This window comes from Carassius gibelio, chromosome A12 (genome assembly GCF_023724105.1).
Source record: "Carassius gibelio isolate Cgi1373 ecotype wild population from Czech Republic chromosome A12, carGib1.2-hapl.c, whole genome shotgun sequence".
Classification (NCBI taxonomy): Eukaryota; Metazoa; Chordata; class Actinopteri; order Cypriniformes; family Cyprinidae; genus Carassius; species Carassius gibelio.
Genome location: NC_068382.1, coordinates 8,404,508 through 8,476,596, shown reverse-complemented (window position 1 = coordinate 8,476,596; position 72,089 = coordinate 8,404,508). Strand labels below are relative to the sequence as shown.

Below are 72,089 nucleotides of genomic sequence, written 5' to 3'. Positions count from 1 at the left end.
AGCACTGAAGTCCAGCCCATCAATGAGGAGCCTTTGTCCCTGCAATCTCATGACCAATTAAAGAAAAAAATGGGCAGGGCTGTAACGGTGACCTATACCTGAAATTTGTGCTCTACATTTAACCCATTCAAGTGTACACACACACACACACACACACACACACACACAAACACAAACCATGAACATACACCCAGAACAGTGAGTAGTCATATTGCTGTGGTGCCTGTGGAGCATTTTGGGGTTCGGTGACTTGCACCTCTGTCATGGTATTGAGAATGGAAGAGAGCACTGGTTAATCAATCCCCTCACCGCCATTCCCTGCCGTACCTGAGACTTGATCACACAACCTTTGGGTTACATACGCAGCCAATAATGCCACAGGCTTCTCTCTCTCTCTCTCTCTCTCTCTCGCAGTGGATGCTGGGAAAAGTTTGAGAGTGGTGGTGGGTGAGACCTGAACTGTGTGAATAGACTTATTTCTTAAAATTTGAGTTTTTCTTTCTTTCTATTTTCCTGCATGGTCTGGAGTTAGTTATTTTGAGCACCTTGAAGAAACTCACAAGGAGACGCCGTCGTTGTCACTGCGAAATGGTTTCAGGTGTGTACCCGAGGACGGCGTCTCGGTGGAAGACGTTCTCGTTTCCACTGGGGAAGAAGTCGGACATGAAAATATTGTGTCCGCCTCTCGTATGAACAAGGCTGTAGTGTTTTTTTTGAAGGATCATAGCCTTGTTAATTGTGTGATCGAAACTGGTCTTGTTATAAATGAAAACCTTGTTCAGGTTACCCCTTTGTATGCCCCGTCTGCTAAAATTACTGTATCTAACGTTCCGCCTTTTATTCCCGATGATGCACTGGAGCGAGAATTGGCACGTTTCGGCAAATTTGCGAGTGGTTTTAAGACAATCCCTTTGGGTTGTAAACACCCGTCCTTGAAACACGTTAAGTCTTTTAGAAGACAAGTGTTTATGTTTTTGGATTCTCCAGAAAATTCAATGGATGTGTCTTTTCGCGTGTGACATGACGGGAGAACCTATATGGTATATGCATCAACTGGGCATTTACGATGCTATGAATGCGGTGACATTGGCCATAAAAAATTTACATGCCCACACCGAGAGCAAGCAGTGGAGAGTGGGCCTGGTGTCTCAGGTGAGGGAAGTGTGTCGGAGATTTCAGTTCAGGCGGAGGGATCCACACCGTGTATGCCGGTGAGTAATGATGATGCGGCGCCGTCCGCCACAAAAACTGTAGAGAAAGTTGCTATTATTTCCGATGGCAGAGATATTGATGTAAATGTAAGCCAAAAGGTTAAATGTATCAGGAATGATGTGCAGAACATTAGAGGTGATGAACAACCAGAAAATAATGTGATGCAGGCAGGACCCAGTTCCAGTAGTTGTGTGGAGGATGGTTGTATGCAGGCGAGTCAGAAAGTTTTGTGTTCCAGTAATGATGCAAGTGTAATCGATGACGTATCAGATGACAATGGTTCTATTGATTTTGATTGTGATTCACAAGCAGGCTCTGTGTGTGGACCTGAAGGCACTTCTCAAGATATGAATAAAGACTCCTCTTTTTATACATTAGAGGAAATCAATATCTTTCTTGATGACAGTTTTGGAAGACAAGTTAATATCAAAGATTTTTTTCCTGATGTGGAAAAATTTGAGAGATCTGTGGCCTTTCTTTATAAAAATGTAAGTCATGATCTGTTGAGTGAAAAGAAACGGTTTCGGTTAAAAAAACACATTACTTCTATTAGAAAATGCAGAAATGTGGATAAAAAGAGAAAATTAGGAGCTTTTTTGTAAACAACTAACCTTGCATCACGCGGTGTTCCTTTTTTGCTGCTCTTTTCTGTTCTGTCTCTATCCCTTCCTTACTTTATATATGGATTCATTGAGGGTGGGATCACTAAATATTAATGGAGGGAGGGATAGGCATAAAAGAGCCTTTGTGTCTGAAATAATGCATCAAAAAAAGTTAAATATTGTTCTGTTACAAGAAACCCATAGCGATGTTGATAATGAAGTCGAGTGGGGAATGTGGTGGAAGGGTCATTATATCCTTAGTCATGGCACAAATCTGAGTGTGGGTATTGCTTTTCTTTTTATGCCAGACAAAAGGATTAGCATTGTGAAAACAGAAGAATTTGTAAAAGGCCGTCTTGCTCTTGTCAAAGTTGTTATTGAAGGGGTCATTTTTTACTTCATAAATGTTTATGCACCAAACCTGGGACATGAAAGAATTATTTTCTTTAATATATTGAGTAATGTTTTAAAACAAGATTTTAGTGATGGAAATATTATTATTGGTGGAGACTGGAATTGCACGGAAAAGTTTACTGTTGACCGTGTAAATGAGGAGCCTCATATGCCTTCTTCTATTTCTTTGTCAAAATTAATGAAGGAAGCTGAATTGTTGGATATGTGGAGAATTAAACACCCAGCAGAGAGACAATATACCTGGGTTAAAATGTCTGACAATCGAGTCAGTGCTGCCCGATTAGACAGAATCTATGTTTCAGAGTCTTTTAATAATAGAATCATTGATTGTTGTATTTGTCCTGTGGGATTTTCTGATCACCACTTGGTGTTTATTTCAGTTAATATGGTACACTCTCCAAGAAAATCCTCATATTGGCATTTCAATGCTAAATTATTGCAAGATGTATCTTTTTGTGAATACTTTGTTACTTTTTGGAATCAATGGAGAACTAAAAAGGCAGATTTTGAAAATTTAAAGCAGTGGTGGGAAATTGGCAAAATTCATATTAGAACATATTGTCAACAATATACTGCATATTCTACTGTCATAGAAAGAGAAACAGTTAAAAGACTTGAAAAAGACATAGATTCTATAGAAACTGTTGCATTACAAAGAAATGATCAAACTATGATAAATAATTTGCAGCAGAAGAAGTCACAGTTAAGCTCTTTATTGAATGAAAGGGTGAAGGCAGCATTGGTAAGGGCACGGTTTACATCAGTTGCTGAAATGGATGCCTCAAGTACTTTCTTTTTTAATCTGGAAAGATCAGTGGCACAGCACAAACAAATGACATGCTTGCGCCTTCCTGATGGGAAAATAACCAACAATATTACAGAAATGCGTCGTCATGCTGTTGATTTTTATTCTTGTCTATATAAGGCTGATGAATGTGATTCTGATTGTGCTGCACAGCTGTGTCAAGATCTGCCAAAAATAGACTGTAAATCCAAGACTGCTTTGGAAGCTAGAATTTCTTTTCACGAACTCAGTGATGCTGTTGGACAGTTAAAACCTTGCCGTTGTCCTGGCATTGATGGACTGACTTCTGAATTTTATAAACATTTTTGGGAATGTATTGGTATGGACCTCTTTGGAGTATTTTGTGAGAGTTATAGAGATGGGTTTTTACCAACTTCATGTCAACGTGCTGTATTGTCTCTTTTACCAAAAAAGGGAGATTTAACTCTCCTAAAAAACTGGAGACCTGTCGCCTTGATAACAACAGAATACAAGCTTCTATCTAAATGTATTGCTAACAGACTCAAGAAGTATCTACATTTTATAATCCACCAAGACCAAACCTACTGTGTCCCAAAACGATCAATAATGGATAATCTTTTCCTGGTGAGAGATGTCTTGGATATTTGTAAAACATATAATGAAGAGATTGGAGTATTAACATTAGATCAAGAAAAAGCATTTGATCGTGTAGACCATAACTACTTCTTTAATTTACTTGAAAGTTTTGGTTTTGGTAAAAATTTTATAAAATGGAGACAACTTTTATATACTGGAGCTTCTTGTATGGTTAAGCTGGGTGGTGGCTTAAGCAGGCCCATTTCAGTTTCAAGAGGTATCAGACAAGGCTGTCCCTTATCAGGGCAATTGTACAGTATTGCAATTGAACCTTTTCTCCTTCACATACGAAAAGCTTTAACTGGCTTTTCAATACCTACTATGCCTCAGGTTTCAAGAATTATGGTTACTGCTTATGCTGATGATGTCACAATTTTTGTCAATGATCAAAATGATATTGATGTTTTAATTAAGACAATTGACATGTATGAAAAGGCATCATCGGCCAAAGTAAACTGGGAAAAGACTGAAGCCTTTTGGGCAGGTTATAGAGGTTTAAAAAGGTTTCCAAAACTACCCAGTAATTTAAACTGGAACACAAGGGGACTAAAAATTTTGGGTGTGTTTTTGGGATCTGAAGAGTATCAAAAACAGAATTGGGAAGGAGTATTGGAGAGAGTGTGCAATCGACTGTCGAAATGGAGATGGCTGTTGCCACAGATGTCTTATAGGGGGAGAGTATTAGTGGCTAATAATTTAGTTGCTTCTGGTTTGTGGCACAGATTTATTGTGCTACAGCCACCTGCTTGATTAATTCAAGAAATCCAAAGGAAACTAGTGACATTCTTCTGGTCTGGACAGCATTGGGTTCGTTCAGCTATTCTTTTTTTGCCAGTTCAAGTAGGGGGGCAAAGTCTTGTGGACATCAAATCTAGACTTCTGGCATTTCGCCTGCAAGCTGCTCAAAGACTACTTTACACCAATGATATTGCTTGGCTAAATACAGCAGTTGCATTGTTAAAAAAGGCAGGAAATATGGCAATTCATAGACACTTGTTCCTAATGGACTTAAATGAGACAATTTTAATAGATCTGACCCCCTTCTACAGGTCTATGATGGAAGCTTGGAAAGTATTTTCTGTGTCAAGATCAGTTGAAATGAGTGCAGGTCATTGGCTTTTTGAAGAACCGTTGTTTTTTAATCCATTTTTGCCCTCTAGACAATTATGCTCCGCCAATGTGACATCACGACTGATAACAGCTGGATGTGTGAAATTGGGCCATCTTCTAAGTATCAGTGTAGACAATCTGAGTGAGAGAACTGGGATAAAATCTACTCGATTTTTGAAACAGCTCACTGACGGAATGCTTGGAGAACTGAATTTTGATCAACGATCATTCATTAAGAATTCTAATCATATTAATGAATGGAAAACTGGATCTATTATATTTTTCCAACCTTAATGGTAACTGCTAATTCAGGACAATGGCAGGAGGAGGAAAACCTTATATTGTCCTTCAATACTCCTAAACTGGGCAGTTTTGAGTCTGCTGAGAAGACGGCATTATATGTGACTTGTGTCAAAGTAACCAATGCACAATTTTTGTCTGGAGTGATTTCATCTAGATGGACTGAATTTTTTAGAGATAATGCCTCCCCCAAAGGCTGTTGGCGGCAGACATGGGGACTTGTGACTTGGTGACTTGGACTCGAGTCGACTCGAGTCGCTATTTTTAGGACTTGAGACTTGACTCGGACTTGGAAGTTAAAGACTCGGGACTTGACTTGACTTGAGACACGATGACTTGAATGACTTGAGTGTTAATCACATCATGTTTTCAGTTTGAATATAAAATATATAAATTGTTTTTTAAAATAAAGTTGATTACTCAGCTGGAGCGCAGGCTGAGAATAGCGTCGTGACTGGATCAGGACACTATCATCAGTCATGCCCTCTCTACCTTACACACACCACGCCCACTTAAATCAGATATCACATCACATCAACATGTCAGCCTGAGAGGTACCGAGGGTCATCGCTTTTGTCTTCAATAGTTCGCGCCTAAAAACGCGTGGAAAACGCTAGTCGCGCCGCTTTCTCCTTCTTTCCAAAGCGCTCGGGCAGAAGTGCTCCTGGGGCGTCTGTCGTTGCTAAGCATCCATGACACGCTCTCTCTCATTGAAGACGCGGAAATTTCAGCAAAGGATAAATGGATTTGCAGCACTAAAAATCGCTCGCAGTAGCTCTGCTACTAAATTCATTTCAAAATGGCAATCCATATACAGCTATGATCAGCTGTTCCTTCATTTTAGCTGAGCTTTCAACGTTGATACGGAAAAGGTTGAAGCTGATTGGTTAGTTATTGTCACATGACCTGCGGTGCGCTTGCGGCATTTTGAAAAGTTTCGATGTTTTTAACTCGATGCGGTGCGCGTCGTGAGCGCGTTGCTTCCATTATGAGCGTGCATACCGCGCACCTACATTGGAAATAACGAACTTGCGCGCGCAAAAGACGTGATGTGAACGGCCCCTAATGATCCGCTAGCAGGCCGTCAAAAAAATGCATTCCAGGGGCGGCGCTAGGGCTGGGCTAAGGGGGCATAAGCCCCGAATATTTTGTTACCTTGTCTTTCTCATAGAGCAAAACAATTAATCAGAAAAACAAAAATAGCTGCCGCGATAACCCAATTATATATATATATATATATATATATATATATATATATATATATATATATATATATATATATATACACACAGTACAGAATATAAATATGACGTATTTTAAGTTGTTTCATACTTTTTGTTATGTACAGTACAGACCAAAAGTTTGGACACACCTTCTCGTTCAAAGAGTTTTCTTCATTTTCATGACTATGAAAATTGTAGAGTCACACTGAAGGCATCAAGGGCTATTTGAGCAAGAAGGAGAGTGATGGGGTGCTGCGCCAGATGACCTGGCCTCCACAGTCACCAGACCTGAACCCAATCGAGATGGTTTAGGGGTGAGCTGGACTGTAGACAGAAGGCAAAAGGGCCAACAAGTGCTAAGCATCTCTCGGGGAACTCCTTCAAGACTGTTGGAAGACCATTTCAGGAGACTACCTCTTGAAGCTCATCAAGAGAATGCCAAGAGTTTGCAAAGCAGTAATCAAAACAAAAAGTGGCTACTTTGAAGAACCAAGAATATTACATATTTTCGGTTGTTTCACACTTTTTTGTTATGTATATAATTCCATATATAATTCCACATGTGTTAATTCATAGTTATGATGCCTTCAGTGTGAATCTACAATTTTCATAGTCATGAAAATAAAGAAAACTCTTTGAATGAGAAGGTGTGTCCAAACTTTTGGTCTGTACTATACATAACAAAAAAGTATGAAACAACTTAAAATACGTCATATTTATATTCTATACTCTGAGAGAGAGAGTGTGTGAGGGAGAGAGAGAGAGTGTGTGTGTGTGTGTGAGAGAGAGAGAGAGAGAGAGAGGGGAGAAATGTAACAAAGTTTAATGTTGTATGTAAACTGTGTTTGAGAGAGAGAGAGAGAGAGAGGTGTTCAGAGAGGAGTCTGTTGGATGTTTAGTTTTATGGACTCAATGTTGAAAATGTAAAACATTTCAAACACTGTTGGCAGAAGTGAAAAATAAATAATTTTAGGAAGTTACAATTTTGTTTGATTCCATGATGTATTTTACTGAACATGAGTATTTACTATGCAAATCCAAATTATTTAAATTTACTGACAGTTACTTATATCTTGTCTTTTAACTTTATTAAGATCAGATTCTGCAGGTAAAATAACAATATTAAGTTGACTTGACTTGGACTTGACTTGACATAGCTTGTGACTTGACTTGACTTGACTTGCCCAAGAAAAAAAATACTTGGGACTTACTTGAGACTTGAAGGTTAAGACTTGAGACTTACTTGAGACTTGCACATGTGTGACTTGGTCCCATCTCTGGTTGGCGGTCATTGTATAAACGCCCAATTGACAAACGAACAGGCGATTTGCAATGGAGAATAGTTCATGGCGCAATAGCAACGAATAGACATGTGGTGCACCTCAATCCAAATACAACAAAGGGATGTCCTTTTTGTTCTGAAAGTGAAACTGTTTTTCATTTGTTTGTGCAATGTGCACGGCTGGGAAATTTGTTCACTATCTTAACCCAATGGGCATCAGCCATAGGTGAAGATTTTTCTTATCACCTGTTTATATGTGGACCAAAATATTCAGTTAGTCATAAAAACGCTTTGGTTTTATTAAATTATGTGTTTGGTATTGCCAAGTTGGCTATTTGGAAAACAAGGAAAAATAAGATGTTGGGCAAAGACAGTTTAGATCCCTTTCATGTTTATGGGGTTGGTGAAATCAAGACTTAAGATTGAATATGCATACTATAAACTTGTAGGGTGCTTGCCAATGTTTGTAAATATATGGGCTGTAAATGAGGTACTATGCACAGTTAATGAAAATGATGATTTAGTGGTCAGTTTTTAACTATTTTGTTGTGATCGGCTAAATGTTTTAATTGTGATTTATGAATTGTATGAATGTAAAATTGTTACACAGTTTGGTTTTACCTATATGGTATAAATAAAGGAATTTAATCCTCTCTCTCTCCCTCTCTTTTTTATATATTTTCTCATATTCTTTCTGTCTTCTTCCATAGTCTGCTAGTGAGCGATCCTTTAATACAACGGAGTCAAACTCAAAGAGGACAAATTTATGACTGTTCTGTCACCAGTGGAAACTGCGTGCCACTGGCCATTACTGGTACTTAGTTTTATGTATGATGCTTTCAAGAAAGTAAAATAGGATACTAGTTTTATTATTTATGATAATAAATATTTCCTTTTTTTATTCAACAAAGTCCCAGTTGAAGCTGTCAACATGTCCCTTGGACTTTCAATGTCTCTAGATCCTCAGTCTTCAAGAGCAGTGGTAAGTTTCATGCAACCCTAATTCCAGAAAGGTTGGAGCATTTAGTAAAATGCAATAACATCAAACATGTGTGATTTGTCATTTTTTTATTTAACTGAGAGAAGTACAAAAAAAAGTTTCCCAATGTTTTACTGAACAACTTAACCCTCTGGTATTGTTTGGTCACTTTAGACCGGATTTTTTTTTTCCTTTCATATTTTAACAAAATCACTACTTCATCAAAATGGTATGGAACTCAATGGCTTTTTATGTCAGTTACTATCTAACAAAAAAAATAAAAAAAAATAGTCACACTTGCGTTGTTCGTGGTCAAAAATGACCGCCATTGGAAATGAATGGGAATTTTTTGTTTGTTTGTTTGTTTTTGCATACAATCTACAAATCATTCGCTATGCAGGAAGTGCCTAGCAATGAAGGAGTGTCACTATAATACTAAGGGTGCAAACTTGTTCACGTGTTCACTTTTGGGTACAAATTTGTCCCCAAAATATGGTTAAGTAGGTAAAGTACACACATCACATCACATCACACACCACAAACACTCACACAGATCACTTGTGGAAAACATATTAGATCCAAGAGCATTTGACAAAAAAATAAAGGTAAACAAGGATTCCAAAAAAAAAGAGCAACAAGCTGGGGAGAAGAGAGAGGGGAAATAACAAATAAATAAATAAATAGGCAAAAGATAATCCACAAACAGCGTAACCAAAAACAATACTAAAGCAAACAAGGGCTAGCAAAACATCGTATATAAAGGTGTACTAGCATTTCTGCAGACTCTGATTATATTCTCCTTGATTCCTTTAATTCAAAAGTTAAGAATGTTATTGATGATATTTCTTCTGTAATAGTCAATAAAAAAAATTAGCAGACAAAAATCAGTTTGGAGAAGATTAACAGCAAATGCAATGAGTTTGCTTCCTTCTTTTCTGAGAAGATCATCAGTATCAGGAAGGAAATTAGCACATCCTCAAGTAATGCAGAGGTCAGATAGATTTGGCCGCAATATCAAAAAGATACTATGTCTATTTTTTAAGCAATTGATAGAGTAAAATTTTGAAAGAAATAGTGCAGCTCCTAAAATCATCAACCTGCTATCTTGACACACTTCCCACATCTTTTTTTTCAAAAGTTTGTTTAACTGTTTAGAAGCAGATCTCATAGAACTTTCTTCAACTAACCAAGGAAAAAAAAACTGAAGTCATTGCATTTGGAAACAAACATGACATTTTCAAGGTGAATGAATATCTTGCCTCTAGGAGTCAAACTACTAAAAATCAAGTAAGGAATCTTGGTGTGATTCTGGAGACAGACCTTAGTTTCAGTAGTCATGTCAAAGCAGTAACTAAATCAGCATACTATAATCTAAAAAACATTGCAAGAATTTGCAATGTTTTGCAATTCACCATCAGTGTGGACTACTATAATGGTCTCCTCATCAGCCTTCCCAAGAAGTCCATCAGACAACTGCAGCTCATCCAGAACTCTGCTGCCAGAATTCTGACTAGAACCAGAAAATCTGAGCATATAACACTAGTCCTCAGGTCCTTACACTGGCTTCCAGTTACATGTAGGATTGATTTTAAAGTACTTTTACTTGTTTATAAATCATTCAATGACCTAGGACTAGGGCTGGGAAAAATGATTATTTTTTAAACGATTAATCTAGCGATTATTTTTTCGATGCATCGATTAATCTAACGATTATTTTTTTCAGACTGATTTGATTTCGATTATCTCCCCATTAATTGACTACTAACAATTTATACATGTTGATTTACATATCTGAATGAAAAAAAACATGAATTCCTTAACATTGCAATATATGTTTATTGCTCTTAAAATTACAAAATAAAAGACTGACTAAGAATGCATTACTTTGCACTTGTATAGAGATAGCATTCAGTAAAACCTTGAAGCCTTGAAAACACATAGCTTACTGAAACAAGCTTGCTGAACACATAGGGCCTAGTTTACTGAAAAAAAGTTATTCTTTCAGATAAAAATAACAGCAACTTGATGTCTAGTATTCAATAAAAAAGGTCACCCAAAATACTTGTTTAGAGCAATTGAAAGAATACAGTAACCAATGTAAACTTGAGGGCTTTAAGCTAATACAGAGAGTGCTTTTCCAAAAAAAAAAAAAAAAAAACATTAACAGTGGGAGCCAGCAGCCTGTCATGGAGAAAAAAAAAATCTCCGAATGCTCCACGCGAAACTCTGGCGTTCCGCCCTTTTTCTATCGTGTCTAATAATTTTGGTTAATATGCACAAGAGAGAGAGAAAGAGAGAGAGAGAGAGAGAGAGAGAGAGAGAGAGAGAGAGAGAGAGAGCGAGCGAGCAAGACAGCGCTCGTGTAGTTTGAAGACTGTGAGTGCGCGAGCGCGCATGAAACTTTGGTGTTTCGCCCTTTTTCTATTGTGTTTAATGATTTTGATTAATATGAACAAGGGAGAGAGAGAGCAAGAAGCGCTCGTGTTGTTTGAAGACTGTTAGTGCGCGCGCAGCCGGGTCTCTCTCTCGTACACGACCCATCAGGCGCAGCAGTCATTCACTCACCGATCAAATAAGGCTTTGATAGCCGCCAAAAAAAAAGATAAATGTAGAAAAACCCCTGGATTGGTTATATAACGTTGGACAGAATGTTGATCCAGCCATCGCTTATATTCAGCGCACATAAGGTAAACGTTTTGCAAACGTTTTTTAGAGAAATAAAAACAGGTCGACGAATCGATGCGCATATTTTGCGTCGAAGTATTTTTTTGTGTCGACGTCATCGATGACCTCGACGCGTTATCCCAGCCCTACCTAGGACCGAAATATATTTCAGATATGCTCACTGAATATACACCTAACAGACCACTTAGATAAAAAAAAAACAAAAAAACAAGGGGAGTCCGCTTTTAGCTATTATACCGCCTGCAGTTGGAATCAGCTTCCAGAAGAGATCAGATGTGCTAAAACATTAGCCTCTTATAAATTTAGACTCAAAACTACGGTGACGCATTGCTGCCACACACATATTTTTTTCCACTCACTTATGTCGTAATAACGTTATGTCGTAATAACGTTATTTTGTGGGGAAGTCATGGCCTAATGGTTAGGCATGGCCTAATGGTTAGAGAGTCGGACTCGCAATCGAAGGGTAGTGAGTTCGAGTCTCGGGCCAGCAGGAATTGTGGGTGGGGGGAGTGCATGTACAGTGCTCTCTCCACCCTGAATACCATGACTTAGGTGCCCTTGAGCAAGGCACCGAACCCCCAACTGCTCCCTGGGCGCTGCAGCATAAAAGTCTGCCCACTGCTCCGGGTGTGTGTTCACAGTGTGTGTGTGTGTGTTCACTGCTCTGTGTGTGTGCACTTCGGATGGATTAAATGGATTCAAATTCTGAGTATGGGTCACCATACTTGGTTGAATGTCACGTCACTCACACTCGTTTTAATATGAGTCCGCGCTGCTGCTGTTTTATTTGTGGGTAAACAAATGGGTTTACGCTTTTATATTTGTTTCACATGTGTGAGGAGCTTTGATACCTTAGTCTGATTATATATTATGTTAATTATGTAGCAAAGGGCCACCTGCAATTTTAAAATCGATTATGTGTAGATTGTCAGTGAACTACGGCTCTGTGTAAATGCCATTCCACCTGAACCAGTGTTACCAAGTCTGCAGTTGTTTTTCATGTTCACGGGTGGAAGTGACCCCAATCCCAATAAAGTGATATTTAGCCCCTAAAATGCGAATTTTACAAAGGGAACCCCACCAATCATTTTTTTTTTTTTTCATTTTATTGCCCGGAACGAAACGCAATTGGGCTAGTTTTGAGAAGCAATTGGGAAGGTTTTGTTTCGAAAACCTGGCAATCCTGACCTAAATGCACGTGCTGGAGATATACTACTAATTACAGGAGCACCTTTACTGATGAGATACGCATGAAAATTGTCTTCGATTTTTTTTGCACAGCCCTAGTGGCTTGCGTTTTTCCAGCCGGTTCTGCTGGCTCATTCGGACGGATCGACTCAGCTACGTGATTTACCAGGCGAATTATCAGGAGACCACACAAGTTCTATGGTATTGTCAAGACTTTGGTGGCAGCATGGTATTAGTTAGAATTTGTATTATTGGAATCATTGTTAGATATAAACCTGCAACTTCCGGACAAAATAATGAAATTTTTAAATCCAATTTTTAAGTGTTCAGATTATAGTTTGTCATGTTGAAAATAATATGTTAATTTCTTTCAGGTTTGTGGTCCAACCATACCTAAGAACTGTGACGTAACAACATACAACGGCATGTGCTTTAAAATCAGTTCAGAAAATGTTGTGAGCAGATCTGTGCCAAGGACTCTGAGAGGTATTTGAATGGGGTTGTTACAAATCAGTCTTCATACTGTATATGACACGATGATTGCTGCTGAGCAGTTTGATGAAAACATGATGGAATTCTTTATTCTTTATTAATAACCTCAGAATGCCCAAAGTCACAAATTGACATTGCTTTTTTAATGGATGGATCTGGAAGTGTAAATTATGCAGATTTTATGAAGATGAAGGCTTTTGTTATAGAAATGATCAAAAGTTTTATAGACCATGATACAAAGGTAGGATAATCAATCCATTTATTATGTTCTTGATTGTATGTATTATTCTTTTTTATTACCCACGATTTTCATAGCACCAGTAACTAAATCTATATCTTTCTTACAGTTTGCCATTGCACAGTTTTCTACAAATTGTTACATTCATTACAAGTTTAAACAAAGTTTCAAAAACGCCAAGCAGTGGGAAGATGAAGTGAGAACGATATCTCAAAATAAGGGATGGACTCACACAGCAAAAGCTATAGAACAACTTGTGTAAGACATGCTTGATGAAATTTCATTAAATTTCAATTTAATTATTTCTAAAGGAAGTTGTGGCCTAGTGGTTAGAGAGTTTGACTCTAACCCTAGGGTTGTGGGTTCGAATCTCGGGCCAGCAAGCACTTTCACTTTAAAACACTAAAAAATAAATGAAAAAGAGAAACTAAGACAACCAAGACAACTGTGATATGTGAACTCAATAAGAAATGTATTTTAAAGAGTTGCATCATTAAACTATTTATTGATTAAATATTCTATGCTATTTTCTATAAACAGGAGGGAGCTATTTGTAAGTGAAGAAGGTGCAAGACCATCAGCCAGTAAAATTCTGGTTGTTATCACAGATGGTGAATCAACTGATAAATTCTTGACTGAAGCCGTCAAAAAAGCACAAGCAAAAAATATAACACGATATGCTATTGGGGTAAGATCAATATGTAGCCCTTTCCTAATATGTTTGTCTGGCAAAAGATTTGAAGTTTTCAAAGTGATTGTGTTCACTGTCATAATTGTCCTAGCTCCAATGTCATTCCAAACCTGATTTTAAAAAAAAACATACATTTCCATACAATATAAGTCACTGGGGACCAGTGTTGTTCTGGACACACCTGACTTTAATTTTACGCCAAAAACAGTTGAAACATTCTTCAAAATATCTTATTTTGTGTTTGAAAAAAAAAAATACACATATGTTTGGAATGACATTAGTTTGAAAATATTATGGCAGAAGCTATAAACATTATATTTGCAGTATGTTATTCCTAAATTTTTCCTAGGTTGGCAATGCTTTTGATATTGACACAGCCACAAGGGAGCTGGCAATTATCGCATCTTTACCCACCAGTAAGCATGTTTTTAAAGTAACTGACTTCGACGCACTGGAAAGTATTCGTGGACAACTCAAAGAGAACATTATTGCAATTGAAGGTATGTTTGCAGAGGAAATCAAAGCATGAATGACTGACAGAATGTTTAAATTTTACAGTAATTAGCTGTTATGTGAGTACAGGTATCTTGTGCATATGGTTTTTTAAATAATAATAATAATAATAATCAACAATGAGTTAACGGTGTTGTTGCTTCTTTTATTTGCTAGGAACCCAGACCTCCGGTGATTCATCCCGGATGGAGTTTTCACAGGATGGTTTTAGTGCAGCATTTACATCAAATGTAATTATATCAACTTATGTGACACCTGTTATGCGATGCTGGAGTAATATAAAGAGCACAATGAAGGAACACATTCCAAAGAGTACTTTAGTAAATCCAGGGAGAAAACACAAGGGAAAAGTCAGCATCAATACAAACATAATACCAACCAGAGAACTAGGTCGGAAACTAAGGGCTTAAATACTGTTTCTGTTTTTAAGTACTGAGTAATCAGTAAAAACAGAAACAGGTGAGGAGCTAATTAGTCAAAACCCATGGAAACAAACAAGGAAACTAAGGCAAGCGGAAAACACAGAGAAACAACAAAACAACATTTACATTTTTTTTTTTTTTTTTTTTTTTACAGTGTATTACATAATTTGGGAGCAGTTGAACTAATGTCTTTACTCTTCTGCTCAATTCATGCATTTGCGTGTTATTCATATGCCCCCCCACCACTATAACATTTCTCATTAATGCAATTATCTAATAAACCAATCACATGGCAGTTGCTTCAATGCATTCAGGAGTGTGGTCCTGGTTAAGACAATCTCCTGAACTCCAAACTGAATGTCAGAATGGAAATGAAAGGTGATTTAGCAATTTTGAGCCTGGCATGGTTGTTGGTGCCATGGTTGTTGGTGCCTCATCACTGGTCTGATGAGTCTCGATTCCTGTTGAGACATTCAGATGGTAGAGTCAGAGAATGAGAGCATGGATCCATCATGCCTTGTTACCACTGTGCAGACTGGTGGTGGTGGTGTAATCGTGCGGGAGATGTTTTCTTGGCACACTTTAGGCCCCTTAGTGCCAATTGGGCATCGTTTAAATTCCACGGCCTACCTGAGCATTGTTTCTGATCATGTCCATCCCTTTATGACCACCATGCACCCATCCTCCAATGGCTACTTCCAGCAGGATAATGCACCATGTCACAAAGCTTGAATCATTTCAAATTGGTTTCTTGAACATGGCAATCAGTTCACTGTACTAAAATGGCCCCAACAGTCACCAGATCTCAACCCAATAGAGCATCTTTGGGATGTGGTGGAATGGGAGCTTCGTGCCATGGATGTGCATCCCACAAATCTCCATCAACTGCAAGATCCTATCCTATCAATATGGGCCAACATAGAATATGGGCCACGTAGAATTAAGGCAGTTCTGAAGGCGAAAGGGAAAGAAATATATATATATATATATATATATATATATATATATATATATATATATATATATATATATATATATATAAATATATAAATACATTTTGTATTAATATTATTTTTTTACTTTTAATTTTACATTTATTGTCAGTATTTTACTTAATTGAACAACAATTTACATTGACCTCTTAATGTGATATAATTTTGGAGCAAAAAGATATTTTCGTATAATAAAATGTATTTTCATGTTTTTTTACAGTCTATTACGGAAGTTCTAAGCGGCCATGCATTATAATATTTTTTCTTCTCGTTTTCTCGTTATAACGACTTCATTTTCTCGTTTTCTCGACATAACGAATTTCGTTTTCTCGTTATAACGAACTAGTTTTCTCTAAGAAGTTACAAAACTGCGCCAGCAGGTGGCACTATAGACCTGAATATAACTGATGGGGTTGTTGTACACTATCCACTTTACTGTACGCGGACCGTCCTCGTGATCGCTATAATTTGTGCAGTCTTCATTACTGACATTTAATTAATTCATAAATGTTAAATATGCTTGAATCAATATGAATATTTTGTGTATTAAGTTCCTGCTAGATGCATGAGTTTCACCAACGCGTTCTGTGTCATAAAATAACTGCTTTATCAAAACCAAGGTTGACGTCACTGTATTCTGTTTATCTACAGTAGGACGGGATTTAACGATGCAGGCTGATGTGCTTCTTTTCCTTATTACTAATCTTTATTGTTAACCATATTGATGAGAAATGTGATATATATGTAAAATCCATAGGCTTATTTAATTCAGTTTTGTCCTATAATGTTGTAATCTTTTTTTTCCACACACACACACACACACACACACTACATGTACACATGGACGCTCTTTTCAAACAGAAGCTTGTAACACACATGATATCTGCCACATCAAATAATGACTACTACAAATTACAAATTATATATCATTTTATTTCAAATAAAGGGAAAATGAAAAGTGAGTTTAATCCAAGCTCTAATTTCGCGGTGTTGCCATTTAAACATGTTAATTACAAAAACAAAACGTTTGTTGTACTGTCTCTGGAAAAATCAACAGTGATTGATCAGCCTTTATTTATATACAGTATTGTAGACGTTATTACCTAGGCGAAATATAGGCTACATGGTTGTTCATCAGATGCCTGTCAAAGTTGAGTTCGTTACTATAGCAACAGTAAAACTGTCATGTCATTATAATGAGAAAACAAACTTTTGTTATGTAGAGATAACGAGAAAAATAAGTCGTTATAACGAGAAAACGAACTTCATTATGTCGAGATAACGAGAAAATTAAGTCGTTATAACGAGAAAACAAAAAGGAAAAAAAAATATAATGCATGGCCGCTTAGAACTTCCATAGTCTATGGCTAAAACATGGGAATACTTTCTAGTTTTATCCTCTTGAGTATTGTATTTATTTTCTTGGTTAGTTTTTTGGGGTTTTGGTAAATTTTGTTCTTGTAGGTGACCACTATGCCTTTAAAGGGGGGGTGAAATGCTCGTTTTCACTCAATATCCTGTTAATCTTGAGTACCTATAGAGTAGTACTGCATCCTTCATAACTCCAAAAAGTCTTTATTTTTATTATATTTATAAGAGAAAGATAGTCTGTACCGATTTTTCCCGGAAAAACACGAGCGCCTAGAGGCGTGACGTGTGGGCGGAGCTAAAGAATCACGAGCGCGAGTAGGCTTTTGTGTTGAGAGCATGTGGAAGCTGTGACACAGTTTCAGAGGCTGAAATTTAACAAGAGCAGCATCAGCAAAAGCGGTATGCTATGTGGTATGTACTGAAACTGTATATATTTTCTTAGCGGTTTTGGAAAATGACTAAGTTCCACTTTATGTCGTCTTTTTTTTTTTTTTTTATAAGCTGTACATGTGGAAAGTGCAGTTTGATGACAACATCGCATGTTGTTTACTTGATGTGCTTATGCGCTGATAGCTAAGTTAACAACACAGAGATATTTGAAGCAGTTTTACTCACCACATGTGGTTCCAACACACAATCGTGACCCTTTTCCGTTGGGACTGTATTATCCTTAAGAAATAAACGATGTGCAATCCGAAATGCAGGGAACAAACAAAAACACTTGCACAACTCCGTTGATGCTCTGTAAAAATAAACTCCATCCACTGGTCCCTTAATGCTGTTTCTCTTTTGGTAATCTGTGCAGGGTTGTCTTGCCCTGGCAACCAAAAACACACTCCTTTTGTGACTTTTCGCGACGCTCTCGCTCTGATCAGGCTGTGCACAGCCTCTCTCTGCTCTGCTATACGGGAGCGCGCGCTCACTTAGGACCCATATAAGGAAATTCCGCTCCATCTAACGTCACACAGAGCCATACTCGAAAAAAACTTTCCGAAACTTGTGACAAACCGGAAGAGTTTTTTTTTGGAACAAAAATACTCATTCAAACGTACAACTTAATTTTTGAAACTTTGTCCATGTTTAGCATGGGAATCCAACTCTTTAACAGTGTAAAAAACTCAGCATGCATGAAATAGCATTTCACCCCCACTTTAAGCATTGTTAGCACCACTTTTAACCCCACACTGGTGCCAGAATTGTACTGAGTGTATTAATGCGATGTTTTGGCTAGAAACTTAGCAACAACCACCCACTCTTGTGCTTCATATTCACATGTGTTTGACAGTAACTGAAAGAGCATGCGGTGTATAATAAATTACAGTTTCAGTGGTTGAATTGAAAAATGTCAAATGGTACAGAGAAATAATTTGAGATAAAAAGAGACTGTTTCATTCCTACTTTTATAATATGTAAACTCCATTCGGAAAAACTTGATAGTATAGTCGGTAATTTGAGGATGTCCCAGTGCCGATATGTAAACAGATTCAATCAATGATGCTGACACTGCAAATGTACAAATAATGACATTAACCCGGGGGTTAGGAATGTAGGCTACAGTGTGACAAGTCAGTTTATGAACACAAAGGATAAATTGTAAAGGGTGTGAAGCAAGATAACCAAGATTCTGTTTGAATGACCATAGGCTGATAATTAATACAGACAGTTTATCTTGAAATTCATTTGTAATATTCCTATAATATTATGCACTCAGACAGATCTAATAATGACTGCAGTGGGAGCTTTCCAGTGGAAAGGTGGATATCAGCTGCACAAACAGAATGATCGGTTAAATGTCTTTCAAGCTGGAAGTGAGCATGACAGTTATTTAGGTAAGATATTTTCTTTGACTGTGTACATCAAAATAAATCATATACCTCAGAATATTTTAAAGTATGTTTTATTTACAGGTTATTCCTTGGCAATAGCGACAACATTTGGAGCAAAGTATGCAGTCATGGGAGCACCAAGATACAAGCATAGGGGACAAATAACTGTTTCAAGAATTGACAATATTCAAAGCAATTTAAAGGAACTGGATCCCCCTAAGGTTATAAAAATATTTATGGAAAATATTAGCACATAGTATACTACCAGGAAGTGAAAGTAAGTAAGCTCAAAATAGATTGACTGTATGTTAATTATATTGTTTCCCTTTTCTCAGCCTCAGATTGGCTCATATTTTGGAGCTGAGGTTTGTGTGGTGGATTTGAACAGTGACTCCAGAACAGACCTCCTGTTGGTATCGGCACCAACATACATGGAGCCTGACCGGGAGGGCAAAGTGTTTGTTTACACCTTCACTCGCCGGGTAAGTGATGGGTATAAAAGATTTTACAGAATTTTGAAAATCAATTCTGATTTAAATTTAGATATTTTATTTGCTTGTTAGTTTACATCTCTCTCTGGTCTGTCTCCATAGTCTTACTTTGATTTTTCGGGGATGGTGCTGGTGGGAATGGCAGGTCAGAGGGGTCGTTTTGGTTCTTCTCTGGCCAGTCCAGCAGATCTAAATAATGATGGTTATATGGATGTGCTGATTGGAGCTCCTTTAGAGGAGGATGGACAGGGCAGCATCTACATCTTCAATGGAGGAGTAGATCAGATTAATTCTGCCTATTCACAGGTACAATGAGACGAATTAACAGTTAAACCTGCTTTTTTGGACTTTGCACAGATAGGACAAATAGTTATTTACTTTTAAAGCATTAACAAGCAAAACAACTTTTACTGTTTTTGTATTTTACCTGAAGACCCTCCACCCTGAAATCTTCTGTGTCTCATTCTCCCTCTTTCCTTCACTCTATGTGATGACAGAGGATTACTGGATCCTCTTTGCAACAAGGTTTGCGGTTCTTTGGGATTTCACTAAGTCAGTCCTCTCCAGACCAGACTCAAGACAGCCTTCCTGATATTGCTGTAGGGTCCATGGGAGCAGTTATGCTTCTCAGGTGGGTTTTGTTTGATAAAGAATTCAAAATATATAAATATACAGATTCAGTCATGATCATTCATATATGTGTGTGCGTATGTGAATCATTCAGGTCCAGACCCATCATGAATTTGGAAATCAGCGTACATTACAACCCATCCAAAATACCAACCGGTGAAACAGACCTGTCGATTAAAAATACTATCAAAATGTGCTTCACCATGAGTCCATATAAGCACAGCATAAGAGGTTTATCCAAATTTCGAAATATTCTTTGATGTTTTAAAGTGGGTAAATTTGTTTTCTAATGTACACATAGTTTCTCCTGTGCCAGGTTAAACTGCAGGCACAACTATTAGTAGTAGCCTGTGGTGTACCAAAATATTAACATGAGAATCCCAAATCAGCAACATTGGCCCAAATGGTGGCATTAATTTGGGGGGCGGGGCAGTCTGTTAGAACAATCAATGGCAGTAAGGGCGAGTGTTTAGGAAACCTGTCTGAAAACAGACTTATGCTGACTTAAGCTTTAAACACTATTTATTCACTCTGAGAGAGAATGCATGTAAGTAGCCACATGAAATTATCAGAGTCAGAGACAGCTTGGTACTGTATTTATAATTTATATTAAATAAAAATAAAAATAACATGTCATCTGTAATACTTTGGTTGATATATATGTAAGACTGTTTTATGTTTATTATCTAGGCCTAACAGCAAATATTAATTACACCATAATGCTGGATGCCAAGCGACAGAAATATCGAGCATATTTCTCACCCAAAAACCGCATCCTCAATAATGATATGAATATTAGTACTTATGACGAAACTTGTAAAAGTCATCCTTTCCTTATAGACGTAAGTTGGAAACATTTTTTTTTGTACTTTTAGATATCTGAGTCTGTTATTCTTGATGTATGAAATAACATTTATGAATTGGAATAATTAAGTAATATACCTTATAGTAAGATGCAACAGTGTGCTAACACAAACTGAAAATCATGATTTTATGGAACATGAATATATTATTTGTATCTCATCAGGCTTTCTCAGAAGATGCTCTGATCCCATTGTCTAATCAGTTAACATTCACATTTGAGGGCCTACCATCTGCCAAACTGCAAGACATAAGGCCAGTACTGCTGCCGGGGATAAAGACCACCACAGACCACAATGTAAGAGAAGGCAAACCAATTTCAAAGCAACACCACTTGTATAAATCAGATGTAATGTTAAAGGGATAGGTCACCAAAAAGAAAATGGAACTTCTGTCATTATTTACTGTTACATGTATTTTTGTATTTGTTTATTTTACACAAGAGTAGATTTTTTGAAAGATGACTATGCTTGTATGCTTGTCCTAACAATGAAAGTCAATAGGGTTGAGATTTGTTTTGGACCTCGTTGACTTTTATTGGACAAGCAAAACAAAAATAGTTTCTTTAGGTTCTACCAATAAATAAATACATAAATAATGGAATGAAACAATAGTAATGATGACCTAATTCTTGTATTACACATGGTATTGATTTCATTAGCTACACTCTTTTTGACATATGTCTGAACTATCTAGTGTAATAGGAGATGCAGTTTTATATGATTTAAGAATGATTTTTTTGTTTTCATCATGTCTAAATATCTTAAAATCTTTATTCCCCAGGTGGATTTTGAGATAAATTGTGGACATGATGACATTTGTGTTGATGACCTCAGGATGGATTTTAGTTTCTCTGGGTGAGCAAATATTCACATTTAATTATTACATTAAAGAACATACACATTTCCAAACAATAGCCTTATTTATGCTTTACTTGTACAAAACCAAATGAAGTATTGCAGGTTATTTGTAATCTATACACAAATGATACCAGACAATGATCTATGATCAAATAAACATTAGTGATTATGTACTGACTTTCTTATTAAATCTCTTTCATCAAAATTAACAAATCTTTATTTACATCATTATGTTCTTGTAAGTGGCTTTAAATGTTATACTTCTATAAGCCGAATCCCGCGAAAACATCCACCTACACAATCTTGATCATATTCCAAACTAAGAAATCATTATAATGGAGCCAAATATAATTTACAGGGAACATAAATAATTGTTTTACCTTCTGAGTCTTTCATTCATTTTTTATGTGAATGAATCACCACAACTGAACATAGGAGCAAGAAAACAGGAAACAAGAAGAAACAAGCTAAAAGTTAAAAAAAACAGAGCATGACAGCGTACTCTCACAAAACATTTGTGTTCTGTTTCAAAAGTATTGTATTCCACCGAAAAATTTAAAATATCCCCTCCAACCTCATGTTATTTCCTTTTCAAAGATTTTGCAAACAAGCACATACTTTCTCACAAAAGAGAAAAGTTTTGCAAGAGAATGCTAATTTTATCAGCTACTTCTTCTTTTTTTTTTTTTTTTTTTTACAATCTCAATGTCCCATGGAATCAACCTTATTTTATTACAGTTATTTTTCTCTCTCTCTCTCTCTTTTGTTTTCTGTGATCCAGTTCTACAAATATAGAGGTTGGGATCATGCAGGAAATCGATGTGGTAGTGTTTGTAGAGAACAGAGGAGAAAACTCATACAACACACTCTTCACCCTCAACTACCCCTTTGGACTTTCCTACAGGAGAATCACATCTAAACAGGTAAAGCCAGAATGATTTTGAAAAAGACACCAAAAACGATATCTATATATCATGATATCATGATAGTTATCATCCTTGGTTTAAATAGCATTGTTTTAAATAGCATACCGTTTTCTGTTTGATCAGGGCAGAGTGGAGTGTGTATCTCTTGACAGTGAGCAAAAAGGTACATTTGGAGAGACCACTTGCCACATAAGCAAACCCATCCTCAAGGGCAACGCTCAGGTGAGGTCACTTTTAAAACTGTCATGTGCATTTGGATTTTCAAGCACTTCTCATTCTCTCTGTGTCCAATTCTAGGCTGTGTTTCATATTACATACAGCATCGATAAAGAAAGCACCTTCGATCAAAAGGTCAGATTTACTGCTAGAATCAACAGGTATGACACAATTGATAGATATCAAGTTTATCTGCATCGCTCAGCTGTGATGTTTTGAGTAGCTGCTCACATATGAGAAACTGATAACTGGAAACACTACTACTAACCAAAACCCTCCATCACTCACAGTGGGAATGACAAACACTCTCAAACCAGTGAATTATCCAAAGAGAAAAGCATTGGTGTCAAATATGCCATCTATATTGCCTTAGTAAGGTTAGTGCTTTGGTTCTCTTTAATCAGACATTATCAACTGGATTTGTTTCAGCAGCCAGATTTAACAATGGATGTTACATTGCCACTTGATATTCAAAGTAAAATTTGGGATTCTTAAGCAAAACAAATTGAAATTGAATATATATATATATATATATATATATATATATATATATATATATATATATATATATATATATATATATATATATATATATATATATAAAAATATGGAATATTTTATGTTTGACACATTTGTATTTTAATTTTAAATAAGACATGAAGATTCAACCCTCCACATTAATTTTACTGCACAGAAAAATGGTACTGATAAACCAGTCAAACAGATACTAAAGGTACTGTGATAAAATTTACACACTTCCACGAACACAAAATTGAATTAGCTAAAGACTAAAGTTCAATGTCTCATTTCTGTATCAATGTCTTTTCAAAAATCAATTTAAACCCTTTCAGATTGAAAATGACTTTAGAGAACTAAGATTTAAAGTTCTCATCAGAGTTCCAGTGATGTTGGGAGATAAATCTATCTGGACTGATAAAAACATACAGGTAAGCATTAATGTGTTAGAAAAAGCTCATATTGATTCACATTCATCAAAATAAAAACAACCAAACACTAGAGTATGTGCATTTAGATTCCAGGCTGTGTGAAACAGAGGGATAAGCAACCAGTAGTAACTGATTTTGTTGAAGAAATTAAAAAGGGTCGTGTGGTGGTGAGTGATTTAGTTTCATTACTTGTTCTAACATAAATAAAGTCTATAAAGTATAAGGTTTTATCTTCTCTGCACACTGACCCCATTATTCCATCTCTCTGGATGTGTGTGTGTCAGAACTGCTCTGTGGCAGTGTGTGCCGAGTTCAGCTGTGACGTCACTCTCATAAAGCATGAAAGGATGCTCTATAATATAACTGGCAATGTGAGCTCTGGATGGATTGAGCAGGTCTATGACAATTCATTTCACAAAATAGACCATATTTTCATATTTTTGTGTCATAATTTGTAAATGTCATGATCTGTCTCTCTTAGACTGGACTCGGAGCTGGTGTTTTTCAGCTGGTCAGTTCAGCATCTATGGATTATGACAAGAGCAAATATGTTTTATTTTCCTCTGATTCTCAACAAACTGTACCATCTGTTCAGGTACTGTTTTTTTCCTTACATATAACCCAGGTATGTTAGAAAATGTAAATGAATTTGAAAATAATACAATTTAAACCAAAAAAATTGTATTTAACCTAATAAATATATGGTTATAAAATACAATGTAAATGTTCATATGCTAGATCTTAGATTTTTTTAAATCCATGTATACATGTACCAATACAACCATAACCCATGGTTATATTATACAGTATTTATATGGGAAAATGTATTGTCAGAGGTATTATTATATTATGTATGTGTGTATGTAGATTAATACTCAAGTGGAGGTGTATGAGGAGGTGAATCTGACTAAAGAGATCACGGGAGGAATAATAGCAGGATTGCTGCTACTGGCTCTCATCACAACGGCTCTCTATAAGGTGTTTATACTGGATGTTTAGTTCCAAACTTTTCATTTTCAGCAGTCAAAAAACCTTGGGTTACATTTTTTTTGTGTGTGTTGTAATCCATATGCTTTATTTCCTTTCAGGCTGGTTTTTTCAAAAGCCATTACAAGGAGCTGCTAGAAAATGCAGAAGAAAGCCCTGATTAGGGGCCAACCACAACTTATGTTAACTAATTTAACAAACCCTTTTAGATCAACCACAAAAGAGATGCATTAAAGATTCAAATGTGGCTTTACATGCAAGTGAAAATTTGTTCCACTACCAACATTAATAATGAGATTTATTACATGCATATGCATGCAAATATTATTGAGATACTGCTTGTACAATAACCACATGTTGCTGTTTTTTTTTTTACCAACTATGTAATGTCTCTATTAAATAAAAGGGACTGGTTGCTTTAAATGGAGGAGAAACAACTACTGACACCTCAAGTTCTGTTATGACTACATCAGAGAGGTTTAAATCTGGAGTGTGTGATTTCACTTAATAAATTAGCAAAAATAATGACTGCTTTCAAACAGGTTTCCTAAACAGACTTTACATTTCTTTAGAAGTTAAGGTAGAGGTCGGGCTAATGTAGACTTAGTAGTTTGTGACCAATGAAAACCTTAGAATTGGCTACAGGCCAGCTTTGTGCTTTTGGGTGAATAAAAGGAAAGAAAGAAAATCATGTATTAAGGCTCCATTTTTTTAAAGAACTGAACATCTAATTCTGCAAACGCCAGGATATGTGAGCAGAACTATTTGGAATGAGAAGTGAAAGCAGTGCAAGTCAGCGAATTCATTCAAAACGTTGTTGATGAGGAAACTGACATGTTCAAACAAATAAAACTTAATAGCTTGTGTAACTAATACGAACCACAGAAGAAGAAAAAAAAAAAGATCTCAAAATGTAACCCATGTAAAAAAGAAGTGTTCTTAACTGTATTAAAAGTTTTTGTGTACTTCAAATCATAAAAATATTCTTAAAACAACAACAGCAACAACTACAAAAAAAAAAAAAATAAATAAAAATATTGCGAATAATATAATATAATTTTAATTAAAGGCAACTTAAGTGTACTTAAAGTGAGTACACTTTAATGACAATATTTCTTAAAGGAAAACTATGTTCTTCCCTGAACTTAGAAGATTTGATACGTACCTCTCCCATCTCAGTGCATGCACTCACTCGCTGTAGCATGCGGTACCTAAATTCATTCCTTAGGATGTAAACAGGGATGAATATAGAAGCCACCAAACACTTCCATGTTTTCCCTATTTAAAGATGGTTACATGAATAGTTACACGAGTAAATATGGTGGCACAAAATAAAACGTGGCAATTTTCTAAGTGGATAAAAAAGTATAACTATAATGTATTGCTTAAAGAGCATTTTCCAGCACTTCGATGCAGTAATATCATCAAACTCCCCCAAACTACTACCATTAGTGCAAGGAGAGGGGAGGGGGAGTTTTCAGTAAGTTTCAGTGAGTAAGTCAAGTAATGTTTATGGAAATGGATCTTTACTACTTATTATTTTACATTTTAGGCAAATTTTGACCACAAATTATCTGCTTTCTGCAAGTGTAGTTGTTTATTATTATTATTCAGTGAATGAAGATAAATGTTTAGGAGTGTATTTTGGTTTTGAATGTTTTTGAATGGATATCAATGGAGGAGAGGCTTCACTACGCTGAATAAACAGCTTTTTAGAGGAAACAGCTTATAATTTAATGAATCGACAGCCTATTGCCTAATCTCCAAAATGCTTTACACTAAGCAATACTTTCGGATTTAACTATTTTTTGAGTTAACACTGATAAAATATGGCTTTAAAAAGAGAAGTCAATTACTATTTGCGACAGGTGGGACATACACTGTAAAAAAATAAGTGTAATTTTAACTGTACCACAGTTAACCACAGCTGCCAAAATTATTTTGTAAAAAACAACAGAATTTTTTTAGAGTGTAGCTTATAGCATTTCTCATTCATTCCTATGGTATCTGTGAACTGATTGAGTGTCGCACAACTGTAATGTGATTATTAATGCACATGTGATCCAAGTTGAGTGTTACACTTTCTCACATAGGTCCTAAATGTCTGTTAGACAACTAGGTAATTAAGTTTTAATTATGCTAAATTAGCCATATTTTAAAGACACTAGAAGCAATTATGAAAGTATACATATAAAGATGTCATAAAGTCCTCATAAAGTGGTTTAAAAAAACTCAAAATTAAAATAATTGCATTTGTACATTTAAAATTAATTACAAATGAAATGCACTTAAGAGCCAAAAACAATGCATTTAATTTATACATATGTGTGTCCTTCTAAAGAACATTATTGTGCAATAAGTACACTTTACAAGTTATGACAGTTATGACATAATAATACATATAAAATATATTACATATAATTTATGTACATACAATTTAAAAAGTGTGTTGCTTAATTATTTAATATTTATTCCTTTGCTAAATGAAATAAGAAGGTGTAAAGATAAAAATATTAACACAACATGAAATAAAATGGAAGTGACAAATTATCAATAGTCAGTAAAATAAATATATGTAATGTAATGCAGGATATAAAATGAATTATTATTTGGAGTGAAAAATAAAATTGTGAAAGGGATTAACTCTTTAAATCAATGTATTTGATTGAGAATAATAAGTACAAAATACACCTTTGTTGTATCTGTTATGACAGATTTGCGACCTCAGAAACCAGAATTGAAAAGAAATTAGTAGAGTAAATTGTGTTGAAGCCAGACTGTTAAAGAAGAAAAACAAAGACAAAATAATAATAAAATTCACATTAAATCACATTTCACACTGCTAAAGATCATAAACTGAGATAGAAACAATATTTTGATGCATTTTTCACACTATACCTCTGCACTTTCGGTCGGAGTGATAAAATCATAATGCATAAGTGTAAATGACATATTTTTTTCCAGACTCCTGGAAGAGACAGAGAATTCTTCATTTATACAAGCATTATTCTGGATATTCCATTAAGTTCAGTTCAATGAAAATACTATGCAACAAACGTTAACATGCTAACTGAAAGAGAAACTTACTGCCTCTCTGTTTCCATAATATGGTACTTTATCCCATGTAGCAATAAAAACCCAAGTGGCAGAGAAGTTCAATTCTGGAAACTATTGTCTGTAAGAGATGGTTCCTTTCTCATAATTATAAATGTCTGTCCACAGTGGAGCGATGATGTCTATAGATGAGTATGCAGGAAAATAATAGGGATACCACTGAAAAAGTGGCCTGTCAAATGTCAGGTCTCCATTATTATTCACCTGTAAGATAAAAAACAGTTGTCTGTATTTTCAAGTAACATCAATTTTGTGGAATATACGTATATTAATTTCATGAATATCACAAAACACGGACAAATTAGAATACTCATTACTTTGTGTGACCGGTTTTCCCAATGTCATTGGTGCACTGGACTGCACACACATAAAGATAACATCCCCATCAGGTGCCCATGAGGTGTATTTTGTGAATAGGAAATCCTTACACAGCATTAATCTTCAGGTGAGCATAACTTTTTGTTATTTTCCATTGATGAACAGTAATGTGCATTGATTGGTTTAATATTCTTCATCTTATGATTTCAGATGGTCTGCAATGCTGACTGTGTGATCAGCAATCTTGGCCTGGCTCAGTCCATGACTCCAGAATCTTTCGGGCCTCTGAAATCTATCAGCGCCTATCAAAAGGTGAGCCACACAACCCCTATTAATAACCACTTTTTACATCATGGCTGTGTCAAGAATATCACTGTGTTTATGAGGTAGTAATATATATATCATATATATAGGTAGTATATATATATATATATATATATATATATATATCAGTATATAGTATGGCCATAATATTCTATCATTTTATATACAGTATAGCCTTATAGTCTACGGGAAACTGTAAATTATCTAATGATAGCAACATCATCTAAAAATCATCATTTATCGAAAATGATTTAAACTAATGATCACAAACGTTTAAATAATGACAGTGGGTCTAGTTATATGTGATAACAATGTATAGTGGGCAGTGGAATAACTCTTGGTTTCCGTTTGTGGTGACTGCTGAATGACATAAGGGATGAGATTAAATAGATCCTGGAATTTAGCCTGGTCTGGAGCAGGCTAGCTCCACAGAATAAATCTCCATGGTAATTTATACCATAACATCCTACTGCCCCCTATCCAGCTTAAGTGCAATCGGCAATGGTGCACACCTGTGTTAGAGCTGTCCCTGGTCCTGAACACCACGGTTTAGCCCAGACCTTGTGTCCTCTGTTGGTGCTCTCCATGGTGCTGCAGGTGTCTGCTGCATTGTGATGGACCGTGTTAACTTCAGGCCACCACAAAACACACACACACACACACACACACAAACAAGTAGTTAAAATATTAATATATAGAATATAGAAAGAAAATAACTATCCTAGTTAGAAAACAAAAAAAGAGCAAGTAGAGCAGGGGTGGGGAAAGTTGATCCTGGAGGGCCTGTGTCCTTGCAGAGTTTAACTCCAACCCTAATCAAACACACCTGAACAAGCTAATCAAGGTCTTCAGGATACAGGTAGTTTTTTTTTTTCAGGGTGGGAGCTTAACTCTGTAGAGACACAGGCCCTCCAGGATCAACGTTCCCCACCCCTGAAGTAAAGGGTCAAGTGTGTTTTTTTTATTTAAATTCAAAACATGTAAACAAATTCAATTCAAATCAACTTTATTTGTATATAGCGCTTTTTACGATAAAGATAATTGCAAAGCAACTTTACAAAAATATGTACAAATATATTCCTACAGAATTATGTGAAGTTACTAAGTTGATGTCATCAAACCAAAGTCACTGTAAGCTCATAGAGTGGTGTATCATTCCTGAATCCTGATATGAATCAGTCTTTGAAAGACCTATTTTTATAGACAATTCAGTGACCAATTATTTAAGACAGACACATGAATTTATTCCTGAATAAATCAGAATCTCAAACGAATAGATTGAATAAAAAGCTTCTTTTTTAATACAGGGACTTACCGACACCTAGTGGAGATATTGCTTTCATAAGTATCATGAAGTAGGCTTATCACTTCATTTTGTCATTACATATTTCTGTAAAAAATGTTGTATTAAACATTAATCTCATTTCATTCTACAGTTTTAATAGCTATGTACAGCGTATGTACAGTACATGTACAGTGGACTGATCAGCATTAAACTCTAAATAGGCCTAAATCTAAAAGCAACTTCAGATAAAGCTTCTATCTCTGAAGGCTTTATTAATACTGATTTAATTGGTAACAGCCTGTTGTAATATTACATGTATTCTAATTTAACAATAACATTTAATAATTTAACATTAAGGATGATATAAATATTTAGGCCTAATATGACATTCTGTTTAAATGGTTAATTAAAATAAACATATGTATATTATTAATCTGTTAATTATCTTAGCAAAGTTTTATATTCATAAGTCAAAAGTATTTCAAAAGAAACCATCATATATTACATTTTGTAACACTGATCTTAAAATATATTTTGAAACCCTTTCTAATATAAGATCACAAAATAAGAAGCTTTTAAAAACAATACAAATTCTAAAGCTTTTCAAATTTATGTAATTGCCCTATAATGCAGTTTTTATTTTTTATTTATTTAATTTTATATCTTTTTTTTTTTGTCTTCTTATTTTTATTTGTCTTTGTTTATATGTACGTTTGTATTCAATTGTAATTTTTGTTGTTGCTGCAGTTATTCTGCATGCTTTGAGTTGTGCAATGTTTTTCTGTTCACATTAATTCTTTGTGTGATGGAACTGAATAATAATAATAATAATAATAAAAATAAATAAATAAAAATCTACTGTTCCAAATATAATTGTTTGCGCTCTACTTTAACATTTCATATAGACTGAAATATAGACTGAAACGTGTCTATTAATATCTGTTAGCATGCACTTTAACTTTGAAATGTTTTAACTGTTGCCCCACCTTCTACTTCTCAAACCTGGCTCCTACTTTCTGGAAAACATGAAGAACATCGGACTTTGCGAGTGACCCATCGCGTGTTGGTAGAGGCGTTTACCAAAGTTTGCTTTGCCGATTGCGAAACGTGATTGGTAAACCGTTTGCCAGAATATACCCTGACCCAGACGGTGAGCGTTTTCGGGATAAAACTAACAACTAGCTCTGCTCTTTGTGAAGTCACAGATGATGGTAACTTTAGCCACAGGAGCTGCACAGCATGCTAACAAGCGCATGAAGAAATGTGATTTACAGAAAATATGAAGTACAATTTTTACTCGTTCTAAATATTACGTTTAAGCATGAACAGTTGGCATTTCAGAATCGACTTTTGTGAAATCCAGAGTTGAACTGACTCTCGTTTGTAAAGCAGTTTAGCATAAAATGATATGGACAAATAAATTACATAACCACTTATCTATAAAAGAGAACGTTATTTGTTAAATGTCAGGAATTTCCTCTGCATATTAAAAAAGTTATATTCACAGTAGTGTAAATCAGAGGAACATGATAAACATTGCATGCATATATATATATATATATATATATATATATATATATATATATATATATATATATATATATACTCATTCTGAAATCTGAATAAAAATGAATATTTTGTATATACCTTAATTATCCTTGTACATTTAGCTGTTTATGTCATTTTGTTATAGTATTTTTATTTGTGCAGTAGGCTACATGCAAATGAGTCAACAATATTTTCGTTAACAACATTCATTTTGAAGCAAAGTAATGATTGGTAATGATTAATAATTTATTCAACATATATACATAACATTTTACTCCTGCCATTGCTTTTGCTAGCAAAATGCTATATAATTTGCATATTATTTAATAATCTGAAGTAAATGTTGCTCAATCAGGACATTAAAAATATACACATCATAACTTATTCAGAGAAATAACACTGACTACAGTACGGATTTAAAGACATGAAGCTTTAGGTCCGAGATGATGCATGGTAAGCTTTGAATTTCAGTACATCAGCAATACAGTAGCATTGTCTGATTTTGTGTTATTCACTGAATATTTTAATCAGTTTCAGATATTAATACCAGATATATGTTCATGTCAGATATTTCCTGCACACCCTTACCAAAAAGCAGTATACTTCAAGTTTATTTTATTTTAAGTATACTCAAGTAAAGTTTAAGTATATTTTTAAGTATACTTTATGTAGCAAGTATACAACTATCACTGTTATAGTAGTATACTGTTTCAATACTCCTTGGGACTAAATTGGCCCACTTTCTAGTATATAAAAGTATACTTTAAGTATAACAGTAGTTTACTAGTTTACCTCTATGTTTGTTGTTTTTACTGCAATTATACTAAAAGTGAACGTTTAGGTACACTGATAGTTTACTAAAACTTTGTACACTCTGAAGTATAGTCTCAGTAAACGACTAGTTTAGTAGTTTTATACTGCAAGTATACTCATAAGTTTTCTTTAAGTGAACTTTACATCATACTACAATGTCCCTATTTAGGTTTTAATTTGTATATATTTTGTTATATGAATATCTGAATCTGAACACACAAAACATCCAAAGAAAGAACATTTAATTCTAGCTTGATGCATTTTTTTTTTAAACACTTTAATATGGGTGAGTTTATAAAAAAAAGTTGGATTCAGAATGATAATCAGAACATAGATGGAGTCGATCAACACCCCAAAGCTTGACTGTAATTATCACCTCTTCATTGATTGACATTTTATTCCATAACGTTACAGTTTTGATGCCATTTCATGTAGGATGATCGTGTTACATGTTTTCTTCTTCACTTGTTTTTTTTTTATTTTATTTTTTTATTCTGTACATAAGATGTGCACTAGCGCCCTATACCGTAAAACAATGAAAACACGGAATCTAGGAGCACACGTAAAGTTCAAATATATTTAGACTTTTTGTATAAGTCAAATACACTTAAATGTCAGGAGTACATAAAGCTCATTTCTAAGAAGTACATAAAAAGTAAACTAAAAGCATACTTTCCATTTTTTTTTGTTTTGTTTAAAGAAGTATACTTATAGCACACTTTAATAAACTTCTTTTTCGTAATGGTAGTTGCGTACATAAAGAAATATATTTTTTGTTGTCTCAGTTACCGATGCCGACAAGTAAGCAACACCCACATGATTTCAATATAGCACTTATTCTGCCCAAAAAGACCATAAACATTGCAGATACCATCTTAAAAACTAATTTCAAATTCAAATCGGGTGATTTTAGGTCATTGTTTTTTCTGTCAGTCCATGATACCCTCTGTCAGTAGGGAATAGTAAGATCCACTCAAACACTGTGGTTTCACTGCCAGATGGCAGTTAGAATTCATTGAGCAATCCAGTCATTATATAGGTCAGTGGGCTTGACCTAAATTCTTTGACGCATTTCCTTCATAAATCAAATGAATTCATGGTATCCTCCATGGCTCAGATGCCAGGAGTCTATGAAGATTTATGTTCATTGGTACATCCAAAAACGAAATATTTACAATGTTTATGTTGCACAGACATGATATCAATCGGGGCTATAGCGAGGATACAAACAGCGCAGGCTGTGTTTAGCTCACTCAGGGTAGGAGCAGTCATGGGTGGGGTTTACTGAAAATCTAAAACAGCCTGTTTTCAGACTCTGCTTTGGATTTATGGAGATTATAGATTTAGAAGTGAGTTTTTATCATTATAGGTTGGTTGTTTACAGACACTATATACAAACAGTTAATTGTACAAAATATGTCCCCTTTAAGTTTATCAGGGCTTTTAAAAGGTGAATGAGCCACGCAAAGCATAAAAGTCACCAACAGACGTCACCCAGTATTTATTAATTTAACAACACACACACACACACACACACACACACACACACAAATAAATTAAAAAAGTTGAAATACACGTCACATTTTTAACACATTGTAAGAAGTTTCATGTCAAGCTTGTCAACACAAAATTCCATTGGGTTATTTCTTGTTCATTTTCAAGTCAACAACACCACTAGTTTTAGTCGGCAAAAAGCACTAAAGCAATACCTTCTAAAATATTTACAACAGCATCAACTTCAGTTTCAAAACCTCATTTATATGCACATTATTCACAAGTGCTTCTTATTTACGTATATTTAAAATCCTCAACCATACTCATTGTGATTTTTTTAAACTACAACATTACTTAATAAACTGCACTGTATGTAAATATAAGAACCAAAAGAATAAGCATAATTTGCATTCAATAGATTAATTTATCTTGAGCATTTGTTTTTCTTTCTTGAATATGCTCCTTTCCTCTTTATCAATTTGTCGTTCCTCTTAAGTTTAGATGCTTCCACCCCTTTTCACATCTGTCAACCATATCTAGTACTCACTTTACCATACTGTATGGGTTGACTCTTCATCTTTCATATCTACATTTGACAGGTTATGATGGACCAGAACTTTTGCATTATATTATGCATCTTTTTTGGTAAGTTTGCTCTTTTTGTGCCTTCTTGTGTTGCAAGTTTTAAGCCTTTTTGTACTTTGTACTTATGAAATTGTAAACGGTGGTAATAAAATGAATGCACTGCATTTGAAAAGAACTCCACAAAAAAAAAGAAAAAAAAGAAAATAAAAAGTAATAATAATAAATAAATAAATCATAATAATAATCATAACTCATAGATGCACTTGACAGATTTTTATATTTTAATATATATTAGAATGAAAAACAATTACACTTAAGAGGAAACCAAAAAATCTAAACATTTACTTAGCTGATACAATGTACAGCACAGTGTTTGCAACTTTTTCAGCTGTTACTATTTTCACAGTCTAGCATGGCTTGAAGTTTTTAAGTGTTTTATTATTATTTTAGTTACAATACATTTTTTTTAATGTATCTTTATATTGTAATTGCTTCCATTGGTGCTACATGGTGATCTGCTGAGAAGGTGTTTGATGTCTGTTAGCCTATTATAGCATGTATTTTAGCATGACTGGATTTACCAATAAGCAATGGAATGGAAAAATGCATTGTCAAAAATGCAGTCTCTAAGTTATTCTTTTTTCTGAACACTTTAGTATCTCAGTCGGTGATGGCTTTTAACATTGATCCTTCTACATGGAAAATGTTCACTCCAAAAGAGAAAGTATCCTTTGGCTATAAGATTATACAGAAAGACACATCAAGGTGAGAGCAACACAACCTCCGATAATGTTTGAAAAGTAAAACTTTGTCAGTACTCACCACGCTGCCATCAGCTGCTCAATGAGACAGAGTTCAACCACCACAGTTAGTTTAGTATGTTTACATGCCTTTAATGGTAAATCTGAAATAAATGCTACTACTAGATTATAGCCTTTGTGCTCGATTGTACATAATGAAGAATTATACTGGTTGTCTAAATACTTATTTAAACTTTGTGTGACTTCTGAATCATCATTGTCGATTATGTTTGGCTGCAGCACCCCCTTTTGACAAATGTTAAACTTACTGGCAAATATTGAAATTGAAATTACAGCATTGAGCTTACCCAATATGCAAACCTTGAAATGAATGATTTATATATGAATGACCTGTATGAATGAATGATTGATCTTCAAAAAAATTACATCTTCTTATACAAAGTTGCATTCAATGTGATATGATTTGAAAGCATAAAAGCTAAACCTTTTTATTTAGTTTTACTATTATGACAGAACTGGGCTGGTAGTGATGCTTGACATATTATTGGTCATACAGGATTAAAAAAAAAAAAAAAAAAAAAAAAACCTAACAATAGTGCTCTTAAAAGTTATTGTCTTCGTTGATTCAAACTGATTGGCTGAAATTAACAATGCAGACACACATTAGTTCCGCCCACTACCGAAAGAACCAGCTGCCTGTGGCTTCTATTTATTAGTATAAATCATTTTGAGTGAACTCAGTCATTTTTGACAGGGGAAAAAATTATAAAATACAATATGCTGTGGATCCATTGATAGTAAAACAATCAAAATATTGTTCAAGTATAGGCAAGTAAGAATATATCCCCCGTTTCCATAGACAATGCTTGAGCCTGGTCCCAGACTAAAATGCATGTCTGTTTTACCTGAAAGAAGCTTACAGTGACATCTTAAAATATGTCAGTGCCATTGTTCTGTCACAATTAATGTTATTTTCTAAGGCACGTTTATAAAAGAGGCCTAATACTGGTTCAACCCAAACCCTATTTGTGAACCCATGCCTAAACATCTAACTTTATCACTCATGAGTGGAATCTAAACAGTTTATTAGCTAGTGACAAATTTAATCATCTAATGCAAAATATAGATGCACACGTTTGAGTAATTTACTCCCAATGTAAAGGATTGCGCAGGTACAGTGATGTTCAAAATTACAAGAGACCATACAGTATTGTTCAAAATAATAGCAGTACAATGTGACTAACCAGAATAATCAAGGTTTTTAGTATATTTTTTATTGCTACGTGGCAAACAAGTTACCAGTAGGTTCAGTAGATTGTCAGAAAACAAACCAGACCCAGCATTCATGATATGCACGCTCTTAAGGCTGTGCAATTGGGCAATTAGTTGAAAGGGGTGTGTTCAAAAAAATAGCAGTGTCTACCTTTGACTGTACAAACTCAAAACTATTTTGTACAAACATTTTTTTTTTTCTGGGATTTAGCAATCCTGTGAATCACTAAACTAATATTTAGTTGTATGACCACAGTTTTTTAAACTGCTTGACATCTGGGTGGCATGGAGTCAACCAACTTGTGGCACCTCTCAGCTGTTATTCCACTCCATGATTCTTTAACAACATTCCACAATTCATTCACATTTCTTGGTTTTGCTTCAGAAACAGCATTTTTGATATCACCCCACAAGTTCTCAATTGGATTAAGGTCTGGAGATTGGGCTGGCCACTCCATAACATTAATTTTGTTGGTTTGGAACCAAGACTTTGCCCGTTTACTAGTGTGTTTTGGGTCATTGTCTTGTTGAAACAACCATTTCAAGGGCATGTCCTCTTCAGCATAGGGCAACATGACCTCTTCAAGTATTTTAACATATGCAAACTGATCCATGATCCCTGGTATGCGATAAATAGGCCCAACACCATAGTAGGAGAAACATGCCCATATCATGATGCTTGCACCTCCATGCTTCACTGTCTTCACTGTGTACTGTGGCTTGAATTCAGAGTTTGGGGGTCATCTCACAAACTGCCTGTGGCCCTTGGACCCAAAAAGAACAATTTTACTCTCATCAGTCCACAAAATGTTCCTCCATTTCTCTTTAGGCCAGTTGATGTGTTCTTTGGCAAATTGTAACCTCTTCTGCACATGCCTTTTTTTTAACAGAGGGACTTTGCGGGGGATTCTTGAAAATAGATTAGCTTCACACAGACGTCTTCTAACTGTCACAGTACTTACAGGTAACTCCAGACTGTCTTTGATCATCCTGGAGGTGATCATTGGCTGAGCCTTTGCCATTCTGGTTATTCTTCTATCCATTTTGATGGTTGTCTTCCGTTTTCTTCCACGTCTCTCTGGTTTTGCTCTCCATTTTAAGGCATTGGAGATCATTTTAGCTGAACAGCCTATCATTTTTTGCACCTCTTTATAGGTTTTTCCCTCTCTAATCAACTTTTTAATCAAAGTACGCTGTTCTTCTGAACAATGTCTTGAACGACCCATTTTCCTCAGCTTTCAAATGCATGTTCAACAAGTGTTGGCTTCATCCTTAAATAGGGGCCACCTGATTCACACCTGTTTCTTCACAAAATTGATGACCTCAGTGATTGAATGCCACACTGCTATTTTTTTGAACACACTCCTTTCAACTAATTCAACTAATTGCCCAATTGCACAGCCTTAAGAGCGTGCATATCATGAATGCTGGGTCTCATTTGTTTTCTGAGAATCTACTGAACCTACTGGTAACTTGTTTGCCACGTAGCAATAAAAAAATATACGAAAAACCTTGATTATTCTGGTTAGTCACATTGTACTGCTATTATTTTGAACAATACTGTACTACTCATACTTCTGCTGTATTGATGTTGTGTGCGGTAGGTTTTGCACATTGAATTATACCACAAAAGTGTCGTATTGCTTTTAGCTGTTTCTTTTTACTTTGATCTTTACTCACACAGGAAATCTATTAAATGATAAATTTATTTAGTGGATTCTAACACTAATTCTTACCTCTTTCCTTATAGTCTGATTGTGAGTGATCCTTTAATTCAAACCGGAGATAAACGAGGACAGATTTATAACTGTGCGGTCACAGATGGAACCTGCTCATCACTGAACATCAATGGTATTTGTGGTTTAGTACTAATTGAAATATAATTTACCAATGTTCATAAATAGGGTCTATAGCCTGAAACAATTGAGAAATTATTATTTTGATTTTCAACAAAAGAAGGGAGGCGATTAACCTTCAGAAAATCATCTGCATCAGAAGGATATACTTAATATTAAATGAGCTGTTTTAATTCCCGTTACCTTGTTTCCAACATCTGCAGTTGAAAACACTATAGTGTTATAATATAGTGATTAATATTGTACAACCATCCAGATGTAAGGCAGCTAAATTGTGCTGGTGCTAACCAGTTTGAAACCATATAGGCTAGTGACAAATGGTCAAAAAGTGCTTTAGTTTTCGAGATACCCCTACCGGAGGTAGAACTAAACCCAACAATGTTTTTCCTCATCTCTAAGGTCTCCCATATATGAAATGGATTCTTGGCTAAAAATATTTTACTGCTAAGATTGTTAAATTAACAGATATTGTTATACACCACAAAACCAATAAAGGACTAAAATATAGCCTGTCCGTATGGGAGTTAAGGCATATAAACTAATGCAGATCAATCACACAAGCTCTGAGAGCTTTGAAACTTGACATGTTTGTAGTCAGGAAGTTGATTTAACTACTAGAAAAGACTGGATGTGAATATCTTGATGTATGGAATAAATAGAAACATGTAAACACATATCTAAAATAAGCGGACATGCACAAATTCAATATCTATGCAGAATGTTTTCATTTACTTTGTGCTTGCTTTGCATGGCATTATCATAGAAACACATATGATGGCTTGTTGGAAAGGTGGGGTTGTGCTGAATCCAGCAATACCAAATATGTAAATATATAATAAAAGAGAAGTGTTCTGTCACTCAATGTATGAGGTGTCCAAAATGAAAGAACGCTGGACAAAATAGCCTCAAGTCCAAATCACATTAACAGTGGTGAGAAGAATGTTGACAAATTCACGGTTACTGCAAAGTAACTTACATTAGGTAAGTGCTGATCTATATTTATGATAAATTTAATAATGATACATTTCATAAGGCACAGTATACTATACAATTCATATGAACCACAGATCCAATTGAATCAGGTTAACATTGGAATGGAACACCTTTATTAAAATATCGTCACTGACGGGCAGAATCCTCGCATGTCCAAATTTTGTCTATTTCATATTTTTTCACAATTCAATGCTATTGGTCAAACCCCACGTGGTAAAAAATCTAAAGTGTTGAAAATAGATTGAAAGCAAATCTCTTAACTCCATTGGACACTTCAACTGTCTGAGAATCCTCGTAACGCCACCTCTTCTTCACTCCACGGCAGGAGGTTCCACGGCATTTCGTGTCCTCAGGATTTAAAGTCGCAACGATTGAGAAATCCTCGTCGAGCAACACATAAAGCAAGCCTTAACTCTGATTTTATCTTTTTTAAACTATGATATCAGTTATTGATGTATTTTAAATGTCTACTTATTACTAGGCAAGGCAAGTTTATTTATATAGCACATTTCATACACAATGGTAATTCAAAGTGCTTTACATAAAATAAAGTAAAATAATCATGAAGAAAAATAATAAAAATAAAGACAAGAAATTTTAAAACTTTTAAAATTATGAAAAAAAACTACTTAACTAAAATGAATTTAAAAACAGTTAGAAAATGATTTTACATAAAAAACAGTGAAAATATAGTGCAATCAGTCCGGACATTGCACAGTGCTCATTCAATAATTGGACAGCTAAACAGATGGGCTTTGAGTCTAGATTTAAATATGGCTAGTGTTTTAGCACATCTGATCTCTTCTGGAAGCTGATTCCAACTGCGGATGGCATAGTAACCAAAGGCGGACTCCCCTTGTTTTGTGTGAACCCTTGGTATTTCCAACTGACTCGATCCTAGTGATCTGAGTGGTCTGTTAGGTTTATATTCAGTGAACATATCTGCAATATATTTCGGTCCTAGGTCATTTAGTGACTTATATATGAGTAAAAGTACTTTAAAATCAATCCTATATTTAACTGGAAGCCAGTGTAAGGACCTGAGGACTGGTGTGATATGATCAGATTTTCTGGTTCTAGTCAGAATCCTGGCAGCAGTGTTCTGCATGAGCTGCAGCTGTCTAATGGTCTTTTTGGGAAGGCCAGTGAGGAGCCCATTACAATAGTCCACCCTGCTGCTGATAAAGACATGAACAAGTTTCTCCATGTCTTGGCTGGAAACAAAACCTCTAATTCTTGCAATGTTTTTGAGATGATAGTATGCTGATTTAGTTACTGCTTTAACATGACTACTGAAACTAAGGTCTGTCTCCAGAATCACACCAAGATTCCTGACATGATTTTTAGTTGTTTGACCCCTAGAGTCAAGGTATGCATTCACCTTGAACACTTCATGTTTGTTTCCAAATGCAATGACTTCAGTTTTTTCCTTGTTTAGATGAAGAAAGCTCTAGCAAATCCAACTATTAATTTTATCAATGCATTGGCAGAGGGAGTCAATAGGCGGATCTTTTGTGACGTCATTGTTTATGTTTGTCGCGTTGCATCATGGGAATCGTGTGGCAGGAAACACCGCTAGATACCTGTAATTTGATTGTTTTGCACGTTTGGAGGAGGATTTAGAGAAGAGGATGGTTCACTCTTGCTGTGTGGTCGATTGTACGGTTAGTTGGGGGCCTGATAAAAAGTTTTTTCGAATTCCCTCCGAAAAGGATAGCGAAAAATGAAAGAAATGCTATTAGGCGATTGAACCTGGACTTTCCGAAGAAAGCCTGCAGCTTCTGATCGAGTTTGTGAGGCACATTTTGTTCATGATAAGTCTTAGTGACTATGTATTTATAGAAGATTGAATAAAAATAAATAAAACTGAGTCAAATCAACCGAGTCATATGTTTTCGCTTTCTGATTCAGGTGTCCCAAACCGCAATCCACAGCACCCAGACTATGTTCCTCACATCATTCTGTAGCTGTGCTTTGCTGCAAGCCTCACTAGTACATGCAGCATTTGTAAGTCCTATCCTGACAGCTGCTTCTACTTTAAACATTAAAGCTGCTACACGACTGCATGTTTCTCCAAGACTGGATTTGAAAGAAGGAGAAATGTGTAAGCTGTGATATACAATTTTTCACCATTAGTACAGACGCCATTGAAAGTCTCACACTCAAAACAATTGAATTGGTACAACAGTCACTACATTTTCAGTAAATAAGTAAATAAGAACACTGATCAATGAAGACTTACCCGGCTTTGCAGTCGCAGTGAGCAGTATTTCGCCGTTCTCTTTGGCGATCACCCACGGGAGATGCGAATCATGCTGTGACTCTGCTTGGCCAGGTCTAACCTCTGCTTTTAGCACGATCACTGCTTTCTGTTTGGCAGAAAAGATTGCCCCAACTTTTCGAGGAAAAAAAAAATATCATAGGCCTTCGGACTTTTGAAAGCCTTTAATCTTTCATGAGTGAAGGGTCCAGGGGTTTCTATTAAATAAGAATAAATGTCTCCCCAGCAGATTGGTGGCCAAGACACGGGCGAGTCGGACCAACGTTTTTTGTCATCCCAGATCTCATATGGGCTTTGAATAGCTTCGATTTTGTCACCAATACAAATTTTGAGCTTCTCTCCAAACCTCCTCCGGTCTTCAGATGTTAAAGTGCTTATATATTGAGGATTTTGCCCGCTAAAGGCCCGTTCACACCAAGCACGATAACTATAAAGATAACGATAAAGATATAGTTCTAAAAATCATTCTCAATATTAAAGAATAGCAGAGTCCACACCATAACTATAACGATAAAGGCACAGAGAAACGATTTTTTCCCCCCTGATGAACGATAAAACATTGCCAACCAATCAGAATCAATCCTGCTGTAATGAGCTCGAGAATTTAAAGCAGCAGACGTGCCGTGTCCGCTTAAAATAAACAGACAATATCGTTCGCTGGTGTGAACGCTAATATCGTTATCTTTATAGTTATCGTGCTTGGTGTGAACGGGCCTTAACTCACTTGAAAGTGCTCGTTGCGTCTTTACAGCCCGCCATACTGTTTGTTTTGTTGCCACACAACCACTCGCGTATGCGTACAAAGATGTCATCAAAGATCCTCCTATTGGGCTGTAGTAATTTGGAGATAAGGCTAGGTAAATCTGGGTATCATCAGCATATCTGTGATAGGCAATTTGGTTCTTTCTGATTATTTGACTTAGTGGAAGCATATACAGGCTAAACAAGAGCGGTGCAAGAATTGACCCTTGTGGCACTCCACATGTCATGGACGTTATGTTATGATCGATAGTACTAGGGTTATTATTACTAGGCTTATTATTCATGTGCATTGAAGTTTTTAAATGTATCTAATTTCTTATTCTACTTGTTTTGAATTAAATGTTTTGGATACCAGCATTAAATTATTGTTTTTATTATTATTTTACTGACTCAAAGTTGGCATTGTGCATGTAAAATGCCCCAAGTAGGCTAACAGGTTTTATTTATGGGAGAAAAAAGGTCTGTCTACTGGCGCCAAGTAAGCCTATCTTTGCATAACTCTGTTTTTTTTTTTTTTTTCATTTCTTACAATAATGAATGAAAATCGTTAGGTTAGATAAATTTGAGTAGGCTTGTTTTGTTAAAAATCCATAACTGTAATGCTTCGGTAATGCTCCACACAGCTGTAATGCTCCACACAGCTCACGCTGAAAAGCGACGCAGTGCCTTACTTGGAGACTGGCCCCATTCTCTCTTGCACGGCTGCTTCGCTAGCATCATCGGATGCCTATCAGAATCCGGGAGTTAAGACCGCAGTTTGAGCCAGTGGCTTGAATTGATATAGCTCAGGCCCTGGCCCTGTGTCCTCAGACACCTCGGCATCCTCCACTTCAGGTGAAGGTGGGGGAGAAAAGTCCTCTACTTCAAATGAACGCTCTGTTGCAAAACTACTTGCGTCACTAGAGTCACTCTCCATTTTAGCGACTCTAACAGCAGCTGTCAATTAATCTGTCACTGAGGGTCTCAGGTTCACGCCCCACCGGCTCAGCCCTGCCCTTGGTTTGTCCCCTCTATCTCCGCTGTGCTCTGCCCACTTTTCAGCATTTTTCAAATATTGCCAGTGGGTGGAGTCAGGCTCTGACCAGGGGTTTAGTTACCCCTTAAAGCCTTATCTCTTGTCAAAAGGCTCGACACGACCGCAGACTTTGATGAACACTGCTGGCAGCAGCGACGTCTGTGTCTGTATCATTCTTTTCAATGAGTGCATAACCTCGTATCTCCCCTCTCCCAAGTCATAAAAATCTCGTATCTCAGATTAAACATGATTTTGTCCCACCCTCTTTGTTTTTTGATGATGGAAGCATAAAGAAGACAACAGCAGCTGCCAAGTGTAAAAGAACCATCAGCATATATCATTGATGGCATGGATCTTCTTCAAATGCTCAATGATTCAGCCTTTCAAACATACAATGACCTGGGTGAGTGTGTCTGGAAAAAGATCGCAACTTTAATGGGAAAGGAAGGTAACAGCTGTGTCGTTATAGTTTTTGATAGATATGACCACCAACACTCAATCAAAGATCTTGAAAGACAAAGAAGAGGCACCAAGATGGGCATCCTAGCACCAACCTGGATGAGCTGAGGTGTCAGCAGCAAATCTACCCCCAACAGAAGATGGCTTCCAGCAACATGTGCTGAGAGCCTTGTACCAAACAGCAGTGTGGCATCACAGCCACCTGGCCAAACCTCTTCTCTGAAACCCAGTTGGAAGAGGATGGAGGCTCAGAGAAGGTGGCTGCATTTAATCTGTGATGTTCCAGAAGGCACCAGCATCTAAAGGAGTTAGAGACCTCACCCACCTCTACTGTAAAGACGGAAACTGTGCCGATGCCACCAAATGCCAGTGTCTTTCTGTGGGCTTGACCTGCACAGGGTTTTGCTCTTGCCCTGACTGTCCAAATATGACCCACTTTGTCACTGATGACATTGTGGATGAGTGGTGTGTTGCAGTTGTAACATCATGGGGGGGTTGACCCCAAAATGTTTCAAGAGGGTCTGGCTGCAGGCTTGTACTTGCACTCTCAGACTTGCACACTCAGACATTTGCACTTCCGCTAGTGACATCACTTGCAGTCTTTATTTTTTATTGTTTATTTTTTTTTATTACTTTTCGTTTGAATTTCCCAACATTTTATAAAGCCAGGTTGTGAAGACAAGAAAAAAGAAACTAAATTACAATGTCACTTGCAATTGCTACTTGAACTCTCCGCTACCTGTGACTTCACTTGCAATCAACACAAATCGTACATGTTGCCAATAGAGACAAGACGCTGTGGTGGTGATTAAATTATTAAAACTAATTTAGTACTATAACGTACAGGGTCCTGCAAGAAAAAGACAAGATCGGCAAATCCATGGACAGAACACCAGAATATGAACATTTGCACAAAGTCTCTAGCTAAGCGTAGAAAAAAAAACACTTAACATGGCTTAATATATTAAGATGCTATTAAAATATCAAATTAAATGTACAGTTCATTAATATAAGGAATATGTATATAGTATTTTCCTCACATACCGCAAAATGTGGCATAATGGACATAGATGAGAAAGGCCAAACTCATGCTTCTCTACTTTATTAAAATACATAACTAATATGTACAGGCAAGCAGGTGAGCCCAGAATAAACGCAACACGCAAAGTTTCACATTAATCATTTTTCCATATAGAATAAACTGTCTACAACTTGTTTATATCACTGTCTTTGTCCATTAACCTACATTGTTTTTTATTTATAATGATTTTCTATAGGAGGAAAACGTTTAATGTACAATTTAACGCACTGCGTTCTGTACTCGTCTGCCTGTCTTGTCTTCGCCACATGGCAACTGTTATAAAATGTTGGGAAATTCAAACAAAAAGTTATCAATAAATAGAACAAAATAAAAAATAAAGACTGCAAGTGACGTTGCTAGCAGAAGCAGTGTCTGAGAGTGCAAGTGCAAGTCTGCAGCCAGACCCTTCTCCAATGGTGACCAAAAGCAGTTGATGTTCCAAATGGTTGCTGCTAGAAAATAAACTAAACAACCTGAGAAGACAGGGCTCATTTCCCCAAAGAGTGTTTGTTTCTTTAGTTAGATTGCCATTTGTTTTATTTAAGACAGTAATTTAAGTTGTATTGTGTGAAGTTTAGTTATAGTTTTATTAAAAAGTTCATTAAGTTAAAACTCCTGGTCTCCTGTTTGTGCTATGGTAAGGTGTTATCTTTCGATTTCAATCTTTGTTTCCCTATAGTACAAGGTGCCATATTAAATATTTTTTGATGTCTCTTATATTTGAATTTCTCAACATTCTTCTCACCACTGATAATGAATGGGTTTGGACTCAATTATGTCAGTGTTCCATTTTCATTCATTTTGGACACCTCATACATTGAGTGACAGAACACTTCTCTTTTATTATATATTTACATATTTGGTATTGCTGGATTCAGCACAACCCCACCTTTCCAACAAGCCATCATATGTGTTTCTATGATAATGCCAGGCAAAGCAAGCACAAAGTAAATGAAAACATTCTGCATAGATATTAAATTTGTGCATGTCCGCTTATTTTAGATATGTGTTTACATGTGTCTATTTATTCCATACATCAAGATATTCACATCCAGTCTTTTCTAGTAGTTAAATCAACTTCCTGACTACAAACATGTCAAGTTTCAAAGCTCTCAGAGCTTGTGTGATTGATCTGCATTAGTTTATATGCCTTAACTCCCATACGGACAGGCTATATTTTAGTCCTTTATTGGTTTTGTGGTGTATAACAATATCTGTTAATTTAACAATCTTAGCAGTAAAATATTTTTAGCCAAGAATCCATTTCATATATGGGAGACCTTAGAGATGAGGAAAAACGTTGTTGGGTTTAGTTCTACCTCCGGTAGGGGTATCTCGAAAATTCAGGGGCATTGTCACTAGCCTAATATGTTGGTGTGTTGTTGATAAAATGGATATTTAAAATTAGCTGATAATTAAAAACAGCCTTGCATTTCAACAGACTGATGAAATTATGCTTTTAGTTTTTATATGGCACCATTTTAATTATAAAGAAGGACGTTTAATTATATAAAAATATAAAGAAAGACCTCTGGGGTGGGACAGGATCAAATTAGTTTTGTTATATCCCTCTTTAACACAATCAATGCAAGCCTTTCAGATGTTTTGTTGTTTTTGTTAATGAAAATGAACAAACTGTCTGTATGTTAATGAAGTTCCTCCAGAAGCTGTCAACATGTCTCTTGGGCTTTCCATGGTTCAAGATCCACAATCTTCAAAAGTGGTGGTAAGTTATTCAGCACACTATAGACATCTGTTACAAATGAAGTATATATTATAACTGTTTCACACTTGCAAATGTCTAAATGAAATAAACAATGTAATTAAATGCTCTGTAAATTAACCTGACATAATATGAGAACACTGTTTAAACATAAAAAAAGCACATTTAGTATTTGTAATATAAAAATAATAAATTTTACTGAGACATGAATGTATGTGTAATATAAAATTAGTAGATTTGATTTTATATAATTTATTTGATTTATTTAATTGAGGCACGCATGTTAATTTTATTTTCTTGTCTCAACAACTAAACAGAATTTGACCAGAGCAATGTGGTTGGTGTTGTGTTCTATAATACCATTTGATTTATTATTCCTTTAAATTTGTTTCAATTCCATCTCACCTAGGTTTGTGGCCCAACCATTCCAAAGAAATGTGTAGCAGCTACCAACTACAGAGGCATGTGCTTTATCCAAGAAAACAATAATTTTAAACCACCATTCCCCAACGCTATATACCAAGGTAAATATGATGATCACTAAATTGATTATTGAAGTTAACCATTTTCTTCTCTTTTGTAACTTTACTGCCGTTTTAACTATATACGTATGCACTAATGCTTCACTTCCAGATTGTCCTGGTCAGATTGACATAGCTTTTCTATTAGATGGATCTGGGAGTGTAGGATCTTATGATTTTGAGATCATGAAGACTTTTGTGACAAATATAATCAAACGTTTTACTGGGCGGGATGGACAGGTAGGAATAGCCTTACATATTTTTAGTACTTATGTAGCAAATGTTTTTTTTTTAAGTGAAACACATGGAGTTGTCTTTCTATGTGTACATATATTTTATCAGAAAAATGTGCTGTTAAAGAGCACATAATGAGACTTTATCAATTTTAACTTTTGGTTTACAGTTTGCCATTGCTCAATACTCCAGATATTGTACTATTCACTACAATTTCATTGAACTCAAAACTGAAGACTACAGATGGGAATCTAAGGTGAAAGGTATCAATTACTTCGGTGGTGGCACTTACACTGCATCAGCCATCCGAAAACTTGTGTAAGACTTGCTTGTTAATATAATAACTTAAATACATTTTATTTAGTGTGGCCCATTTAATGTATATTATACTCTTATACGTTTACTTGTGTACTTTAAGAAGTTAAATATAAAGCATTATGAGCTAAATAAAATTGATACACTGAATTAAAGTCAATAGTGGAGACACAATTATCTTGAAAAACTATTTTATAGTTATACATATTATGGGATTTTTTTTTTTTTTTCCTAAATCTCTTTTTCAAATACTAGGGACGAGCTATTTACTCCAGGTGGAGGGGCAAGACCATCAGCCAAAAAAATCTTGCTTGTTATTACTGATGGAGAGTCTCATGACTCGAGATCATTGAAATCTGTAACATCACAGGCAGATGCAAAGAACATAGTACGATTCGCAATTGGGGTAGGTTTTTCTTTACATGTCATTCAAATCTCAATGAAATATGCTCTGTATCTTTTTTTCTCTTTGATGAAGCAATTTGTTTTGTTTCTAGGTTGGCGATGCTTTTAATAAATACAGTGCAAGAGAGGAGTTAAAGACAATTGCTTCTGATCCAGAGAAAGATCATGTTTTTAAAGTGACTGACTATAGTGCACTAAATAATATTCTTCAAAAACTGGAAGAGAACATTATTGGCATTGAAGGTAAGTTGGCACCTAAGAAAACAATACAATTAAGAATAAAATTGCTTGTACATATATTTTTGGAATAACTGAACAGATTTTCTGAAAAAGCTTTAAAGGGGACATTGGTAGCCCATTTTCCAAAAGTTAGGGTCGTTTCTTTAGGGTCTTCATGAAATGTTTGCAACATTGGTTAAACAACAGCCATTTTACCTGGTCAAAAACAGCTCAGGTCACAGCGACCCGTATCGGTATGCTCACCCCCCCCCTGTCTTCTGTGGAAGAGGAAAGGCCATTTGTAAGTAGATTTGCAAATAATCATTTAAAATATAAAGTGTGAGACTCTTTTCTTCTGGAGGTGCAGCTGGATCCCAAATATTGGGTACTGATCCATCCCTGAGTTTTAACTTTTTAGCAAATCCTGCCTTGAATTGTCCCTCGTTCAGAAAGTAGTCTGGAGTAAAATTATTTGTGCAGACATAAATGGATTTAGGTGTATTCAGTGGTGCATTACCATCAAAACCAAAAGAAACTGCATCCGTGCAATGGCTCTTATGTGCACTTTTACATCCACATCATGTCTTACCACAGCCCAAGAATAGACTAGTCATCAAATAGTCAGCTAATGAATGCCTACATATACACATCCATAAGACAACTAAATAGCAATCCATCCAAATTAATTACAGCTTTTATTAAGAAATTTTTTTTTTAACAACTTGGAAAACTTATAATACAAAAAGACAATACAAAAAGCAAAAAATGCTAAATAATTAAAGGGATCATATGATGAATTATAGTCTTACAGTCAAATAACGGGCCGATTATTCTGTCAATTACTGCGGGTTCGAGTTTATCAGACAGGACTATAGACTGTATAAAACAGGACATGCAGGTCTCTGCCATGACTTCTTATGTAGAGGGAACAACACCCCCCCCCCATCATTGTTATTTGTGAACGTACGAATTTGAGGAAGGCTCTAAGATGAAGCAGACCCTGCTCCCGCTTCACACAGCGACTGCGACTCCCGCCTACTGCACCCAGCTTCACCGTCTGCAAGTTTTGATTTTACAAAATCAGTTTGAGGCGAATGCAACTTCATGAGCCCAACATTTAGCAAGGCAGGAAAACATTCAGTCTAATTCATTGTAAGCTAATGCTGTTAATTAGAGAGAGAGAGAGAGAGAGAGAGAACTAGTGTAGGCTATTATTGAACTTGGACCTCATTATACTGAAATACAAATCCAAACACCAGAAGCAACCTACAATCTCTAAGTGTTATTTCAATGAAAAGTATGCATATTTATTCATTCACAGGCTATATGGTTTAATTATATTTTAGTTCAAAACAAGAAAAAATTATTTATTGACTGACGTTTCATAGACCTTCAGTTTTTATATACTAGATTCAACTTGAATCTCAATACTATTAAACTGACTTTAAAATCTCAAGGAGCTTATAAGTTGAAATGAGTCAGAATGTCACACTGCATGTTAAATAGCCTAAATAAACTTATAAACTTATAAAATATCTTGTATAGTAACCGAAGACCTTGATTGCATGTTACCATGAAACTAAAACTATAATATAACAATATAATATAACAATTTGATTGTTTTTAAAATGAACAATGGGACAGCAACCTTTATATCAAACAGCTTTACATTGTCCACAGATGAGCAACGTGCGCCAGAGCACACAGGTGAAAACGCATGCACAATTTTTAGGGTGGAGGAGGCTTTTTTGTTTCTTAAAGTAATTTTCAGAAGCAATGAAGAAAAAAAGAGAAAAAACAGGATAAACACAAACACGAAACTTGTAAATAGTTAACAACATGGCCTAGATTAACCCACAGTAACAAATTTTAACTGATTAATTTTTTAACCAACACTAACAAATTTTAACTGACCTATTGACTTATTTTCGTTGCTGCATGGTTTTGCAGCATGTTTTTATTTAAACACACTTAAAATAAATTACGTTTTTTAGAGGGAAAAAATATATAAGTCATGTATAAGTTGAATTTTATTATATTCAGAAACAATAACAGCAGGCTTAATAATGTTATAATGTACCAACAGGATATTTTTAATTTCCCTCACTTTTCAACAAATCCTTTAAATAAATGTAACTATCAGAAGAACAAGAATTTAAAATATATAATTCTAATGGATAAATATAATTGCAGTATATAATAATATAGGCTTAGTTATACAAAAATTAAATAAATAAATAAAAAAAAAATAATAATAATAATTAAAAGCGAAACATGAGGCAAGGTTGGGCTCTATATTCATGATGTTGCCCATTAGAAGATAAACCAGGGGCGATTCTAAGATTTTCATTTTAGGGAGGGGGGGGGGGGGGGGGGGATGGGGGCTCAGCCCCAAATAAGTGTGTGATTAAAACATATTATTTGACTATTAGAGTAGGGTTGTATACCACTAACCTTATTGCAAACCACTATTCCATTGTATTCCCTATATTTCATATATGGGAGTAGGAGTACTGACTGAGCCAAATACAACACTGTAAAAAAAAAAAAAAAAAAAAAAAAAAAATTAGATGTGACCAGTCACTAGAAAATGTGTGAATGTAGAATTTTTTTTTTTTTTTTTTTTTTTTTTTTTTTTACAATAATGACTTCCTGATTCATTATTAGGACATTCATGTTTATCCTCTGATGATACCACTGGCTTTTTCTTAGGAAATGTAAGTGGAAATTGACAGACAATTAAAACAAAGGTTCAATGACTGCAATGAATCTTGGGAACACAGTGGTATTGTGTGTGAGAGGCGGTCTACGTTCTATTCTCACCTGACTATTGCTCATTTGCAAGATAAACATTTGTATAGGCCTATCCATCCACAATGAACTATAAATTTAGCTTTTTAGCCTTTATAAACAACAATACTGTTGGTTATACATCAAGTCACCCAATGACAGTTTATTTCATTTCAAATCATTTAACTAACCAGCTAATACCAGCTACCATCATACCCACAAATCCAGTAAATATTTGGCCAATCAGATTAAAAGAAACAGAGAAAAAGACTCAGTTGGGAAACCTACCAACTCTCCACAAGAAATAAATACAATATTTAGAAACTTTTATGTGAAACTTTATTAATGTGATAATAGCACAAGACAAGATGATATTCTTCCATTCTATATAGTTCTATGAACACTTCTGGTCCATTTTATCTCCATTATTCATCAGAGGAATAACGTAAAGAAAACTCAAGATTACCAGTGCACATGGACACAGCCACTATTTCACTTATCCCTAAACCTAATAAAGACCCAACCCTTCAGTAAAACTACTGTCCTATATCTCAAATTAACGTAGACATAAAAAAAAAATCAGTAAAGTTCTTGCACAAAGAATTGAAAAAATTATCCCATTCATAATCCACCCGGATCAGACTGGTTTTATTAAAGGTAGGCAGGCATCCAACAACACACGCAGACTATACGATTTAATCCATTATTCATCACTACAACAGGAAAAAACCATCATAGTCACAAAAAAAAAAAAACTTTCGACACCACATTACAAAAATTTGGCTTTGGGGAGTTGTTTATTAATTGGAATTAAAATGTTATACACAACACCTTCTGCAACAGTCACCACCAATGGACTAACATCACAAAGCTTCACACTGCACAGGGGGACTAGGCAAGATTGCACACTCTCTCCTTCTTTATTCACCATCTTCATTGAACCCTTAGCAGCAGCCATCCGTCAGAACCCACTCATCGGAGGAATTCACACACCCCAAACACAACATAAGATTAGTTTATATGCTGATGACCTTTTACTATTTTTGCAAAATCCTCAATCATCTCTGCAAGAAATAACTAAAACCATTGATTTATACTCTACAATATCAGATTATGCAATACATTGGAATAAATCTTCAATTCTTCCACTACATCAAACCAAATGGGATGTGGTAGCCCAAGTATCAACCATTCCTCTATGGTCTACAGGCCACATCACTTATTTAGGCGTTAAGGTTTCCTCCAGGCTGTCAGAGCTGACCGGACTCAACTTCACTACTTTACTGAAAACATTAGAAGACGACCTTCACCGCTGGCACAATTTACCGCTTTCCACACAGGGCAGAATAGGGATAATCAAAATGACAGTACTTCCAAAAATAAACTACTTATTCTCAATGATCCCAACCCAACCTTCTCTCAAATAGTTCAAATATTTAGGCTCCATCATTACCCGATTGTATTGTAAAAATAAACCACCATTAAAAAAATTAAGCATTTTATCCATGCTTAATACTATTAGCAAACCAAATTCAATACATATATAAATAGATTCACCCCACTCAGTCGGACATTATATGGCTAGACATAGAACAATCATTCTGCGAAAACTTGCGCATAACAGACATCCCATTTCTCAGTCATTCCATTAAACATCACCCATGCTTCAAAGCATTGACAATAGCCTCTGCTCTGACAGCCTGGTGGAAATATCATCAAATCACAAACTCCAATCAGGCCCCATCTAAATTCACTCCACTCTGGAACAACCTTAATTTCACAAGCAACAAAAAAACACTCAATTTCCAGAAATGGGCAGAAAAGGGCATCACACATGTTAATCACATTTTTCAGTCTAATAACTTTGTTTCATTTTGCTACTTAGCCCAGAAGTACTGTATAGGGAGCTGTCACGGTGCAGGGTGCCGTCTCAGCTTCCCCTGCGGTCTGTGTTGTCCTGTCTATTTGGTAGCTCGTGGTCTGGGCAATCAGCACTGATCATGGCGGGGTTGTGCAGATCACGAGCTGATTCTTCCCCACCTGTCGCTCGTTCCCCCACTCCCTTATATGTCTCTGCTTTTCTGTCTGTGGTCGTGAGTAGATTGTTTTGTCTTTGCCCATGTTTTGCATGATTCTCAGTATCAGTCTCACCTTCTGTTTTTTGTCAAAGGATCCTTAATTCGGAGATCTGGCAGCGCGAGTGGTCTGCAGTGTGCCGGCCAGCTCGAAGATCTCTGTGTGCGCCAGAGCATTTCATTATTGTTTATGTTATTTTGTGTTTTGTGGCGAGAATAAAGATTCTCCTTTTCTTTACTCTGCATCTGAGTCCTCTGTCTAGTACGAACCCTGACAGGGAGCAATCAATTCTTGAATTATCTGCAACTCAAATCAGCTGTTTAATCCAAAATCAACAATAGAACCATCAATCTTCACCTTCCTTCCGCATTAGCAGATTTAGTTAATATACCCTCCCCGAAAAAGTTACTTTGCGAAATATAAAAAACTAGTTCAAATAAAACCAAAACTTTACCAACAATCAAATGGGAAGAAGACCTTTCGATTTCTCCTGACTCAAATTTGTAAAAATATTCATTCCATGATTAAATACGCCAATCTTCAGCTCATAAAGTATAAGACACTTCATAGAACACACTACACTGGGGAAAGGCTGTCTAAAATGGGATTCACATTCACAAAATTTGCTCACACTGCTCACAAAACTGTCCGGACACATATATCCACGCCACATGGCACTGCCCACCTATTAAACACTTTTGGAAAGACGTCACTGTCCTGCCTCTTGGGCTGCTGCATCCCATTATCCCCCTTACTATCAACTCTCATTCAGGAAATAACAAACAAAAGGATGCTCCTCGTAGCCTTACCCATCGCCAAGAAAACTATATTCTTGAACTGGAAATACCGGAACACTATTGACATAACGAATTGGACAAATTTGCTCACAGACTACATCTCCCTAGAATATTTTTCACCTCATTGCAACTGTATATCAGAACCACAACACTCCAGATCAGATCTCATTCAACTATTACAAATTTGACACACTCATCCTAATTAATTATATATTTATTTATTATTATACATATTTATACAAGGTATTAGTAATATTATCAGTAATTTATTAGTAGTATTTTAATTTTTTTTTTTTTGATTATTATTATTATTATTATTATATACATAATTGTTATTATTAACATTATCAATATAAGAGAAACATTGAGCAGTAATAATGATGTTGATGGAATGATATTTTGCTTGATATAAGGAGAGGTGTGGTATGTGTTAGCTATGTGTCATTATTTCATTACCACTATTTCTATTGTCATTTTATGTTATTATTATTATTATTATTATTATTATTGTTGTTGTTGTTACTGTTATTATTATTGATATTACTGTTGCCGTCATCTCAATATATTTTCAATATATTATATTATCAATATTATTATACATGCTATTACTATTTAAATGCTTCTACTATTACACATTTGTCATTTCTGCTTTTTTTATTACTGTTACTACATTGCAGTTTTATTGTTGTTTTTGTGTTTTGTTGTTGTGTTTTGTGTTCACCCTATGTTGAATGGTTTTGCACTCCTAAAAAAATAGATTATAAGGCTATAAAATCGGTTTTATAAAGATATAAGACTAAATATAATATATATAATATAAGACTTTATATAAGACTAAAAAACTGTCTTCATATCTGTGGTCTCCCATGGTTTTAAAATCTGTTAAGATTTAAAAATTGTCTAGGGTGTCCCAGGCCATATACTAAAATGGGACACTCTGTCAGCAGTCATGAGCGGGTCCTGAGCAATGTGACTTTATATTGCTGTCTAGGTTTTTGCGGACATGAATTTTGTCATCGTAGGCTGGTTGTGTCCACACACTGCTAAGACACATTATATGCGAGCAACATGTGAAAGTGAATTTTGCATTTGATGTGCCCTTTAAAGCAGCTCTACATACAGTTCCTTTAAATGACTTTGAATCAATTATTTATTTCAGTTCCTTCTGTTGCTTTGCTGTAGGAACTCAGACTTCAGGGGACTCCTCTAGAATGGAGTTTGCACAGGATGGATTCAGCACAGCCTTCACACCATATGTAAATAATATTTGATTTTACCAAATCCCTAATATTAATCTCTTCAGACCAAGTGAATGATCATAGTTTGGGTATCCAGTTATACATTTTCATTAAAGGTTGAAACTGTATAGGAATAAACTTTGAATACCAAAAAAACTGTGACCCCAAAGGCAACACTCACCCTTTCATTTTTTCTAATGCACTCAAATTTTCATCAAATAAAAGAAGGGTATGCAGTAGCTTGAGATGGTGTTTATTCTCCAAATCCAGCGACAGTTTAATGTTGCTTTGTTTAGGGAAGTGTGTTGATGAGTGCTGTTGGAGCTTTCCAGTGGAAAGGTGGTTACCAGGAAGATGATTCAAGTAGCTCCTTTCAAGCAGGCAATGAGCATGATAGCTATCTAGGTAAGGTTTTATTTTTGAAATATACAAAAATATAGAATATGTTAATTTAAAGTCAGTTTCTCATATACTGCAGAAACAACTCAGAACATGCATACTTCTGAACTACTGAATTTTTCCCGAAGGTTATTCGATGGCTGTTGCAACAGTTTCAGGGACCAGCTATGCTATTCTTGGAGCACCAAGATACAAGCATCGAGGAAGAGTCATTGTATCACGTATCAGAACCAATCAAAACAAAGAGCTGGAATTTCCCATGGTTGTTCACAATTTTTTTTTTTTTGCATCAAAACCACAAAAAAAAAAAAAAAAAAAAAAAAAAATCACAGTATAATTTTCCCTATGCAGTGATTGTGTAATAAGTCAAGATGTTACAGTGCTGCTGTAAGTTTGATTTTAACATGTGGATATTTAAAAGCAGCCCCCCATCACCTCACACCCATTCCTGGATTTATGATAGGGTTTTCACCACAATTTCATGCCATCTAAAGCCTTTATTTATGGATATGGAAGCCAACATGCTCATAAATCACAACGAGAGTTTTTTTTTTTTTTTTTTATGTCAACCAACAAAATTACACTTTAGCCCTTAGTATTTCATTATAGAAAATCTAAACAAGCATTCGTAAATGAAGAAAATATTTTTCAGGATTTGAAATCCTTCTTATATGGCAACCAGCAGAACGAAGATGAAGCTAATATTACTGTTCGATCTTCTCTTTTCTCAGCCTCAGATTGGCTCATATTTTGGAGCTGAGGTTTGTGTGGTGGATTTGAACAGTGACTCCAGAACAGACCTCCTGTTGGTATCAGCACCAATGTACATGGAGCCTGACCGGGAGGGCAAAGTGTTTGTTTACATCTTTACGAGTCAGGTAAGTGATGGGGCTAAAACTTTTTAGAACAATTTGAAAATTAATTCAGATTTAAAGAATTTGTTTCTTCGTTTGTCTTTTTTATTTTATCTTAATAGTTCACTTTTTCTGGTGTGGTGCTGGTGGGAATGTCAAGTCAGAGGGGTCGGTTTGGTTCTTCTCTTGCCAGTCCAGCAGATCTAAATAATGATGGTTATATGGATGTGCTGATTGGAGCTCCTTTAGAGGATGACGGACGGGGCAGTGTCTACATATTCAATGGAGGAGTAGATCAAATAGATCCCAAATATTCACAGGTGAAAAAGACATGGTTGGTGGCAGAAGTAGCAACTTCCAAGCATTACTTTTACTCACTTCAGGGGCTGATTCTAATATTTTCATTATATGTTTCATTCCTTGTCTGTGATGACAGAGGATTGCTGGATCATTGGCACAATCAGGTTTGCAGTTCTTTGGGATTTCATTGAGTCAGTCATCTCTAGACCAGAGTGGTGACAGCCTTCCTGATATTGCTGTTGGGTCCATGGGAGCAGTTCTGCTTCTTAGGTCTGTTATAACTACTCTTTCTCTCTCTCTCTATATATGTATATGTATATATATTGTGACATCATGAGAGAGTATGAGCTAGAGGGAAGATACGGGGCAAGATGGCCACCGGTTATGGACTACAAAGCCCAGGCTGTCTTATTATCTTACTGTCTTAGAAAGAGGGGCTTGTTGCAACTCCAATGAGACTGGCAGCATGGTCTGAGAGGAGGGTAAAGAGGTGTTGGTGTGGCTGAAAAAGACACACACCACTGGTGTTGGGAGAAGTAAACAAAGCCCCTCACACACTGAAATTCCAGATAATATAAGGGTAATGTGCCCCGGCAACTGTTCCCGGATCGTTAGATTTTGGTTCATTCACACTGCCAGTGATTTCCCGGGAATCTGTGTGTGTCTGTTCACACACAACCCATTAAGGTCCCGGAATGACACGTGACATCAGGAAATGACATGTAATGTACGACTCAAAAATGCTAGGCACATTAACTTTCACTTAAACTGGCCAAAGATCTCAGCATCAGCGTGTATAGTGAAAAACTGCATGATCTCTGCTTCAATACAGTTTGCACATATTTTTTGTCCCAAACATTGATACGCCTTCAAAACACATGGTAAAAGAATTACACCATAACATGCGTCTTCGCTACGACACACCCTTTACAGCATTGGTTCTGGCTTTTGTTCACAAAGAGCTCGTTCTGTGACTGAACCCGGCAATGTTACTAGGTCCCCTGGAATCCAGGAATAAATCCCGGGACATGTTTGCGTTCACAAACAGGGCAATCCTCCAATTTTCCGGCAATTTCCCGGGACCAACGTGCAGTGTTAAAGGGGCTTAAGACTGATTTATTTATTAATTTAGTTTGTGTATTGCAGAGACTTAAAATATTAGTTCACTTCTAGAATAAACATTTCCTGATATTTTACCCACCCAAGGTCATCAGAAATATTAATGTCTTTCTGTCTTCTGTCGAAAAGAAATGAAGGAAAATGTTCCAGGACTTCAATGGGAACCAGCAGGGTGAAGGTCCAAATTACAGTTTCAGTGCAGCTTCAAGGCTCTACACGATCCCAGCTGAGGAATAAGGGCCTTATCTAGCGAAACGATCATCCATTTCCTAAAGAACCAAAAAAAGATTTAAATACTTTTTAACCACAAATGCTAGTCGTGCACTAGCTCAATTTCATGCATCACATAGTTATGTTGGAAAGATCCTTTGTGATGTAGTTGGAGGCATTGAAACAGCATCTACAAAGTGAACATGCAAAGAGAGCCAAACGCCCTTTACAAAAACACAACAAAACAAAACAACGATGTCTGTTGAAGCTGTGTTTATTGAAAAACTGCACAAATTAAAGATCTCCATCCTCTCATGCTGCCACAATACAACCACACACACACACACACACAAATAGTAATCATTCATCTATGTTATGTGAATCATTCAGGTCCAGGCCCATCGTGCGCTTGGGAAACAAAGTAACTTATAACCCATCCAAAATACCAACCAATGTAACAGACTGCACAAAGACATTGCAAAATACCCTGACCGTGTGCTTCAACATTAATGGATTCAAACGTGGCCTAACAGGTATTTTCATAAACTAATTACATAAACCGAGTCTTTGTGTGCTTACGTCATATGTATTCTGCTTGAGGTTTGTAGTATACCGGTGAACTCATGAAATCTCACACATTGTTGCATTTCTAATATGGTTTTGCTTACGATCAATCATGTGTTCTAGATTTAGCTGCAAATATTAATTACACCATAACTCTGGATGCCAAGCGACAGAAATATCGAGCATATTTCTCGTTCAAAAACCGCCTCCACAATAATGTGATGAAAATTAAATTGCAAGAAGTTTGCAAAAATCATATTTTTTTCATAGAGGTAAGCATCAAATGTTAATGGTATTGTTATTGTTGTTGACTAACTTTTCTGATTGGATTTGAGTGAATCTGATGAATAGAGGCTAAAAATTGAGAGGTCATTCAGGTTTCTTAATATATAAAATATATACACATATATAAATAAAACGTTGTTTAATATTTATTTAACATTTTTAGAAATATGATGGGCACATTTAAATGCATAACAGAAGTGACCCATATATAATTTTTGTTATTTTTAAAATGTGTTTTGTTATTAACATTTCTTATTACTCCTTGTTTCCACCAGGCTTGTCCAGAAGATGCTCTGAACCCATTGTCCAATCAGTTACATTTTACATTTGAGGGTCTACCGTCTAGAACAATGCAAAACTTGCGGCCAATACTCAATCAAAATATAAAGACCACCACAGACCACAATGTAAGGGTTCATCTGTGTAAAGTTAAGAGCAGAAATGATGCACTTTATGTGCAAACACCTTAGTGTCTTACAGACCATCAGATAATGATTTAGCATGGCAAATAATGCAAAAATCAAAGGAAGGTTATTTCTGACTGTAAATAAGGTATGCTTTAAATATGTCATGGTTCCCACCACTGCCAGCAGAAACCAATGCAGAAATGTACAATGAACATGAGCTCATTGTACTGTATCTCATCACATATGAGCGATTCTTTTATTTTTCATGTCCTCACTTTGTTTTACAGCTAGATTTTGAGAGAGACTGTGGAACTGATTATACATGTATCGATAACTTAAGAATGGATTTTAATTTCTCTGGGTGAGCAAATCATTTGCTCTACTTCTAAACTTTAATATTGATAGAGATGAATAATTTCCACCAATCTTGACATCCACTAACCTCACTTTTGTTTTTGTGATCCAGAGCTAGAAATATAGAGGTTGGGATCATGCAGGAGATCAATGTGACCGTGTTTGTAGAGAACAGAGGAGAACACTCGTACAACACAGAGTTCAAACTTAACTACCCCTTTGGACTTTCCTACAGGAGAATCACATCTAAACAGGTAAAGCCAGACACAAAGGTACAAATGCTGCAACTAATAGTAGTTAATCATGATAACAATGATATTTCTAAAGCAAATTGGCTGTTGAACACTGACGATGCAATAAAATGTGTATTGAAATATATGATAAACTTACAGGGCAGAGTGGAGTGTGTGTCTCTGGATGGTGTGCAAGGAGTTAAACCAGGAGAAACCACCTGCTACATCAGTAAACCCATCCTCAAGGGCAACTCTCAGGTCAACAACCACATCTGCGACACACTTTTGCTAGTGTGTAGGGCTGCATGATGTAATCATGATTCTATTTCTCAAAAATTAAAAATGCGATTAAGAAATGTATTTTTACATTGCCTCAAAATGTTTGCATGTTAGCATATTAGTGCATGTAGGCACTAATCAAGAGAACATCAGCTCATACACATAGTTTATTTTATTCAAGTCTGCTTTCCTTATTCATTATATTAATCATATAAATGAACACACACTACATTATACAAACTGATAAAAAATTTAAAATCTTCTCTCAAAAGCTAAATATACAGAAGCTTGTTTCTGCCATGGAATATATATATATATATATATATATATATATATATATATATATATATATATATTCCATATATTTTTATACATATTTAATTATAAACTAACATTTCTTAGTTTATATCTTGAAATTCTGACTTTTCTTTCGCCTAATTTCTGAATTCGCATCTTGCAATTCTGAAATTTTTCTTGGAATTTTGAGTTTACACCTTGTAAATGTTATTCCCCCCCCATCTCATAGTTTATATTGAGCATTGGTCCCTAAACTAAAGTGTTACCCCCTTTATGGAAAGCTTGCATATAAATTACTGAAATTCCAATTTAAAAAACTAACAAAACATTTAAACATTTTTTTCTTTCTTGTCTTTTTTTTTTTTACCAGTAAACATTTTTTTTTTGTTTTGTTTATATTTTATTGATGTACTGTAGCAAAGTCGTTGAATGTGTGCATTTATTCAGCAACCACAATCGCAAACAATATAGTAGAGATTGATGTTTAGATTTATTAAAGTTTGTCACAGAGAAGGTTTGCTCACAGATTTAGTTGCAGAAAATAGTGAAAGCAGCCCTTCTGGCAACAATGAAAGCTAGAAGAGGCTTATTTCTAATACAAGATAACGTAAATGAACAATGTAACATAAAAAAAAATGGTTTCAGCATAAACAACCAGGCCAGTATCCCATCAATTATTGTTAATCAAGAGAAATCATGAATAAAATATGATTTATCATGTAGCCCCACTTATGTGCACATACACACTCATTTACTGACTGTTTTTTAACTTAAAGCTGTTAACGGACACTCTTATCCATTCAAATTAAAGTGACCCTAATATGCCATTTCCAATACTGCCTTTCATGCAACCTTATGTCTCCCAAAATAAAGAATAGACTCTGTACAGCTGAAACAAGTTTTTATTAATTCAAATCCCACTTCCGTGCGGCTGCATGTCGTAGGGTAACACATTTGTATAATGCATGCCTATGTTCTATGTTGGTGACTTCTTCTCTTATCTCGGGGAGCTCAATGCGAGATTCACAAAACGCTTGCTATTGAAAGATGAATCAGTATCCTGTTTATTTGGACCAGCTGCTCCACTGAATCACAACCTGTAAGTATGATAAATAATAGATGTTTCTATTTTCTATAAAGCGACACCGATGTATGCCGTAGACCAATCAAAGAGTAGGGCATCTGACCGACCGAGCAGAGCAGGCTCACAGAAAGGATGGGTTTAGAGAGACTGAATCTTTAAACTTCTTTGAATGAATCGTTTGAGAATTGCTGGAAAATGAAATGATATTAAATGCATATTTTGAGAAAACAAAAGCATTTTTTTGACCTTCCATGCATGTAATTCTATTATAGGAGACTCCCTTAACAATATTAGGAACCGTAAAAATGGCATAATACGGGCACTTTAAATTTCATGTTCTGTTGACAAATGACCATCTTTTAACTAGTCAAGTCTTATTTTCATATTTTGACATTTTTATCCAAATTCTAGGTTGTGTTTGAGTTTACATACAGTATTACTAAAGAAATTTCACTGGGCCAAAATGTGATGTTTAAGGCTGCGGTCACAAGGTATGACATCATCTTTGTGTGACTGTTGTGTGCTTTAAGTTGTTTGAATGAAGACAAAGTGCAAAACAGCTTTTTACCATGAGCTCTGGCCAATAATTTTTAGCTAAAAAATGCTGCTTATAAACAAAACCTCAATTTTTCACAGTGGAAATGACAAACATTCTCAAGAGAGTGAGTTACTCAAAGAAAAGACCATTGGCGTCAAATATGGCATCTCTATTGCCATGATAAGGTTAGTGCCCTGCTCCATGTTTCTGCATAAATCGTAAACAATACCTCATTTTTCTTTATCCTATACTGTAACTTTGTTATTGTCTTTCTTCATTTTTAATGACAGGGATGATCATTCCACCATCCACATTCGTTTTACTTCAGGGAAAAAGGATCTTATGAAACCAGTCCAGCAGATAATAAAGGTATTCTGTATCAAATTCTGTATCTGTAAGTACATTGAAAAAACAATTTGTCACAGGAACAATTTTCTCTCAGAAAACTGATAGTAAATTACACAAATAATTGAACTTTGAATTTAATAAGTTTTGAAGTAGTAAAACTGAAATAGTATTTTCTTCTCAAATAAACCGCTTTATTTACAACTATATTTTAATATCATTGCTATACTGTTTTTGTTAATGTTTTGAATTTTTAATTTATTTATTTTTAATCTGTTCTCATTTCAATTTTAGTTAAAGTTTTAGTAAATTGGTTGTATCTTTTTTAATTTGCTATATATATATATATATATATATATATATATATATATATATATATATATATATATATATATATATATATATATATGTCTATAAAGATTTTTATTAAATGTTAGTTCTGGTTATTTTTCGTAGTTTCAATGAAAATGATAAAACTTTTTCCTTGGCAACTAGCTATAATAAAAAAAATATATATTTTTTTAAGGTTTATATTTTATATTATTTCTGTTATTGTTCAGTTTATATCAAGTATTTTTTTAATGGTTTTTATTGTTAGTATTAAATAATGCTAATAACCCTGAGCATCTCATTTTTAAGATCTATAACAGAAGAACACAAATAACAAAATGTCTACACTGTACATAACAGTTCCTTATTTTTATCCTTTCAGATTGAAAATGAGTTTAGAGAATTAACTTTCAAGGTTTTCATCAGAGTACCAGTGAAAGTTGGTGATGCTGATATCTGGAGTAATTCAAGTCTGCAAGTGTGTTTCTTATATTAAAAGTTATACACTGATTCTTTTAATTAAATAATTTCTGAAAAAATCCTTCACCCATTATTATTCAGAAGCTAGTTTGATGATGTCACCAAAAAAAAAAAAAAAAAACTAACCCATGTTTAAATCTGTGGTGCCCTTTTAATTTTGTATGTATTTATTTATTAATTTGAAAGATTTCTGGCTGTAAATGGGAGAAAACGACAAAGCCTGTTATTGCCAATTTTATGGACATTATTAAAGGTCAACTTACAGTGGTGAGGACACTTTTTGAGTTTTTTTTTTATTTTTACCACATTTGATTTCCTGTTTTATTTAATAATTCACTGTGTTCCATAATTTTTTACATTTGTGTGTGTGTGTGTGTGTGTGTGTGTGTGTGTGTGTCAGAACTGCTCTGTGGCGGAGTGTTCCGAGTTCAGCTGTGACGTCACTCTTATAAAGAATGAAAAGATGTTCTATAATATAACTGGCAATGTAAACTCTGGATGGATTGAGCAGGTCTCTGACTTAAAAGCAGATTCATATCACAAAACAGACCATATATTCATATTTTTGTCATCATTTTGTAATGTCATAATCTGTGTCTCTCTTAGATTGGACTCGGAGCTGCTGTTTTTCAGCTGGTCAGTTCAGCATCTATGGATTATGACAAGAGCAAATATGTTTTATTTTACTCTGATTCTCAACAAACTGCACCATCTGTTCAGGTAATTAAGTGAGATGTCATGTCAAGTCCAGTGATTGTATGAAGAGCTCTCAAAGCCATGCTCCATTTAATTGAAAATTTCTGTAACTGCAATTTATTGTTTTACAGTTTGTGACTTGTGTTCATTTGATCTCTACACACACAAACACACAAAGAAACAAGTTTGTTTCTTTAAATTGTGGGGACTTTCCTTAGATTTCTATTACCTTTATACTGACCAATCAATATTTTTATCTTCTAAACACCCCTTCCTCAAATCTTGCCCTGGAGGTCCAATGCGCTGCAGAGTTTAGCTCCAACCCTGATCAAAGTCACCTGCTTGTGATTTTCGAATAATCCCAAAGACAATGATTGGCATTCATTAGCATGCTCAGGTGTGCTTGATTAGGGTTAGAGCTAAACTCTGCAGGAAAGTGGATCTTGAGGTCCAGATTTGAGGATCCCTGCCCTAAACCAACCAGAAACCTAAACCTACCCCATACAAAAAGGCTTTTTGCATAGTTACACTCAACATAATTTACACTTATATACTTCCTGTAGATGTGTGGCTGTGTTACTGTGTACAAGTGTCAGGAAGTCACACAATTTCTGTTGATTTTGACAGAGACAATGCATTACCATCCAAATGTCTGGGGTCTGTAAGATTTTTTAAAATGTTTAGAAAACATTTCTTACTGAATTGAAAGTAACCGAACCTTAATTTCATGCTCGACTGCAATGTTCAATTGAAAGTTCATACAGTATTTACTGAATTCAGTGTATTATTGTATACACCAGTTGTATTAATGAATTAAGTAGCCAAAATTAGAATCTTATATCTGTCGTTTGACATGGGACATCTGTGTGGGAATTGTGACTTCTTGAGTGTGATCTGACTGCACTAAATAGTCACATGTTTCCGTTTATTTAGATTAATACTCGAGTGGAGGTGTATGAGGAGGTTAATACTCAAGTGGAGGTGTATGAGGAGGATAATCTGACTAAAGAGATCATTGGGGGTGTAATAGGAGGACTGCTGCTTCTGACTCTCATAACAGGGGTCCTCTATAAGGTACATCACATCATGCAGTCAATTTTAATCAGTGGCCTTTCAGTTCCACCCACCACCACTATCTATATTGTAAAATGCTTTATTTCTGCTTATTTTCTCCTTTTACAAGGCTGGGTTCTTCAAAAGCCAGTACAGGGAGATGCTGGAGGAGGCACAGCGGGATGCAGGAGGACAGCCAAACATGTCACACTAATCTGCAATCATTCCATTTTAAGATATTAGTGTGTTTTGTGTGTGGTTGAGAATGAAACATGAATTTATTTGTCAGCTCAGAATGAAATGTTGTATTTCGGCCTAACTTTGAACACTTAATAAGAATGATATTAGGATATCAAATCACATCACTATTCATTGTTATCAAGAGGGTCTGGCTGCAGACTTGTACTTGAACTCTCAGACTTGCACTCTGACACTTGCACTTCCGCTAGTGACATCACTTCTTCTTCTTCTTCTTTCGGCTTTTCCCTTCAGGGGTCGCCACAGCGAATCATCTCTATCCACCTATCCCTATCTTCTGCATCCTTAACACTTGCATCCACTTGCTTCAAATCCTCATTAATTCCATCTATATACCTCCTCTTTGGTCTTCCTCTTTGCCTCCTGCCTGGCAGCTCCATGTCCAACATTCTCCTACCAATATACTCACTCTCCCTCCTCTGAACATGTCCAAACCATCTTAATCTGGCCTCCCTAACTTTGTCTCCCAAACGTCCAACATGAGCTGTCCCTCTGATGTACTCGTTCCTAATCCTGTCCAATCTTGTCACTCCCAAAGATAACCTCAACATTTTCAGCTCTGCTACCTCTAGCTCTGATTCCTGTTTCTTCCTCAGTGCCACTGTCTCTAAACCATACAACATAGCTGGTCTCACCACTGTCCTGTACACCTTCCCCTTGATTCTCGCTGATATTTTCCTATCACACAGAACTCCCGACACCTTTCTCCTGTCTGACCTCCTTTGACAACTGGTCCATCACTATAGCAAACAGGAAGGGGCTCAGAGCCGATCCCTGATGCAGTCCCACCTCCACTTTGAACTCCTCTGTCTGACCTACAGCCCCACTCACCACTGTCCTGCTCCTCTCATACATGTCCTGCACCACTCTGACATACTTCTCTGCTACTCCTGACTTCCTCATACAGTACCACAGCTCTTCTCTTGGCACCCTGTCATACGCTTTCTCCAAGTCTACAAACACACAGTGCAACTCCCTCTGACCATCCCTATACTTCTCCATCAAAATTCTCAGAGCAAAAATTGCATCTGTTGTGCTCTTTCTGGGCATGAAGCCATACTGCTGCTCACAAATTTCCACTACCTTCCTTAACCTAGCTTCCACTACTCTTTCCCATAGCTTCATTGTATGGCTCATCAACTTTATCCCCCTATAGTTGCTGCAACTCTGTATATCACCCTTATTCTTAAAGATCGGCACTAACACACTTCTTCTCCATTCCTCAGGCATCCTCTCACTCTCTAAAACCCTGTTGAACAAACTAGTCAAAAATTCCACGTCTACCTCTCCTAGACATTTCCATACCTCCACCGGGATGCCGTCAGGACCAACTGCCTTTCCACTTTTCATCCTCTTCAAAGCCTTCCTGACTTCATCCTTTCCAATTTTAGTGACATCACTTGCAGTCTTTATTTATTTATTTTATTTTATTTTTTTAATTAAATTTTTTTTTTTTTTTACTGTTTTTACTTTTTTAAATTTCCCAACATTTTATAACAGTAGCCAGGTGGCAAAGACAAGAAAAAATAAACTAAATTACAATGTCACTTGCAATCGCTACTTGGACTCTCTGCTACCTGCGACACTTGCAATCGACACAAATCGTGCGTGTTGCCAATGGATACAAGAAGCTGTGGTGGTGATTAAACGATTAAACCTAATTCAGTACTATAACGTACAGGGTCCTGCAAGAAAAAGACAAGACCGGGAAAGCTGTGGCCAGAACACCGGAATATGAACGTTTGTGCAAAGTCTCTCGCTAATCGTTTTCCTCCCGTAGAAAAACATAAACAATTAACATGGCTTAATGTATTAAGATGCTATTAAAATATCAAATTAAATATACAGTTCATTATTTGAATGAATATGGTGACACGTGTCCTGAGCTTTCCTCAGCGTCGCCCTGGAAACCGAGCAGTCACACCTGCACCTGCTTGTCACTGGCTAAGTGGCCACACCTTCACCCCATCAAGTTCTAGTTATTTAAACCCAGCAAACAAACGCAGAGGTGAGAGATGGCAAGGGGAAACAGAACGTGAGCATGCCGTGCTCTGTCTCGCCACTGGCCCGTGAACTCCGCTACCTGACCCCCTGATCACCTAACCTGTACTTTGATCTCTATCAGCAGGTGACTGGGGCGAGGGGTTTCTCCAAGGAGCAGCACAAGGATGACCGCCTCAAGCACTGTTGGGCCCAGGTGAGGGTTGCGGAAGGAAGAGAGCTCCAGCCAGAACCCCACTCAACGCCTCACTTTATAGTGAAAAATGGCCTGCTTTACAGTGTCGCGCAGCGGAGGGGGGGGGGGGGACCCTGCTTGTCGTCCTGTGCAGCAAGACAGGGGCAGTGATAGAGATAGCCCACGCACACCCGATGGCAGGCCACCTATGGGCTCAGAACACGATCCAGCACTTCCGCGACCGATTCCACTGGCCGGGCCTAGAAGACCGTTGGTTCTGCCAGGCCTGCCCAACCTTCCAAAGGACGCCACCTTGGACCCCTCCCGCCAGCCCGCTGATACCGCTGCTCATCATTGAGGTGCCCTTTGAGCGGATTGGGATGGATTTGGTGGGGCCGCTGCCGAAGTCCACCCGGGGGATTGAACACATCCTCGTCATCGTAGATTATGCCACCCGCTACCCTGAGGCCACACCCCTCTGTAAAGCCAACAAGAAGTACATTGCCCGGGAGCTGTTCCTCTTCTTCAGTCGGATTGGCATTCCCTCCCAGATTCTGACTGACCAGGGCACCCCGTTCATGTCCCGGATGATGGCAGATGTCTGCAAGCTCTAGAGGTCCAACAGCTCTGCACCACGGTGTACCACCCCCAGACGGGCTCGTCGAGCGGTTCAATCAGACCCTCAAACAGATGTTGTGCCGAGTAGCGGCCGAAGATAAGCGGGACTGGGTCAAGATGCTACCCTATATGCTCTTTGGTGTCTGATAGATCCCTCAGGCCTCCACAGGCTTTACACTGTTCAAGCTGTTCTTCGGCCAACAGCCCCGCGGTCTGCTTGACGTTGCCCGAGAGGCCTGGGAACAACAGCCGGCGGTACACTGCACCACCGTGGAACACGTGTGCGAGATGCGGGAGCGGATCGACCAAGTCATACCCATTGCCCAGGAGCACCTCATCAAGGCACAACAGGTGCAACAGCGGCACTACAACCGGGTGGCCCAACCGCGGGAGTTCCAGTGAGAAGACCACGTTCTGGTTCTGGTCCCCAAAGCCACCTGCAAGTTCTTGGCTAACTGGCAGGGGCTGTACACCATCACCGAAGGTTGGCCCCGTTACGTACCATGTGCGGCAACTGGGCAGAAGGAAAGAGGACCTGCTCTACCACATCAATCTCCTGAAGCGCTGGTTAGGGACTGTGCCTCAACTCTCTGCCTACACCAGCTCGACTCCCGTGGTTGTTGATATGGATCTCCAACTCTCGGCCGCCCAGAAGTCGGAGCTGCAACACCTGTTAGTCAGTTTCCGGATGTGTTCTCCCCCCAGCCTGGGCAGACCCACGTCCGCACACCACCGGGGACCATCGTCCGGCAGCGGCCCTACCGTGTCCCGGAAGCTCGGCGACACACCATCGAGGAATATGTGCAGGAGATGCTGAGGTTAGGGGTAATTGAACCGTCACGCAGCCCATGGTCCAGCCCCATTGTCATGGTTCTAAAGCCTGACGGCACCCTCTGCTTCTGTAACGACTTCCGCTGCCCAAGAAAACTTGCAATGTACAATTTAACGCACTGCGTTCTGTACTCGTCTGCTTGCCTGTCTGGAGTTGATCCTTTTTAAATCACTTGTTAAGGCATTCCATAATGCACGTTCATATTTGCTGGTCTGTATATACATTGAGTCAACAACAAGACATATAGCCTAGGCCTACTGAATTTTCTTTATCATCTTAGTCTGTTATTAGGCCACATTAAGCTTTTGCTGTATGGGAGGACAAAGTTTGCGTATTGCGTTCATAGTCATCTGCTTGCCTTGTAGTACATTAAATAGTAACTATATATCGAATTAGTTTTTTGAATTGAACTTAATGTATCTTAATACATTTTGCCATATTAAGTGTTTGTTTTTTCTACAAGAGGAAGACGCTTAACGAAAGGCTATGCATTGCGTTTATATTCTGCTGTTCTGTGGCCACTGATTTGCCGGTCCTGTCTTTTTCTTGCAGGACCCTGTACAATATAGTAGTAGGAGAGTGCAAGTGGTGATTGCAAGTGACCTTGTAATTTAGTTTCTTATTTCTTATCTTCACCACCTGGCTACTGTTGTAAAATGTTGAGAGATTCATACAAAAAGTTACCAATAAATAGAAAAAAATTAAAAAATAAAGACTTCAAGTGACGTCGCTAGCGGAAGCACAAGTGTCTGAGAGTGCAAGTCTGAGAGTGCAAGTGCAAGTCTGCAGCCAAACCCTTCTCATTGTTAGCAGTGAGCTTAACAATGAGTTACCACAATGTAAGTACTGCAATGAAAGTCATCTTGCAAATATAGTTTATCTTCCTTCTTTGTTTTAAAAATTGATAAACTATATCATAGCAGAAATATCAGTAATATCCAAGGGCCTTTTTCTGACATGCAGAATGTTTTTGAGATGTTTTCTTATCGTGTTTCTTTAGATTTCTTTAATATGGAAGGCTGTTTCAGTCACAGAATGAAAATGCATTGCATCATGTTATCTTACAATTTGGAATTTTGAACGTCTTTATTCTGAATTTACATTTAACAATTCTAAGATAATATATCACAAATCAATTTTTTCTCTGAATTGTTTACATTATTTCTGATTTTGTCTCTGATTTTTTTTTTTAAATAACAATTACAATATTTGTCTTGTAATCACTAGTTTACTAATAACTTATTATAATTATTACTATTATTCTTATACCGTAACTGAAATGCTTCCATACTATAATAGGGTTTTGCTCTGGGTGTAATAAAAAAAAGACATTGCTTTCTGCTTAATCAGATTAGATTGATAAATAATATCAGAAATATGGTAGGAATTCAGTTATATTTTATCACTTTACACAACAGAGATTAAGGGGGGGGGGTGAAATGCTCGTTTTCACTCAATATCCTGTTAATCTTGAGTACATATAGAGTAGTACTGCATCCTTCATAACTCCAAAAAGTCTTTAGTTTTATTATATTCATAAGAGAAAGTTAGTCTGTACTGATTTTTCCCGGAAAAACACGAGCGCCTGGAGGCATGACGTGTGGGCGGAGCTAAAGAATCACGAGCGCCAGTAGGCTTTTGCGTTAAGAGCATGTGGAAACTGTGACATTACCGTGAGGGAAAAACCATCATCCAAAACAAACCATGGCTTACAGTCAGATTCAGGCGTTTATTTATGATCCAGAATCAGATCCCGAGGCTGAAACTGAACGAGAGCAGCAGCAGCAACGACTCGCTCCGAGCGGTGCTGGAACCCGGGTCTCCGGCATGGGAGGGGACGCACTAACAAGGAGACAGAGATATTTTAAGCAGTTTTACTCACCGCCTGCGGTTCCAACACACGATCGTGTCCCTTTTTCGTTGGGATTGCATCATCCTTAAGAAATAAACGATACGCAAATCCGTCGTCAAACTGGGCCTTGTTTGTAAAACAAGCATCTTCGAAATGCAGGGAACAAACAAAAACACTTGCACAACTCCGTTGATGCTCTGTAAAAATAAACTCCATCCACTGGTCCCTTAATGCTGTTTTTTTTTTTTTTTTTGGTAATCTGTGCAGGGTTGTCTTGCCCTGGCAAGCTCTGATCAGTGAATCGCTCTGATCAGTGAAATGTCTGTGCTCAGCCTCGCTATACGGGAGCGCGCGCTCTTCCGGCAGAAGTGCCCTAGGACCCATATAAGGAAATTCCGCTCCATCTAACGTCACACAGAGCCATACTCGAAAAAAACTTTCCGAAACTTGTGACAAACCGGAAGGAGTATTTTGGGAACAAAAATACTCCTTCAAACGTACAACTTAATTTTTGAAACTTTGTCCTTGTTTAGCATGGGAATCCAACTCTTTAACAGTGTAAAAAACTCAGTATGCATGAAATAGCATTTCACCCCCCCTTTAATAGTAAGATAGAGATTCTACAGAAAAACAAAGCTACATGAAGCTATGTACAATCACAGACTAGCAGCACGGCAAGCATGAGGAAGGAATAACACTGTCTAACCCATTTACAGTCTGTAATTGCCTACTTTTTATAGAGTGTTTCATTGTTACTGGCCAAGAAAAGTTTCAGTTTTTTCAAGTTTTGATTTTATGGTTTATTGATAAAAGGTAGACATATGCTATATGCTTTTATATGCTTTTATATGCTTTTATATGCTTTTATAGAGTAATCTAATCAATATAATGTTTGTCAGCTCTATTTTAAATACGTCTAAAGCTAGTTTTGGTCAGATTACCCATTTTTAATAAACTATAGACCTACTTAAAGGGTTAATTCACCCAAAAATTAAAATGAAGCAGTTCCGGGCTGATGATGTAGGCATAGCACATGCCCCACTGAGTCTCCTGAAAACCAACGTTTATTAACAGGAGCAAAGGAAGTAAAGTTTTCAGACTGATAAATCTCAATTACTTTCTTTCTTATTGGTTTCTGAAATTCTTTTGATCTCAGCATGATGTCTAGATTTTAAGGGATCTTTTGGTCTACTTCTACTGTGATTTTGTTATCCCTTAATAATAAAAACTTTCATTTAAAAACGGCATGTTGTGTTTAATTATGTTATCTTTGACTAATATTTACATTTTTTTGATGATCTTAAACATGAAACTGTGACAAACATGCAAAATCAGAAATCAACACTTTTTTTATATCATTGTATATCATACTGGTGTCGATTTT

At 36.2% G+C, this 72,089-nt stretch overlaps 2 protein-coding genes across 3 annotated transcripts in view; both read left to right on the top strand.

The window, feature by feature from the left end:
- LOC128025062 (integrin alpha-M) overlaps nt 1–25,551 on the top strand; it is a 39,580-nt gene extending 14,029 nt beyond the window's left edge. The window contains exons 3-30 of the mRNA XM_052611046.1: nt 8,256–8,359; nt 8,457–8,527; nt 12,775–12,886; nt 13,003–13,133; nt 13,240–13,388; nt 13,671–13,818; nt 14,171–14,321; nt 14,491–14,564; nt 18,831–18,948; nt 19,027–19,166; nt 19,281–19,427; nt 19,539–19,742; nt 19,934–20,067; nt 20,161–20,297; nt 20,757–20,908; nt 21,094–21,225; nt 21,711–21,784; nt 22,569–22,710; nt 22,837–22,935; nt 23,011–23,090; nt 23,220–23,306; nt 23,584–23,662; nt 23,781–23,876; nt 23,963–24,043; nt 24,161–24,271; nt 24,358–24,471; nt 24,744–24,854; nt 24,965–25,551. Coding sequence (XP_052467006.1) covers nt 8,256–8,359; nt 8,457–8,527; nt 12,775–12,886; nt 13,003–13,133; nt 13,240–13,388; nt 13,671–13,818; nt 14,171–14,321; nt 14,491–14,564; nt 18,831–18,948; nt 19,027–19,166; nt 19,281–19,427; nt 19,539–19,742; nt 19,934–20,067; nt 20,161–20,297; nt 20,757–20,908; nt 21,094–21,225; nt 21,711–21,784; nt 22,569–22,710; nt 22,837–22,935; nt 23,011–23,090; nt 23,220–23,306; nt 23,584–23,662; nt 23,781–23,876; nt 23,963–24,043; nt 24,161–24,271; nt 24,358–24,471; nt 24,744–24,854; nt 24,965–25,027 — 3,241 coding nt within the window. The 3' untranslated portion in view covers nt 25,028–25,551. The remainder of the gene's footprint in view (nt 1–8,255; nt 8,360–8,456; nt 8,528–12,774; nt 12,887–13,002; nt 13,134–13,239; nt 13,389–13,670; nt 13,819–14,170; nt 14,322–14,490; nt 14,565–18,830; nt 18,949–19,026; nt 19,167–19,280; nt 19,428–19,538; nt 19,743–19,933; nt 20,068–20,160; nt 20,298–20,756; nt 20,909–21,093; nt 21,226–21,710; nt 21,785–22,568; nt 22,711–22,836; nt 22,936–23,010; nt 23,091–23,219; nt 23,307–23,583; nt 23,663–23,780; nt 23,877–23,962; nt 24,044–24,160; nt 24,272–24,357; nt 24,472–24,743; nt 24,855–24,964) is intronic.
- A 5,365-nt stretch (nt 25,552–30,916) lies between these two features.
- Nucleotides 30,917–70,993, top strand: LOC128025060 (integrin alpha-X). Of its 2 annotated transcripts, none has more exons than XM_052611043.1 (31): nt 30,917–31,054; nt 34,359–34,404; nt 35,001–35,109; nt 38,128–38,228; nt 46,480–46,550; nt 46,957–47,071; nt 47,181–47,308; nt 47,472–47,620; nt 47,873–48,023; nt 48,115–48,265; nt 55,087–55,160; nt 55,439–55,547; nt 55,670–55,803; nt 56,273–56,419; nt 56,518–56,715; nt 56,832–56,965; nt 58,415–58,557; nt 58,712–58,860; nt 59,149–59,280; nt 59,568–59,641; nt 59,747–59,888; nt 60,027–60,125; nt 61,939–62,018; nt 62,164–62,250; nt 62,356–62,434; nt 63,123–63,218; nt 63,407–63,487; nt 63,621–63,731; nt 63,827–63,940; nt 64,880–64,990; nt 65,100–70,993. In XM_052611043.1, the coding sequence occupies exons 2-31, from the start codon at nt 34,362–34,364 to the stop codon at nt 65,181–65,183; spliced, it is 3,396 nt and encodes a 1,131-aa protein (XP_052467003.1). In that variant the 5' UTR covers nt 30,917–31,054; nt 34,359–34,361; the 3' UTR covers nt 65,184–70,993. The 2 variants fall into 2 exon arrangements, with proteins under 2 accessions (XP_052467003.1, XP_052467002.1); XM_052611042.1 differs by having other exon boundaries at nt 30,924–31,054; nt 64,850–64,990.
- The last annotated feature ends 1,096 nt before the right edge of the window (nt 70,994–72,089 follow it).

Bases quoted from the DNA above. Each gene is read 5' to 3' on its own strand.
- LOC128025060 (XM_052611042.1), top strand. From the start codon at position 34,362: ATGATGGACCAGAACTTTTGCATTATATTATGCATCTTTTTTG. The intron at 38,229-46,479 runs GTATTTGTGGTT...ATGTTAATGAAG, and splicing joins CTCATCACTGAACATCAATG to TTCCTCCAGAAGCTGTCAAC. The intron at 47,309-47,471 runs GTAGGAATAGCC...TTTGGTTTACAG, and splicing joins TTACTGGGCGGGATGGACAG to TTTGCCATTGCTCAATACTC.